Genomic DNA, 70,220 nt, shown 5'->3' on the forward strand with positions numbered 1-70,220 from the left:
GAATCCCTTAGTTAAGCTCTGGTGGGAAAAATCACATTACGTGCTGAGTGGTTCGGTTACTCTGTATCTGCTCTGAAGTCGTTCAGCTCTGGAAGCAGAAATATCTTCCAGTGATCCTTAACTCTTCTCCATCTTCATTCAGAATTACCTTCAACTCCTGGAAGTCTTTTGTCTTCCTGTCAAGGACCATGAGGTACCTCTGTTGTAAACATTCCAGTATGTAATTTATAACGGAAGTACTCAATGCCAGGCTTGTTCTCTGGGAACTTTTTAGGATCCACTAGGAAGTCAGAGGCTCGATCTCTGTCATAACTGGGTTCTTTGCGTTACCTCAGCAGAAGACTAAAATCAGAGAAAAAGGAACCTTTTGGCCTTCTATGCATTAAGTATGTGACGTTGAATTACAGTGGATTACTAGGGCCTGAGAGGCATCTAGGTATTTATTTTTTAGAAGTCTGTAGAATACATGTCTTGAAAGCTGTGAATTCTATACTAATTATCAATATTTTAAGGTCATCCTCTATATATATTTTAAATATGGAAGTGAGCAGGTGAAAAATGTGCAATTTTTATGGCTGCCTAATTTACATGGAGTTAGGAAAAAGTTTTCAACCTTTTGCTTTAATACTCTCAAATGTATGTTTATAAACTTGTTAATGTTATTGAATCAAGCAGATTTCCAATCAGTTAACTGCTCAATACTGACCAAAAGGAAAACTGTGAAACACAGAAAGGGAAAATAAACTGACTTTTATAACAAAAAAAAAAAAAGAAAGAAAAGGAGATTAGGATTCTAATGGGACGTTTGAGAAATCGTATTAAGAGAGAAACCTGTATATTTCTATTTTTGTGTCCATATGTTGTGTATAAGTTGGTGCCTTTTAATAAGCTCTGTTCTGTTCTGTACTTGAAGCACCGTGTCTCACTTTTGCCTTTTCATGGGCTGTTCTCTGTATTTGAAGCACAATTCCTCCTCCTCCTTACTCAGCAAACTCTCATCTGTGAGCTTCAAAATTCATCTCAGTCATCTCTTCTTCTGTGACGTATTCCCTGAATTTCATTTTCAAGGAAAGCTAAGTGTTCTTTTGGTTTACTCCTATAGCATGGTAAACTCTATTGGAACTGCCGTTTACATTTGTCTGTCCTTCTGGGCTTTCAGTGCAGTAATAATGGCTTCTTCATCACTGTTCCCACTGTAAGTGCTTGACCTGTAACAGGAGCGCGATCAGTGTCAGAATAAAGAAAGAAGAAAGGAAACAGCTCATACTTTGGAAACGTATGGTTTCAGTTCAGCCTCTAATCAAAAGGCTTCTTAAAGAGTACAAACTGGAAATAAATGGAGAAGAGCAACAGAATATTTTTTGTTTAGTTGCTAAATCATGTTCTATTCTTTTTCAACACCATGGACTAGGCTCCTCTGTCCGTGCGATTTCCCAGGCAAGAATACTGGAGGGGGTTGCCATTTCCTTCTCCAGGAGATCTTCCTGACCCAGGGATTGAAACCACTTCTCCAGCATTGGCAGGCAGATTCTTTACCACTGAGCCATCAGGAAAGCCAATTAGTCAATTACAAGATTTCTTATGTTAGATCATTGTTTTTCCTTGTAAATCCTCAGTCTACCTCTTGTAAAGGTAGGATGGTCAGGTGATCAGCTATGGACTTAGTTGGACTCTTAACTTTCTTCATGGGGGTAAACCTATCTTCTACCATTTAATTGATGATCAAGGCATACGGATCTGTCTTTAGTAACACCGAATCTCTTCAAGTTGTTAGATTTGATCTTAAGAATATCAACTTGAATTCTCTACTAAGTCTAAACAGTGGGTAAATAGTTCATTTTTTTCCCCCTAAGTGTTCTACTTTTACTCTCCTTCCAAATAAGACCAAATATATCTTACAAACTTTAACTGGACCATTTGACCGTCATAGAATGACTTTTACTGAATACATTTAAGTTACACGGAATAGTTATCTGAGATGACACTCACTATTATATTAATTGTATTAATAGATAATGTTGTGAAGGACATAATCTCCTGTGGTCTCCCTTATGTTGATCCATAAAGAAATTTCTCTAAGTTGTTTTTACTAGAAAATACAGTATCTCTTGGGCAGCTGATTTATTTTAAACTCATCCCCTCTGTGGATCCTATAACCAATAATGTTTTTCCTCCTTTTCAGCTACCAGAAAGTTTTTAGAGACATACCTGTGGTTCGACTTTCAAAACTGCATAATTTATGAGTTGGATTTTTTTTATGTACTAACCTTTCAGTTAACTTTATTTTCCTATCCTTATTTCCCCTTCACTCAGATTTGCATATCTATTTAGCTTTTTCCCACTTGTGTATTTTTGTAAGTTTTTGCAAATTCTTTCTATAGTATCAAGACAGGGCTAAACTAAATAAAAATACAATTATCTTATTGGATATCATGGTTAATCCTAGAGCATGTGCACTTCAAAAGAAAGTGTATTCTGGGGATTTTTAAATGTAATGTCTGGAAAATATTTAGGTCTAACTGTTCTGTTGTATCATTTAGGATCTCTGTTGCCTTACTGATTTTCTGTCTAGAAGATCTGTCCATTGATGTGGGTGGGGTATAAAGGTCTCCTACTATTATTGTATTGCCATCAATTTCTCCCTTTATGTCTGTTAGTATTTGTTTTATGTATTTGGGTGCTCCTGTATTGGGTGCAATGGCAACCCACTCCAGTACTCTTGCCTGGAAAATCCCATGGATGGAGGAGCCTGGTAGGCTGCAGTCCATGGGGTCACGAAGAGTCAGATACGACTGAGCGACTTCCCTTTCACTTTTCACTTTCCTGCATTGGAGAAGGCAATGGCAACCCACTCCAGTGTTCTTGCCTGGAGAATCCCAGGGATGGGGGAGCCTGTTGGGCCGCCGTCTTTGGGGTTGCACAGAGTTGGACACAACTGAAGTGACTTAGCAGCAGCAGCAGCAGTATTGGGTGCACATGTGTTGACAGGTATATGATTTCCTGGCCTTTTGGTTAGGATCAAATGTAGTATGGAGGCTTCACAGGTGGCACAGTGGTAAAGAACCTGCCTGCAGTGCAGGACACACATGTTCAATCCCTGGGTTGGGAAGATCCCCCGGAGTAGGAAATGGCAACCCATTCCAGTATTCTTGCCTAGAAAATTCCATGGACAGAGGAGCCTGGTGGGCCACAGTCCATGGGGTCACAAAGAGTCAGACACCACTGAGAAACTGGGTACACACACATGATTCCTGTGCCTGGATATCTGTTTTCTTCTTTAGGTTTGGGAAGCTTTCAGCCATAATTTCTTCAAATATATTTTTGACCCACTTTTCCTTCTATCTCTCTGGAATCCCTATTATGTGTAGATGGCATGCTTTGTAGTATCCCATAGATCTCTTATATTGCTTTCTTTTTTTTTTTTTTTACTTTCTGTATACTGTTCTGATTGGGTGATTTCCATTGTTATCTTCTAGATCACTTATTTGCTTTTCTGCATTATTCAATCTGCTAATCATTGCCTTTAGCACAGTTTTCATCTTGGCAAATGAGTTTTCTAAGTTTTCTTGGCTCCTCTTTAAAGTTTTTAATTCATTTTTATAGAAATCTTCATTTCTACTGATAGCCTGTCTGAATTCCTTCAGTATTTTCATTATCTCCTTTTTGAACTTGGTGTCTATCAAACAGAAGCAGTCTGTTTTATTATTTATTCTTTTGGTGAGGGGGTTCTTTTGATCTTTTAACTGGAAAGAGTCCCTCTGCTTCTTCATTTTACTTGTGTTTCTCTTACTCTGTGAATTTAAGAGAAACGATTGTCTCCTGCGGGCTTGAAAGGCTATTTTTATGCAGCAGTGCCCCTGTGTAGCCCGTGTGGGTTTAATGTTTTTGGTGCAAGGGCTGTTTCTAGAGTGGATGCCTGTGCCTCTTTCCTCAGTGTGTCCTAACCGCTATCCCCTAGATAGAAGGTGTGACTAGTGTTGTGATGACCAGAGTCTGCACTGGATGTCGAGTGGGGGCTCCTCTTTGCTCTGTGGTTGTCACAGTCCTGTCAAGGGCAGGATCTGCTTCCTAGCTGATGGAGTAGAGGTTCCCAGATCCATTTCTGGGTTGTGGCATGAGGTAGGCAGAATTGGAATGCTCCTGGATGTGAGAGTTGGACCATAAAGAAGGCTGAGCACCAAAGAACTGATGCTTTCTAACTGTGGTGCTGGAAAAGACTCTCAAGAGTCCCTTGGACTGGAAGGAGATCAAACTAGCCAACCCTAAAGGAAATCAACCCTGAGTATTCATTGGAAGGACTGATGCTGAAGCTCCAAACCGTGGACCACCCACCTGATGCAAAGAGCTGACTCCTTGGAAAAGACCCTGATGCTGGGAAAGATTGAGGGCAGGAGAAGAAGGGGACGACAGAGGATGGGATGGTTGGATGGCATCATCAACACAAGGGACATGAGTTTGAGCAAGCTCTGGGAGATGGTGATGGACAGGGAAGCCTGGTGTGCTGCAGTCCATGGGGTTGCAGAGTTGGACACGACTCAGGAGAGGAGCCACTGCATATTCAGAGCTGTCCACTGGGGAACACACTTTGTGGTGTCACCTGTCACCCAGTGTGCAGTATTGCAAAATGTACTGTTCTTGGCACTGCACTTGGCCCTGCCTCAGCCATGGGAATGTCGGCAGTCAGCCCCGGTGTCCCTCAAGCAATCTTTTCACAAAACCACCAGTGCAGATGCACAGAAGTCGGGTCCCAGGTCCACAGTTGTGCACCTGGACCGGCCATGGGGGCTACGGAGGCAGCCCAGCCTTGCCTCCATGTACACGCACCCAAAAGCCCACGGATCCCAAGACTGGATCCATCCCAGCCACAGCAGCGCCCACGTCTGCTCAGATATCTCGCAGACCCTGAGTTTACAAAGCCAGCAGCGGTGGTGTACATCCCTAGCCACAGGGAGAGATTTCAACCGTTTCTTAAGAACTGGGGCCCCTGGGGCTCAGCTATGGTTTCAACCCTGCTTCTGCATGTGGACAACCCACTGGTGCCTGTGCCCAGAGCCTGCCTAGGCAGCGGCTGGTGTTTACACTCTGAGAGTCCACTGAGGTGGTGCCCTGTTCGCTGAGAGTATCTGTGAGAGTGGGCAGAAAGAGGCTGCTATGGTGGGCCCCCTCCTCCCTTTATGTAGCACTTAACAATGGCGCTTATCTACTAGGGCAGGCTTAGGCTTTTTCCATGAACAACCCTAATTGTGACAATAACACGCTCCAGCCCCTTGAGGCTGTTTCCATGCAGCCAACCCCAGCCCTCTTCTTCTCTTCTAAACCCCCATGCTTCAGCACCCATTCCCCGCCTGTACAGCAGACATGTGTCTCAGGCTGGGGTGCACGGAGTGGTGATGGGACAGTGAGCAGTCACACCCATTCTCTCCTCCCACAGCCCCGGCAAGTGCAAATCTATCTTCAACCTGTGTGGATTTGTCTATTCTAGACGTTTTATGTAAATAGGGAAGTACAGTATGTGGCATCTGTATCTACCTTTGTTTGTAGTTGTTTAGTTTCGATGTCGTGTCCGACTCTTTGCCACACTATCCATGGGATTCTCCAGGCAAAAATACTGGAGTGGGTTGCCATTCCCTTCTGCAGGGGATCTTCCTGGCTCAGGGATCCAACCTGGATCTCCTGCACTGGCAGGTAGATTCTCTACCACTGACCACCAGGGAAGCACTGCCTTCCTTGGCTAAGTATAATCTTTGGGATGGTCTACATCCTTTTCTATGGCAGAGTAATAGCCCATTCTGAGGATACGCATGCTTTGTACATCCAGGTACCCAAGGGCGGATGCACACTTGGGTTGTGTCCACTTTTGATCACTGTGAATCAGTCCTTCAATCCTTTCAATCCTTCGGGCACACCTCGGAGTAGAAGTTACCCTTTTCTTGTTGTTAATAATCCTTATACTGGATGTCCCCTGTTTCACCTGCTGTGGGTTTTTCCTTTCATCACTCAGTGCCTTGAGCTGGGAGGCCCTCCTGCTTGGCAGGTGTGCCCTGGGGCACAGGGGGAGTCTGGAGTTAGACTCACAGTTTGGCTTCAAATACCAGGTTCAGGGCTGCAGCTCCCTGCCCTGAATGGTGTGTACAGTCTCCCTTCTGCAGGGCTGTCACCAGTCTGAGACGAGCCTGTGAAGGCGCCCAGCACACAGAAGGGCCACTGTTAAGCCTGGAGCCTGCTGAGATCTGGCAGGACCTGCAGGCAGATGCATTTTGGTATCAATGTGGGTATCCCCTCTGTCTTTAAGAGAATCTTCTATCTTTGACTTTTGCAAATGAAGGAGGAAGTATGAGCTTGTGAGAAGCACCATCCATGGGAGGAGAGGAGAGAGAGGACTGGTTCCAGCAGGCAGGGCAAGAAACAGGTCCTTATGCAATTTTTATTTAAGAAATCAGAACACCCCAATTCCATCCATTTCCTGCCCTTAGCCCACCAGATGGGCAGCTGTTCCCCTCATCTCTCCAGGCTGCTTTTCCGTGTCTTGGGCCCACAGAATCTGCCAGGGCTCACTGCTCTTGAAAGTGAATGGAGAACGTCCGGATCTCCTTTGGGTGGATGGCGATGTCGGGGCCTTTGTGGGGTGGCAAGGGACGGTGGGCGCCACCTGGGGGAGCAGAGGTGGTCTGTCACTCCCCTTTGGAGCTGCCTGCTTCCCCAGGTCACCACATCCCTGCAACCCCCTCAGAACACTCCTCCTGTCTGCATTCTTGTGGCTCCCTCTATGGTAGTGGTCTTCAGGTGCCCCCTTCCTGACCGGATGCCACTGCCCATGGGCCTCTTTCATTTATGGCATCCCCTGATGGCTCAGCCACAGTGAAGGCATGTACAGGTGGTCCTGGCCCTACTTGGCCTTGTATCCCCTGGGATGTGGCCTCAATGCCTAAGAGCTTTTTCACTGAGGCCATGAAGGGGCCCTGCCTTTTATCTCACTGGGCTCCCCTGAAGTCACACACTGGGGTCTGGCTTCACTCTTGGGATGGAACCTATTCATCTGTCCATTTTTCTACCCATTCATTTTTCTACCCATCCAATCATCCATCCATCCATTCTTGTCCATCCATCAAACCTCCTTCTATTCATCCATCCATCATGCAGCCATCTTCCTTCCTTCTATCCTTCCATTCATCCATCCACCTTCTAGCCATCTTTCCATCCATCCACCCTTCTGCCCATCCATCTAACCTCCAGCTATTTATCAATGTATCTTCTATCCTCTTTTCATCCTGCCTTCTGCCTATCCATCAATCATCCATCTTCCTTTCTTCCTTGCATCTTTCCATCCACCCATCATCCAAACATCTACCTGTCCAGCATCCATCTACTTCCCTTCCTTCCTTACATCTCCTTTTTTCTAACCAACTGTGCTTCCGTCTATCAGTGTATCACACGTCAACCAGATATCTACTCATGTACCCAGACTATTCTTTGTGTAGTAGACAAAGAGGAAATAAATGGGTCAGAGAAGAATGAGGAGGAAGGGAGAGCAGGGGAGATACCTACTACTTGGACCTGGGGGAGCTTGATTAGGAGCAGTCTGGGATGAAAGGGACAAGGACATGTCAGATGGTGTGATCATCACAGGCAGAGACAGGGAGGCCAGAAACAGTCAATGATTTCCAAGAGCTAAGTGTGGAGTGTGCAGTGCACTGCACAGCATGGTAGACATCAGAGCCTCCTGGTGTGTGCTTGCAAGTCTGGAGCTCATCCAATCTATGGAGTGGGTGTGTGGCCTTGGAAACACACACACACACACACACACACACACACACACACACACGCAGCCTCTGTTGAACCCTGGCAAGTAGACTGACCTGAAGCCTTCCTTAACTTGCTGCAGTAGATTCAGGGAGGCTGAGACCTGGAGAAGGAGGGCAGCCTGTCCAAGGTCACATGGGCCTTAGTGGGTAGAACTGGGATCTGAGCTAGGTCTGTTGAGCTCCTGACCCTGGCTAAGGATCAGGCTGGAAATCCCGGGCAAAGGCCAGAACCAGGGGCACACAAACCTCTGTGTTGGTGACCATCCTGTATCTTCCAGCTCCAGCGCTGCAGTGTGCCCACGTCCCAGGTCCCTGTGAGTGAGCACTCCTCCATGGACACCACGGAGCCCAGACTCCGCAGCACAGACTGCAGGACAGGAGCACAGGGAGGGGTGAGCACCCAGCCCCAGATCAGAGGACAAAACAGAGGCAGCAACAAAACCATGGCCCAGCGGACAGCATCCCCCTACATTTCATTGTCAGAGCAAATCCCCATGGACAGGATGAAAGTGAAAGTTGCTCAGTCCTGTCCGACTCTTTGCGACCCCATGGACTATACAGTCCATGGAATTCTCCAGGCCAGAATACTGGAGTGGGCAGCCTTTCCCTTCTCCAGGGGATCTTCCCAACCCAGGGATCGAACCTAGGTCCTGCATTGCAGGCAGATTATTTACCAGCTGAGCACCCAGGTATGGACAGGACAGACAGGATGGTCAGCAGGAGGAGCTGGTCTCCCCAGGTGCTGAGCTGGAGTAGCACACCAGGAGGGGGCAGGCACATGGAGCTGCTCCCAGCTGTGAGTCCCCTCCTCCCCGTGATGCTCAGGTGGAGCCCTGCCTTGCTCCAAGATGGCGTCAGTCATGTTATCCGCCCCCTTTCCCCATAATGCTCAGATCGTGCAGAGAGGGGAGGCAGGGGGTAGCTCCATCCCTGAGGAGGAAGGACAGTGCTGATTGGTAAGCTGGGGGCTCTTCTGCAGGAGCTTCCCAGAGAGGGTGGAAGGAGGAGGCGTGGAGGGCAAGGCGCTCTGTGCTGCCACCATGCCCCCTTCCGCATTTACGTCTGCTCCCGAGACTGGTGTCAGCTTGTGAGCAAGAGGTGACAAGGAGGAAGTAACGAAGCCAGTGCACTGCTGAAGCTGGGCAGGAAGATGAAGCTGACAGTGTTTCTGATGACAGCGGGCTGGGAATCAGTGAGGAAAGAGACCACTCCCCACCCTTATATTCATGGCTGTGAAAGGAGGGCATCGGGAAGACACCACAGGGAGGGCTCTAGGTTGGGTTGTTGGGATTCTCTCAGATTGCAAGTATCCCTGAAGCCAAAGCAACAAGAGAGAGATTTAGAGAAATTCTCCATGAGCAGGAGATGGGTAAAGAGCTCAGATCCCCCATGAAGAGGGCAAACTGGGGATAAAGGAGGGGTCTCCATACATCACAGGGGTGTGGGGGGGAGGATGTGGTTGGGCTGGAGATCAGCAGCCTCACTTGTAGTTTGGGTCAGAGGGTGATCCAGGGGTCAGGAGGGGAGGGAGGACACAGGCAGGAATCTGGGGGCACTGACATCCATCAGGGAGTCAGGCGCCGTATGCACCTTATCAGCTGAGAGCATCAGCATCCTTGTGGGGAAAGACCCTTACCTCTCCATTTACAGGTGAGGACATGGAGGCCCAGAGCCTGGGGTTGGGGGGTGGGGAGCAGGATACCAGGCAGAAATGCCCAGACTCACACCCTGGACTGAGTGACTCTGATCACCTACTCGATAATCTGTGTGAGAATCTGTTTTGTTTTCTGATCCCACAAATAACATCTGTGTTGTGTAAAAAGATTTACCACAAGAATAAAACAAGAAACGAACAAAATACAGGCATGTGATAAGAATCGAAAAGTCTAGAAGAACATGAGTCGGAGGGGGTGGGGTGCCCTCATGCACCCCAGAGATCAAATCTCGTGGTTTTTTTTTTTTTTCAAGACAACCATAAGGCATATTTTAGCCAAGGTGGCATCTGAGTCAGGATGGTCACACTTGGGGTTTGACTTGGGGTCACACACGTGAGCATCTGCTTGTGTGTCCTGACTCAGCGATCCGGGAGTGGGACGTGGGGTGGGGGTTCCTGACTCAGTGATCCGGGAGTCGGATGTGGGGTGGGGCAGGATACCTGCAGATTCACCATCACAGGCTGAGACAGGACAGGGTGCTGTCCCTTCTCATACAGGTGGTGGAGCCACAGCAGGACTCAGCAGAAGTCCACTTTGGCCTGTCCTTGATGGCCTTAGGGACAGAAGGAAGGTGGTGGTGAGGAACCCTGGTCTGTGCCTGGTACTTTACACACACCTCCCTTTCGCATCTTCAACCTCCCTTGGAAGCAGCCAACACAACCCCTACTTCACAGACAAGAAAACCAAGGCTCAGAGAGGGGTAGGTACTTGGTCTGCAACAAAAGAAGGAGTGAGGATTCCAATCAGATCCAGCCAATGTTAACGCTCCCCACCATGCACACAGGGGCCAATGCTGATGCCTAGCAAGTCTTGGCCTCATTCACTGTTGTGGTCCTCACTGGCCTGCCCTCCAACCTGCCAGTTCTCTGGTATAGTCTTTCTGCCTCTGCCCCAGTGAACAGTGGTGTGGCTTCTTGACTCTGAGGCCAACACAAAGTGATGTGTCATGTCCCACAGATGCTTTATCCTGTTCCTCTAATTGAGGAAGCCTGTGTTAGAAAACAGTCTCCATCTGCTCAGATCAGATCAGATCAGTCACTCAGTCGTGTCCGACTCTTTGCGACCCCATGAATCGAAGCACGCCAGGCCTCCCTGTCCATCACCAAGTCCCGGAGTTCACTGAGACTCACGTCCATCGAGTCAGCGATGCCATCCAGCCAGCTCATCCTCTGTCGTCCCCTTCTCCTCCTGCCCCCAATCCCTCCCAGCATCAGAGTCTTTTCCAATGAGCCAACTCTTCGCTGGTCCCTGGTAAACAAAGGAGTAGGGCCCTCCTGCTGGGCCCCACTGGACACATGGCATAGGGGTGAAACTACCTTACGCTGTTAGGGCCCTGAGAGTTTGGGCTCTTTGTTATTGCAGCAGAAGAGTTCATGGACTCTCTTTCCCTCTTCCTAATGCTGTGGTGAAGGACAGGAGCAACAGAAACAGGCGAAGACCTCTGGGTCCAGAACATGACAATGGTGACGATGATGGTGATGGTGGAGACGGTGATGCTGGTGATGCTGGCGATAATGAGGACCATGGCGATGATGGCGGTGATGACAACATGGGGTTGTAAGAGTCTGGGAGAGCAGGAGGCCCTCTAGCCATCTGCTGCTGCTCCCCTCACTCGGTCACTTACTTTTCTCTAGGAAGAAGGACTTGCTTGCTTAGCCCAGGCTCATCTCTCCTCATCTTTGGTACAGGTTGCCTCCAGGAGGTGGGTTCTCAGTGGACTTTGCCTCCAACACAGGTAAGCATGACTGCTGCTGCAAGAGATGATCCCCACCTCCTCTTCTGTGACACGTGGAGCAAGGTATGAGAGGTCAGTGTGAAGAAGCCATGTGGCTTACAGGATCGAGCCACAGACGCCAACACCCACTTTATTACCCACAAAGGTGGTATTTGGCCTCTGCCTCTTCCTTTCCCTCTTGATCCTCATCCTGCAGACCTCACACTGGAGTGTGCCAGCCCTTGGAGGATCTCTGGGAACATGGGGGCAGCTGAGGCACAGTCAGCCCCATGTTTGAGATGCTCTGAGTGTAAAGGGACACATAAGGTGTACCAGGGGCTTTGGCAATATGATGAGCTGCTTCCTGGCAGTTGTTTCCTCCATGGGGAGGTCCTCCCGGATGCCCTGCTGGGGGCTCCCCTCTGTACACACTCATTGCAGTCTAGATGGCACCTGGGCCCCACCTGTCCCTGGCTTGCTGAGTGACCTGCCTCTCAGTGGGCCTCCGTCTCCTCATTTGGCAGATAAGGAAACCAGATGACCTCACAGAGCCTGGATGACTCTGGGGAGAGCGCCTTTGCCTGGTGATGGGTTTGGGGACCTGGTTGACAACAAAGAGGCAAGAGTGAGTCTGGATGCCTGAACACCTGCCTCACCTTTCTGAAGATTCTGCAGGTGCTTTGTGTGGTTCAAGTTGTACGTCCAGCCTGGGATGCTGAGGATCTGCAGGTGGAGACTTGGAGGCAGCATCACAGCCTCTTGCTGCTGGAAGTCTGGGTGAACCCGGGTAGTCTCTGCAAGGCAGATGGACAACAAGGAGAGAGTTTGGGCCAAGCTTCTCCTCCTGGCATTCAGAGCCCTCCACATTAAGTGGAGCTTTCCACACACATTTCATCCAATCTCACACCCCTCCAACCTGTGGCCCACACCACAGGCAGCCTGAAGCATCTGCTGGTGCAAATGCCATCTCCTCACAATACCTTGGGCTACAGTGATTGATGCTTTTGAATTGTGGTGTTGGAGAAGACTCTTGAGAGTCCCTTAGACAGCAAGAAGATCCAACCAGTCCATCCTAAAGGAAATCAATCCTGAATATTCATTGGAAGGACAGATGCTGAAGCTGAAACTCAAATACTTTGGCCACCTCATGCGAAGAACTGACTCATTTGAAAAGATCCTGATGCTGGGAAAGATTGAAGGTGGAAGGAGAAGGGGACAACAGAGGATGAGATGGTTGGATGGCATCACCGACTCAATGAACATGAGTTTGGGTAAACTCCAGGAGTTGGTGATGGACAGGGAGGCCTGGAGTGCTGCAGTCCATGGGGTCGCAAAAAGTCGGACACAACTGAGTGCTGAACTGAACTGAACTGACAGTGATTGGTCAGGCTCGGGTCATGTGATTTGATCAGACCAATCAGATTCTTTTCCTGGGATCTGGGCTCTTGAGACCTGAGTCTGAGTCTAGTTCCTTTTGGGTGGGGAGACACACAGTCCTAGAGCTGTTTACAGCTACGTCTCAGATAAGAGGAGAAAGAAGGTCTGCAGACAGAGCAAAGCTCAGGTGACAGAAAGAAGGAGAGAAGGCCTCATGACAGAAAGATGACAGAAAGAAGGCCTCATGAAGCATCCAGCGCCCAAGGCACAATTACACCCCAGCCCTTCTCTGGGGTGCATTGGCCTCTGAATAAAGTCTCCTTGTGGCTCAGGCGGATCTCCAGTTTCTCTCATGTGCCACCAGAGGAGCCCAGGGTGGGACCCATGGATGGAGCTGACCACAGCCATGGAACTTGCTCTCCATGGCTACATCTGTTCTGCAGGAAGGGCTCCCAGGTGCTAGGAAGGAACTACTGACTGACCCAGGAGCAGAACCGACCCTGCTGGTCCATCACATCCCCTCTCCTAGGAATCTGCCCCTGGACCTGGAGGTGGCCGGGAAGGCAGCTCTTGGCAGTCCTGGGAGAGATGGACATGAACACCTGCTCCCGAGAGGCCTTGAGCTGCTGTGTCTCCCTCCTGGCCTGGCCTCTTCTCCATCTCCTCCTTCTGTTCCACAAGCATCTCTGGGCCTGGTTTCCCCTTGGGATTCTTTTCTTCCAAACAAGAGAACATCAACTGATAGCCCTTGAAGTTGATCTCTGAACTCCCCCTGGTTCAGGATCCCATCTCCACCAGACCTACAGGGCACCAGGCCCCCTCCTCAGCATCAATCCCTCTCCCGCTGAATTGGTTTCTGCCTGAGCTCATCTCCCCCTGTACAGGTCAGCTCACCCCGGGGCAGGGATGACAGCTGCACTGAAAGGTGGCCCTCTTACCGCTCAGCTCTCGAATCAGCACTACGGGTCTGTGCTGCAGCGCCACCCCGCTCCTCTGGCCGAGGTCCCTGGTGAGGGTTGAGGGTCCCAGCAGGAGCCAGAGCACTGAGTGGACAACCGAGGTGTCGTTCAGCGTGACGTTGACAGACAGGGCCCATTGCTGTTTGATCAACAGCTGCCGATGGAAGAAGTCCTGCAGACCTGCAGGGAAGAGTCATCTGATAGGCCCCGCCTGGCCCCTGGCGGGCCCGTGGTGACCAGAGGGGCCTCCTCCTACCTCCATCTGCCCGTTCCCTTGGCTGGAGACGCCGTGCACCTGCTCCGACAGCAGCACCAGCCTGCTCTGTCTGTCCTGGATGAAGGCCGACTGAGTCATGGGGTAGTAATTCTGTGGACAGAAATATTGCCGGAGTGGTGGTCATGGTCATGGGCCACGGGGGCCACCTGATCAGGCATCTCCCTCGGGCCCCCACCAGCCTCCCCCACAGGCACAGCAGCAGCTCAGGGCGGCACTGGTAGTGGGGGGGAGGGGCTCTGACTTGTGAGGTGGACGCCCTGAGATTCAAATCCAGCTCCACTGCTTCCTGACCTTACGAGCTGGGGGACTCAGGCTGCCCAAGCCTCAGTTTCCCCACCTGTAAAAGGGGCTCCAAAACCATTCCTGAAAAACTGTGGCAGGAAGGGAATGAAGGCTTGTGTGTCCGTCCAGTCTGAGATAGGCTAATGGTTGCCCGATAGTAAAGGGCTCAAGCCTGGGCTGGAAAGCGGTCACACAGTCCACACCCTTTGCTCTGTTGGAGCAAGATGTCCTGGGCTGAGGGCCTTGGACTCTCTGGAGCCACAGCGGGTGAGAACCAGCCAACAGGGATGAGAGGGACCAGAAACTCAAGGAAGACAGAGCAGGGAGGGGCCACATTCCCCACAGGAAGGAGAAAGAACTCACATGGATTGAGGCTCAGGAGGTGCCCAGCCTGGCACTGCTCCTGGATCATCCCTGCTGATCGCACAGCGCTGGGTGGAGGTTACCCCGTTTCCCAGGAGAGCACCGAGGCCCAGGGAAGCCAGGGGACTTGCCCCAGGTCATGCTGCTGGGGGCAAAGCATCTCAGAGCTGAACTGATTTCAGAAATCAGCCTGTGCAGTTTCCCTGGCAACCAGGCAGTGGCTCAACTAAGAGCAGCAAAGGAGGGTCACACTCGCTCAGGCCTGGACAGGCACCATCTGCTTCATCCTCAGAGCAATCCCAGCAGGTCAGTCATCTGACAGAGGAGGACACGCGGTGCCCACAGTGGACCTCAGGGACTTTCCTTATATGTGGGGGCACCAGAGCTCTGACCTCAGGTCTGAACAAGCCTGGGTCTCAGCCCCTAATGGCACACGTGGGTAACAGAGGTTCTGGGAGATGCTCTGGAGGCCTCTGCCGCTGGACCTAAGGGGTGTCTCCAGCCTCTTTTGAGAGGCAGCCTCTCAGGTCTGCTCTGTGGCCACTGTTCCCAGGGGCACCACAGGATGTACCCGAGTGAGAGTGTTCACCATGTACTGCTTGTAGGCTCTGCGCTGCATCTGGTACCCATTGTTGTCAGAGTAGAGGACCTGGGCGGTGTTGAGATGGGTGCTGGTCCTCCAGATGGCCTCGTGATTCAGCTCCAAGGGGCCCACCCTGTACTCCTGCTCTATGCGATGACACAGCAGCTCCCCGTCAGCTCCCGGGGGCCCACAGGCCAGCTGGGAATAGATGGTGTATGTGGGGTCCCTGTCATTCACCGTCCTGGAGGAGGAGCAGAAGAGATACGTCAAGCTGGGGGAGACTTCCGGAAGCCAGTCCCTTCTTTCATTCCTCTCATTCCCTCCCTGCCTCTTTCCTGCCAGGCAGGGCAGGCAGAGGGGCTTCTTGGGCAAAAGAACAGGAGGAGTCCGCTTCACCAGAGGCACTGAGCACCTGGCAAGTTCTGGGCTTACTTCTCTGCATTAATGAAAACACAGGAACGGCTCTCATGTGCATATCATTGTCAGTTTCCCAGGTGGCTCAGTGGTAAAGTCCCCCACCTGCCCGTGACCACCTACTGTGTGCTATGCACAAGCAGAGGGCTGACCTCACCTGTAGAAGCATCGTCGAATCTCGGTCAAGAGCTGCCCCTCCAGGATCTCCATTTCCACAGCCGCAGACACTGGCTTCGCTGTACCATTAGGAGCAAACACGTAATTATTGGAAATGGATACCTGACCCTCGTCACTGTTATCGTGATATTCCATGAACTCCTGGGTCACCTGGATGGTTCGGTTACTCTGTCTGCAGAGGTGGAAAAGAGAAAAGAGTATGATTGTTGTGGACAGTTTCTTCCAGGAATTCTCCTTGTGATGGGATCCAGGCTCAGAAGGCCTCTATTTAATATTAAGACACCAACATGGAACCAGGAGTGAACAAAAATAACTTCCTCAGAGCCTATGTGACTGTCATGAGGACCCTCAATGAAGCTCATGCACTCAGCTTGGACAAAAGCTCCGTGGACTCACCAAGAGTCCAGGAGGTACAGATTTTCTCCCTATCCAGGAAAGAATCCCACAGGAGGAGGGGAGAGAGGCTGCAAAACCCGCTCCCGAAAGCATAAGCAGAGGGTGTAACACAGTTTCAGAGGCTCTACTCTCACTGCTTTATTGAGTTAAATATTTATTTATCTATTTCTGCTTTATTGACTATGCCAAAGCCTTTGACTGTGTGGATCACAATAAACTGTGGAAAATTCTGAAAGAGATGGGAATACCAGACCACCTGACCTGCCTCTTGAGAAACCTGTATGCAGATCAGGAAGCAATAGTTAGAACATGGACATGGAACAACAGACTGGTTCCAAATAGGAAAAGGAGTGCGTCAAGGCTGTATATTGTCACCCTGCTTATTTAACTTCTATGCAGAGTACATCATGAGAAACGCTGGGCTGGAGGAAGCACAAGCTGGAGTCAAGATTGCCGGGAGAAATATCAATAACCTCAGACATGCAGATGACACCACCCTTATGGCGCAACTCTGTGGGCACACAAAATAGCATATACATGTACGGTGTGACGTAGTGACTTGTATGGTATGTGAAATATATCAACACGCTTGTCATATATGGAAGAACAAAGGCCCTCCTCCAGCAAACTGGCCCTGGGGTGGTCTGCGCACATGGTGGCTGCCCCCCTCAGGCCTCTGCACAGGCAGGTCCTTCTAAGGAACCACTGTCCACTCGTCTGACCCACGGATTCCCTGCAGACTGCAAGGCCTCAGGCCTGGCTCTGGGTGTCTCGTCCCTGCCAAGCCTCCCCTGAGCCGCCCTCTCTCTCTCTATTCCAACAGGCTTCCCTCTCTGTGTGGCAGGTGCTGGCTGTGCCCCTACTGGGAGGTGAGGGAGCCGGGTGAGAAGCACAGCTTCCCTCACCTGAGTCCAAAGCACCTGAAGACACACAGACACCAGGCAGACGGACAGCAGGACACTCCTGGGAAGGGCTGGGCGGGGGTGGGGCTTGGGGGTGGGGCACCCGCGGGTGGGCAGAAGGGGATGGCGAGCTGGAGCCAGCCCTTCAGGGGCATCCCAGAAGGGGCGTGGGGCTTGAGTGATGATGGAGCCCAAAGCCAGCCTGCAGGCTTCACCTTTCCCTGCCTGACCAGGGAAGCTCACATGTGCTGGGGTTGTACCCCATTTCTGCTGCCCCCCACACCCTCTGCTGACCTCCCATGCTGGCTGCAGTTGGCCTTCCCTACCTGCCTCATGCTCTCCCAGACGTCCCTGTGGACTGACTGAAGGACAGAACTTCCCATGAGCCCCACTGAGGGGCAGTCCTGGTCTGAGCTTACAGAGCTGCTGACAACTGACAGGGCTGAGCTCCAGGTGATGCTCGCCTTTCTCACGTCAACACCCCGTCTCCCTCCCCTGCAGTCTGCCCCCTTTCCTCTCTTTCCTTCACATCGGTTTCTAGCCGGTGCTCCTCCTAAGCTTCCTGTTCCCCTGAGTCTTCTTCCTGTGAGGAGGTCACAGGAGGAAACGGAAGTGGGTGTGTTGGAAGAGGCAGCTGAGGAGCAATGAAACTGCCTGGGATGGGAGCTGAGGATGGACAAGGGTGGCTCCAGACTCTGGGAGCCAACTTTCCCCTGATAAGTGACTACATGAGTGAATGGATAGATAGATGGAAGGATGGATGGAGATGTGGAGGGGTGGGTGCAACAATGAATGTGTGGTGAGTGGATGGATGGATGGGAGGGTTGGTGGATGGATGGATTTTTTGTGTCTCTCAATTAAAAAAAATTTTTACAACGGCTACACTTTTTCCATGGTGAACTTTTCAACACCCCCCCTCCTTTTTTTTCCTGTGGAACAACATATTTGGAATAAACAAGTTCACAAAAGATTTTCTTGACCTGGCCCAGTCACACACTTCTCCAGCTCCACAGTTTGAAAGCATCAATTCTTCAGCACTCAGCCTTCTTTATAGTCCAACTCTTACATCCATACATGGTTACTGGAAAAAAAACATAGCTTTGACTCTACAGACCTTTGTTGGCCAAGTGATGTCTCTGCTTTTTAATACGCTGTCTAGGTTTGTCAGAGATCAAACCAGTCAATCCTAAAGGAAATCAGCCCTGAATATTCATTGGAAGGACTGATGCTGAAGTTGAAACTCCAATTCTTCAGCCACCTGATGCGAAGAGCTGACTCATTATAAAAGACCCTGATGTTGGCAAAGACTGAAGGCAGGAGGAGAAGGGGATGGCAGAGGAAGAGATGGTTGGATGGTATCATTGACTCAATGGACATGAATTTGAGCAAACTCCGGGAGAGAGTGAAGGGAAGCCTGGTGTGTTGTAGTCCGTGGGGTCATAAAGAGCTGGACATGACTAAGCAATTGAACAACAAAAACAAGACTCACACACCTAGAAATAGAGCTGGTTACACAGCAAGAGGCTTCACCATCATCACATCCCTGACATACAACTGAGGAAATGGAGACCCAGGTGAGGCATTACCTGCCCAGGTCCCAGGACCCTCCTGGGCTCAGAGGCAGCAATGGCTGCACCTCACCTCTCCCAGATGCTGTGCATCAGGTTGGTGTCCTTGTCCAGGTACACGGTGTAGCAGTCATTCTCCACGTGCACCGGGCGCCTGCCCGCTTGCCTACGATTTGTCCTGGGTCTGCGGCCAAACTGCTTGGTGCTGTCCACAGAGGCCCCAGTCTCCTGAGTGTCCTTCTGGGCCCTCCTCATGGGCCTGATGACGTAATACCGGTAACTGAATCCTGGGATCGTGGTCAGCACAAGCAGGTCATAGGCAGATGGCGTCTCCTTTGAGTTCTGGACCTTCAAGGCCAGAGGGACAGGATCACATGATGGATGTTACAGGGGGAAGACATCTGAGTCTCCTTAGCAACCCTGGGCTTACACACCTCCCGAATGGAGTGCTCGCTCCCCACGGGGGCAGCAAGGTCATCCATCACTGGGCTGAGCTGGGCTCCCCTCCTGCATCCTCTATGCTCAACAGGGTCCCAGCCCAGCCCATACTCCCTCCTCCTTCCTTTCTCCTTTGGGGCTGAAAAACCAACGTCCCTCCTTCCCAACTCTCCCTGATGTTTCCTGCCTCTGAACTTTTGCTCACACTGTTCCCTTGACCTGGAGGGCCTCCTCTTTGGAGGGAGCTCTCTTGTCTTTTCATCTTCCAATTTCCCGGAGGAGGGAGGTTTTCAGGATTTTCTCCATCTCTAAGTTATCTGATTTAGGGATGGGATGAGGACTCTGGATCCATGTAGGGAGCCCCATCACTCTCTAGAGATTGGGTCCCATCTCTGGGCTGTTGAGGGTTTTGTGGAGGGGGGCAATTAACAAGCTCATGTTGCTTCTCACCACCTCTAGTCTGGTTGTTCTCTGAACTAAAGCAGACACGATATCCCCACGCATACCCCTCAAACTGTCCTGAAGGCTCACCTCCACAACAGTTATCATCTGTCACATTCTCTACTTTCTAATTTTGTTTCCTACTTGGATCCCCCTGCTAGAATACTAGCCCCCTGAGGGCAGGGATTGTTGCCTGCTTGCTTATTAAAGTTTCTCCAGCACCTAGCATAACCCTGACATGCAGTAAGTGTTCAATAATATTAAATGCGTTTATTCTTAGTGGGTATTGCCTTTAGGTGGGGAGAGGGGATGTTGTGTGTTGGGTCTTGTCAAACAATATCCTTCCCTCCTCCATCAATGTGAGACAGTCTTCCTCCTGTGTCTCAACTAAGTGCTGGTTCCTGGTCATCACTCCATATCTTAACTGTCCATTTCTGTGTCTGCTCCCTGAACCCCAAGTGACTCCAATGTCCAGTACTCAGCTTGAGGCCACATCCCAGATAGGCGTTTGGAAGTGTTTACTGAATGGCCAAGTGATGGCAGTACCTGTACCATCTCTGCAAGGAAGGATCAGCTGGGGATATGTAGGGCACCCTCTGAAACCACTTTTAGGTCCTGGTTGTGGATGGAGATGAGGAGGAACCACACACTCACACTGGATGTGGGTGTTGCAGAAAGAGGCAGCTTGGGCTCAGCCCCTAACATGGCACATCCATAATGATCCACCTTTAAGATCCTTTATGCCCTTCCACACAAGGTGGAAATTTACGAGCATGTGTGCTAGTTCATTTCAGTCATGTCCATCTCTTTGCAACCCTATGGACTGTACCCAGCCAGGCTCCACTGTCCATAGGATTCTCCAGGCAAGAATGCTGGAATATGTTGCCATGCCCTCCTCCAGGGGATCTTCCCAACCCAGGGATCGAACCCGCATCTTCTGAGGCTCCTGCATTGCAGGCAGATTCTTTACTGCTGAGCCACTGGGGAAGCCCAGAAATTTATATGAGAATATATATATTCCCAAAGGAGAGGCAGGACGCGAAGCTTCCCATGCAGCTTAGATCACCCTGAGACATTCCAAGGAGGTGACAGAAGGCACTTCTGGTCATGTCAGATGCCCAAAGCCCAGGGTCAGTCCCCTGGGTGGATCTCACTGACCCTGATGGGCAAGTGCCCCATTATGGTGATAGCAGAGTTACTTCATGATCACGTAAAAGTTTCCCACTTCTAGGGGTCCCTGCCTGGATCAGAGGTGGTAACCACAAGTGCAGCTGAGGCAGGACTCCCACCCATACCTGGGCAGGAACGGGGTTGCCTGTCTCATCTGTGAGGTTGACCTCGGGGAAGTCCGCAGTCAGGGTGACGATGGTGGTGACTGTCCAGGCCAGGGGATGGTAGACCATGGCAAAATGCCCCCCAGGCTCTGGTCCTGCACACAGACACCTGACACTCCATACATCTGGATGCCCCTCGGAACAAGGGAAACTGAGGCTGGTGAGCCTGGCCCTGCAGATCCTAGGTGAGTGGGACAGGCTGAAACTTGGGATTATACATGCGGCTCCCTCTACACTGTTCATACTATCGTCCTGATTCCCAAGCGCGGGGGTGGGGGGGCGGCCCTCCAGAAGCTGAGGGTCCATGAAATCCTCACCCATCTCTCCCTGTCAGCCCACTTTCCTGGTGAGGACGGTGAGGCCATGGGAGGTAGGATCACCTGCACAAGATGACGCATCTCCTAAGGCCTGGCTCCAAAGCACTTGGCAAAGGAGGGGTGGAGAATTCTCTGGAGTTTGGAGGGTCAAGTTCAATCACCTAGTTCAGCGCTGGAGGCCGCTGTGATACTGACCTGGATACCCCTTCCATTCCATACGTCACCACCCCCCCCACACACCATGTCTTGTAGGTTCTGTCCTTTCCGATGACTCCCTGATTCCTGAACACCCACACTTTCCAGCCCCTGGCCTCTGCCCAGGCAGCTCCTATGGCAAGATGCCTTTCTGGGGTCCCCACCTACCGCTTGCCCAGGGAACTGCCCTTCTGAGCTCATGGCAATGGAAGGTCCCACCAGCACTGAATCAGACCCCAGTTCTAGCTCTCTTTCTGAGACTGTCTTCCCCTCCCAGTCCCAGTCTCTGTGGGCAGGGGCCCGTCTGCTGCAGCCTTGGTCCCCAGGACCTGTCCCAGGTATGAAGTAGGATGGGATTGTACACAGATACAGAGGGGAGGACGGAGCAGGTGAGGCGAGCAGCAAGGCCAGGGGGGGAGGGGCATGGTGACAGAGCAGCTGAGTGTGGGCCCCTGCAGAAGGCGCGGCAGGCCTGGCACCTGCCCAGGGAAGTGTGGACCCCTGCAGAAGGTGCGGCAGGCCTGGCACCTGCCCAGGGAGACCAACTTGTCTTTGCTCAGGATTTGCAGGGATGAAGCCCATCAGTTTCAGGCAAATGGCCTGATCAGTCACTTTACCTGTGTGAAACTGTCATAGTCACACAAGCTGGTCAAATGGTGGGCCTGACATAATGTGGCCCCAAGCTGAGCTTGGGAGGGACCATGTTAGCATTTATTTCTCCCTCTAGTTGTCACATCACCCCTTCTTTGTTCACAGAGAAGAAACAGAGGCTCAGAGAAGTGACTGCCCCTTGCCAACTTCCTGATGAAAGTAAGAACCACATCTGGGATTGGGACTTGGCGTTTGAAGCCCAGTGGAACAGGAGTCTCCACAGACCTCAAGGTTCTCTTCTTAGAAAGGTATGGGATCCCCACCAGGCCTCAGGATCCACCACTGGGGGCATGCTTAACAGAGAGGACCGGGGACCTGTCCTGGATGATGGAGGCCATCAGCTTGCATACCCCCTGCATCCCGGCGCCCAGGTGCTCCACAAACATGTCTCTCACTTTGGGGGTGTGAGTCCCTGTGATGGTGTGATGATGCTGGACCTGGGGCCCCCCCAGAGCTGGAAGGAGTGGGGTCAGGACCTGCCCCTGCTCAACACCTGCTCTCCTGGCACCCACTGGGCACTGGCTCTCCTTCCTTTTCAGCGGGTGCTAATGGAGAAGGTGGGGGTTCCTCCCGCTTTACAGAAGAGGAAACTGAGGTCAGATAGACTGATGGACTTGCCCAACTTTGTTTATCTTGATCTGAATCCCTGACCCGGGACAAAAAGCAGACTTCTGGAAGTGACCCCCGCCCACTACCACCCCCAGCTTCACCTCCCAGGCCTAGTCATCCCATAAGTGCTGCTAACCTGCTCAGACACACTCCATACATGACCTTGAACTTGTCTGCACTGAGTAGGGGTGGGATTACCTCTTTTCACTGAAGTGAAACTGAGTCGTCATGGGGTGAAGTGACATTTCTGGCCACTCCAGTGGAGGCATAAGTCAATCTGCTTCACCCTGCTACACACAATGACTGGTCCTGCCAGCCGTTAATTCCCTTTGGGTAACAATGAAAGTCATGGTCAGTGAGGCCCATTTCTGACTGGGTGAGGACACAAGTTATAGAACTTCTTAGATCTCAGTTTCCCCATCTGTACAGTGGGGGACAAATGAGATAGAAATTAGTGAACAACTTCCTTTGTAGCAGCCACAAAGCCCACAGGGCTGTGTGTTCAGTATATTATCCCATTCAATTGGCTGCCTTCCTAGGTAGACATGTGGTTCTCATTGTCCAGGGAGTGAATTGGGCTCAGAGAGGGAAAGTCACTTGCCTGAGGCCACACAGCTCAACTGAGATTTGAACCTGCACAGGACGGTTGGGCACCAATACTGCTCCACTTTGCCCTTTACCCTCTGGGTGAACCTGGTTCTAAAGCTCACTGAAGCCACAGGTGGGAGTCTGGGGACCTAGCCTTGATGCAGCTTCATCATGCACAGGTCCTGGGACCCAAGGTGACCTCCGTGTTCTCATCTGTCAAGTGGACCTGTAGTGACCGGGGACCGGGAGGATCTGGTGGCCCAGGAATGGGGAAGCACACACCCAGGAGGGTCCCATCCTGTTCCTGCCACTGAGAGGTGTGGTGTTACCTCGGAGACTGCCCAGCGGAGCTTCTGGAGCTGCTGCAGGCCCCAGGCCCGGTCCAGGAACCGATGTGGAGCCAACATGAAGCATGTGAACATGGACTCCCCGGCGTAGAGCAGAGCACTGGCTCGCTGCGCCAGCCCCTTGAGCCCACTTCGGGAGGCGTAGAACCCAGTCTCGGAATGAACCATATCTAGGAGAAAAAGGCCAGGAGTGGGTGTGACGTCCTGCCCATGGAGGCCCCTGAGCCCTAGTCTGGGAAGGGCTGAGGAAGATTCGGCCAGTGAAACCCAGGTCTCCTGCATTGCAGGCAGGTTCTTTACCATCTGAGCTACAAGGGAAGCCTCCCAGGCTGGGCTGTGCCCCTATTCCCTGTTTGTCCCTCAAAGGACCTGGCTCAGACCAGGAAGGGTAGCCACCTGGCCGGGGGAAGGGTCACAGATGCAAGGGTCATCCACAGCCCCTCCCCCATGATGAGTGTGTACAGGTCAGGCACAGCCTCTCCACAGCCTCAGCTCTAAGCTCGACACCAACTGACCAAAGCTGACAAGATCCCACAGCCCTCAGATCAGGACCCAAACCTCCTCTGTGATGTCCAGTCTGATTAAATGGTGTTTCCTCCAGTAGGTGGAGAAGGAAATGGCAACCCACTCCAAGATTCTTGCCAGGAGAATTCCATGGACAGAGGAGCCTGGCGGGCTACAGTCGATAGAGTTACAAACAGGACTGAGGAACTAACACACCTCCAGGAGGTTACATAGCCACCCCCACCCACCTCCACACCCACTGGACTTCTCTGCATCCCCTCCACCTGGATGAAGCCACTTCCCCACAGACTTCCCCCTCTAACCTCAACATAACCCCTCCTACATCCTTGTATCCCCTCCCACCTTAAGTGTAACCAGACCCACATAGAGCATCCACTTCCACCTGGGGTGGAGCCCCGCCCACTTCCATGTAGCTCCTCCCATCTACACCAGCCGTCCAGGCTCCTCTGTCCATGGAATTCTCCAGGCCAGAATGTAGCCTTTCCTTCTCCAGGGGATCTTCCCAACCCAGGGATCCAACCCAGGTCTCCTGTACTACAGGCTCATTCTTTACTGTCTGAGCCACCAGGGAAGCCCAGGAATACTGGAGTGGGTAGCCTATTCTTTCTCCAGGGGATCTGCCCAACCCAGGAATCTAACCAGGGTCTCCTGCATCACAGGTGTGTGTGTGTGTGTGTTCAAGTCACACATTGCTGTGTGTGAATTCTTTACCAGCTGAGCTACCAGGGAAGCCACGCCAGAAGCCAGTCCTCCCCTAATCTGAGGTTCCCAGGAAGTGTCCTGAGAGCTAAGCAGTTTCCCCTTCTCACCACTCAGATAAGAGGCCAAGGCTCGAGAGGCATGACCAACCCAGGTCTGGGGGAGTCAGGGCAGCACCCAGACCAGAACCAACCCTGTTAGTGGGGGCCCATTCTGGTGTCTCTTTGCAAGAGAAGGAAATGAGAAGAGAAGTATTTACAGTTGAACTGCCAAGTGGGTGTCCCTCCAGGCCTCCTGGAACCCACTTCACTGATAACAAAGTGGAGGCTTAGAGAGGTGACATCACTTACCGAAAGCAACTCAGCCCATGAGGCAAGGAGCTGTGATCTAAACCCAGGTGAGCATCCGAGTCACCATGTGGGGCCAGCCCTCCTGAGGCACTGTGCTGCTGAATGGTGAGGGCGGGCAGGGGACAGGCCCGGGACAGACCTAGCTCCAGGGACCCTGGCCCCATGGTGAATGTTCAGCTAGAGGATGCCCTTGTAAGCTTACCTAGCCTGTCCCATGTGGATTGCCTCACATCTCCTCTCTGCCTTTCACAAGGACCTCTCCAGCTGAGTGATCCCTGCATGGACCTGGGGCTGGGCAAAGCTGGCTGGAGGCAGGGCCTGATTTGTCCCTGGGATGTCCAGGCTAAAACTGACCTGAGTCCTTTCCTCTCTCACTCCCCAGACCTCAGCTTCTCCTTCTGGGCAAATGGGGAGCAAGACAACAAGGATCCTTCAAGGACTCTCATATTTTATGTAGTGAAGGTATTAGATGGTTCAACAATTTGGACAGCCCCATTCCCCACTGATGCCCTGAGCAGGTCCTGAACCGGGGTGTGGAGGGTATTTCTGCCTCCCCAGCTCAGTGTGATGATAATTCCTGCCTGAATTACAGACAGAGGAGCTGGGTCAGCAGGGGGGTGGTGGGTCAGCAAGTGGTGTGAGTGTGGCTCGTCCTGGGAGGGGTGTTAATGTTGGGCTTCCTTTGGGGCACCTAAGGCCCTGAACTGGCTTCCTCAGCAGGCACTGCCTGGATCACGTCTAGGTTTTGACCCAACAAAAAAAGACAGAGTAGATGCCGGAAGCTACATCTGCTGACCGCTTCTTCTGGACAACTTATCAGGCTAAAACCTCTTATTGTTCCACTTTGTTTTGACATGTGATGGACTAAGCAAGATTAATGTTCCCCCTGTTTTACTGACATGGGACAGTGCCATGTCATGCATGTACCCAGGCAGAAGTCTCACCCCACAACCTTGAAATGACTTAGACTGTGCTGCCTGCAGCCAGAACAGTTCTGGCCTCTGGGACACAGGCTGGAGGGAGACAAGGTCCCCCCATAATGACTGGGTGGTAATAGAAGAAAATTGGAGCCCTGGGGCAAGGAAGGGCCAAGTGATCTAGCCTTAAAGTCAGGAAAGGCTTCCTGGAGGAGGTGACGCTGCAAGACAATTAAGATTAGCAGGAAGAGAAGGTGCCAGTAGGGCACTCCTTCAGGCAGCACTGTAGTTAAAGGCATAGAGGCAGGAACCCGCTGTGTGTGGACAATGGTGAGAGGCTCGATGTGGTGGGAAGCAGGCTGTGTGTCTCTATGAGTCAGGTAGGTGGGGCAGGGACCATCTCTGCCCTAGTGCCTCTAGTAGGTTCCCAGCACAGGGCTGAACAGACACGGAGTTGGGGGAGTCTCGTACCTACCTGGCACCAAATCACCTCCTCAGTCCCCAGAGCCACATACCTGAGGAATAGGGCAGCAAGTTGTGGTGGTTTCGGATATGCCATGATATATGTGTAGAGTGTATGGCTTGGAAGTAGTCAGTGTGGCGTACTCCAAGAAGACACCGGTCTTGGGTGTGAGGCTGTTGATGTAGTTCATCAGACGGTCCATGCTGGCAAATTGCACTGAGGCATTGAAGAACTGCCTGTCGCATCCCTGTGGGCCAGAAGCAACACCCTGCACTTCTGGAAGCAGAGCCCAAACTAAACAGGGTGAGTTCCTCTTCAACTCTCTCCCATTCTCCTTGGTGGGCCACAAGCTCCCAAACCAGCTCCCAAGCCCTGTGCTCTGGATGTTTCTCTGTGCCCCTCTCTCTTTCTCTCTCCTTTTTTATATTACATCCCCCATGCTTGTTTATCCTCTAGCTCCAGGATTATACCTTTTCACCACATTTCCCCATTTCTCCAACCTTCTCAATCCTCTTTCTGCAACCACAAACTTTCATATCTTCTTCTCTCCAGTATTCTTGCCTGGAGAATTCTATGGGCAGAGGAGCCTGGCGGGCTACAGTCCATAGGGTCACATAGAGTTGGACACTACGGAGTGACTAATACACACACACAGGAAGTGTGAACAGATAGAATACTAGTGACGAAATTAAACTAGTTTTCAAATGCCTCCCAAGAAATAAAAGATCAGATTTCAAGGAGATTTCTACCAAATACTGAAGAGGAATTAATACCGATCTTTTTTAGTCTCTTCCAAAAATTAGAAGAGGATAGAACACTTTAAATAAGTGTGATTTTTTAAGATCAACATTACCCTTACATCAAACCAGACAAGGAAGCCTCAAGAAAAGAAGATTATAGCCCAATGTCCCTGGTGAATATAGATATAAAAATGCTCAACAATATATTCACGAAACAAATTTTACAATACATGAAAACAGTATTACACCATGATCAAGCAGGATTTATTCCAGGAATGCAAGGGTGTTTCAACAGCCACAAATAAATTAGTGTGCAACACCCCATTAAGATAATGCAGATAAAAATCATATGATCATCTTAATGCAGAAAAAGCATGTGACAGAATTCAGCATTCATTTATGACCAAAAGTCTCATCACAGTGGGTATGGAGGGAATATACCTCAACCTGATGAAGATCAAGTATGACAAACCGACCCCTGGCAACACATTCAATGATGAAAAACTGAAAGCTTTTCGTTTAAGATCAGAAAAGACACAGATGATTACATGTACCACCTTTATCTATTATGGTGTTACAAATCATAGCTGCAGCAATTAGGAAAGAAAAGAGAAGGCACAGGAATTAGAATAAAAGCAACTAAAAACTGTCACTACTGGCAGCTGTAATGATGTTATATATAAAAATCCCTAGAGATATAAACTGTTAGAATTAATAAATTCACTATAGTTGTAAGATAAAAAGTCAATATACACAATCATATGTTGATGAGCATTTCTCTATACTTACAACAAACTGTCATAAAGAGAAATGAAGGAAACAATCCAGTGATAGTTGTATCAAAAAGGTGAAATACCTAAGAATACTTTTAACCGAGTAGGGGACAGACCCGCACACTGAAACCTGTAAGGCAGTGATTATAGAAATTGAAGAAGACACAAATAAATGGGAAAATATTCTGTGCTCATGAGTGAAAGAATTGATGAAATGTCCACATTTCCCAAATCTATCTACAGATTCAATGCAAAGCCTATCACAATTCCAATGACATTTTCCCTAGAAATAGAACAACCAATCCTAAAATTTTTTGGAACCACAGAAGACCCTGAGTAGTCAAATCACCCTTGAGGAAGAAGAACTGTACAGGAAGCATCATGACTCTGATTTCATCATATGCTACATTCAGTTCAGTTCAGTCGCTCAGTCGTGTCCGACTCTTTGCGACCCCATGAATCGCAGCACGCCAGGCCTCCCTGTCCATCACCAACACCTAGAGTTCACTCAGACTCACGTCCATTGAGTCAGTGATGCCATCCAGCCATCTCATCCTCTGTCGTCCCCTTCTCCTCCTGCCCCCAATCCCTCCCAGCATCAGAGTCTTTTCCAATGAGTCAACTCTTCGCATGAGGTGGCCAAAGTACTGGAGTTTCAGCTTTAGCATCATTTCTTCCAAAGAAACACTCAGAAATGAATTGTCCGAGGAGACACATGTGCTGACAAAGCAAGAGACTTTATTGTGAAAAGGCACCCAGGTGGAGAGCTTCATATGGTACAAGGCTATACTAATCAAAATAGACCAATATCGACATAAAAAGAGATACATAGATCAATGGGGGAGGATAGAAAGCTCAGAAATAAGCCACACATATAAGGTAATTATTTTACATCAAAGGAGCCAATAACATAAAATAGGAAAAGGACATTTTCTACAATAAATAGTGTTAGAAAACTGGATATCCTCATTCAAGGATACTGAAACTATACCTGAAACTATAAAGTAAAAGAAAACATAAGCAATAAACTCCTTATCATCTATTTTAATTGTATTTTTGGATTTGATACCAAATGCTAAAGCAACCCAAGGAATAATAAACAATTTGGACTACATCAAACAAAAGCTTCTGCACAGCAAAGTATCTTCAACAAAATAAGACAACCTACTAAATGGGAAAAAATACTTGCAAATCATAAATATGAAAAAGGTTGATATTGAAAATATATAAATAATACATACAACTGAATGGTAAAATACAAGCAATTTAGGTAAAAAATGGGCAAAGGACCTGAACAGACATTTGTCCAAGGAACATATAGAGATGCCAACAGACACAGGAAAAGATACTGAATATATCAAAATCACAGAGAGGTACCACCTCAAATCTATTAGAATGACTGTTGTCCAAGAGACAAGAAACCAGAAGTGTTGCTCAAGATGAGGAGAAAAGAAAACTTTCATGCACAGTTAGTTTGAATGAAAATTGTTATAGCAACTATAGAAAACAGTATGGAGATTCCTCAAGAAATTAAAGATAGAGCCACATATGATCCAGCAATCCCACTTCTGTGTGTTTATCCAAAGAAAACAAAAACATTAACTTGAAAAGACGTCTGCACCCCCAGGTTCATTGTTGCATTATTTAAAACAATATATGGAGTCAGCCTATGCATCCATCAGTGGATGAACAGATAAAGAAAATGTTATATAAATATTTATAAATGTGTATATATATATATAAGTATATATAGTTATTCACCAATAACATCATCAATAAAAAACAGGAAATCTTGCCATTTGCAGCAACATGGATGGGACTCGAAGTCATTATGCTAAGTGAAGTCAGATAGGGAAACATGAATGCCATATGATCTCACAGGTGAATTTTTTTAATGGAGGTAATATAAAAATAAGCTTATGCCTGGAGAGAACAGATTGGTGGTTGCTTAAATGACTGATGGAAGTCAAAAGGTATAAATTTCCTTCGACAAAATACAGAAGTCTTGGAGATGCAGAGTACATCATGGTAACTGTGGCTAATGATACTCTATCATGGATTTGAAAGTTGCTTAAAGAGTAGATCTTAAAAGCTCACATCACAAAAAAAAATTTTGTAACTCTCTGTGGTGACAGATATTAACTAGATCTATTGTGGTGATCATTTTGCAATGTATTCATATATGGGGTCATTATGTTGTATTCATGAGACTAATATAATGTCATACACAATAAAGAAGGAGAGAGCTACAGTTCTAAAAAAAAGTACCCCCCCAATAGTCACAGTATTCTGTGTTTTCCTTGTTGAAATTTGGCTTTGGGAAAAGTACATATAATAGAATTATAGTGAGAATATATGTAAGAGGCAGGGCTCACAGGAGTGAAAGTCTTCCTTTGACTGAGATGAAATCATGTAATGGATAAAGTTGTTCAGAGGCATTTCATGTGTATCTCAAATGTTGGACTCAATTGAATGTCCAGCCACCTCTGAATGCATCTTTATTAAAATCTGCAATTCCTGGCTCACAGAAATCTTGCAGAGGAGATTATCTTACTCTCGTGGGTGTGTGCGTGCTCAGTCACTTGGTCGTGTCTGACTCTTTTGCTACCCCTTGGACTGCAGCCCACCAGGATCCTCTGTTCATGGGATTTTCCAGGCAAGAAGACAGGAGTGGACTGCCATTTCCTCCCCCAGGGGATCTTCCTGACCCAGGGATCAAACTCATATCTCCTAAGTCTCATGGTGTTGGGAGGCACATTCTTTACCACTGAGCCACCTGGGAAGACTCTAGTGGGCACAGCAAGGTAAGATCAAAGAAAGTTCTCTTTAGGTTTTGACAGGTGAGTCCAGGCAAAATTAGTCCTGTGAGTGGCCAGAGGGATGAAACCTTCAGAATTTATTGCTCTCAGGCTGGCTAAAGAGATATTTCATAAAATCTATTCTTATCTTTTCTCTCTCATGAATTCTGTGATGAGCGCACCACAAAAACTCATGAGAGTGTATAGCACAATAAACAGCTTAACTTCCCCAACACAGGTGGGCAGATCCCTGGACGGGGCTGAAGCGGCCCCAGAGTGAAGGTCTTTGATCAGAGGGGAAAGGTCATGACTGGATCTTACGGGGCCTCCGAGTGTGTTCAGAACCATCTCCAGAAAGAAATGCCAGAGTAATAATATGTTGATGAAGCAAGCCTAGATTTATAAATCCTCCAGCACCCCACTTTGACAGTCATCATAACAAGTAAGAAGTAGGAGGTTGCTGCTGCTGCTGCTGAGTCGCTTCAGTCGTGTCCGACTCTGTGCGACCCCAGAGATGGCAGCCCACCAGGCTCCCCCGTCCCTGGGATTTTCCAGGCAAGAACAGTGGAGTGGGTTGCCGTTTCCTTCTCCAATGCGTGAAAGGGAAAAGTGAAAGTGAAGTTGCTCAGTCGTGCCCGCCTCTTAGCAACCCCATGGATTGCAGCCCACCAGGCTCCTCCATCCATGGGATTTTCCAGGCAAGAGTACTGGAGTGGGGTGCCATTGCCTTCTCCAGTAGGAGGTTAGAGGTAGATTTTTATAAACTTTTGTGACCCAGATCCAAGTTACTTTAGGCAGGTGTTTCTATTTTCCTTTGGCAAATACCACATTCTGAACTCCCAAGGCAGTAAAACTGACTGGATGAAGACCAGCCTGGTTAGAGCTGCAAACAGGTAAAGGGTAGTAGCAGGTACAGAGGCCAGACCCATCATGGCAATCTCTGGGTGTAGTTGAGGAATCAGGGCCTGGGATGTGCCCCCTTACCCACGGCCAGAGAACATGTCCTATCTGGAACCAGATGAACTGTTCCCATGTGTTGTTCAACAGTTTCTTGGTATACATCTGAATGTTGTCCTTAATGACAGGCATGTCACTGGGGGTGAACATCTCATCCATGCGTTGATCTTGGAAGAAAAACCCTTCGCTGAGAGACAGGGAAGAGTGTTAGGGGGCTGCACCCTGGAAAGGAAGGCAGCCTGGGGTCCAGGTGGACAGGAAGTGCTCTGTGAGGCCAGAGTGCATCTGGGCCAGCAGACCCCTCTGATGGCCTCCATCATCCATCAGTCTGACAGGCAGGTCAGTGGTGGGCAGATGAGAGCTTTGTGGACAGAGGGGCCACATTTCAGCCCTGTGGGGGACCTCAAGCACATCTCCTTACAGCTCCTGTATTCCTTCTGCTGCCAAGTGAAGCCCACAACCTCTGGGCCCCACCTCCACCATACGGATTAAGTGAGGACCGTCTTGATTCCTCCTTCTTTATGTCAGCTCCATGCTCATCAGATCCACTCCCAAGGACGCAAAGAGGGCTGGGGCCAAGGGTAAGCAAGGAACACAGGCACCGTGGGCACCAGACTTCGGGGGTATAAAAATCTTGATACCTAAATTATGGTATTTTAACAATATTTTTAAAGTAAAAATGACTCTGAAAAACTTCTTAATGAGCAGAATCTCAATATTCTGTATAAAGACAGGCCAGCATGCTGGAATCCACAGGCACTAATGTGGTTTGGGACCCACCAAAAGTGAACTTCTGGGGTCTGGATAGCCCACAGCAAGGGTCTTTGCCATTCATGCCAGGAAGCATAGAGGTGACATCTCAACCAGGCTCCAGGAATGACCACTCTGAATCTCTGTGAATCTCAGTTTGCTTATCACTAAGGTATACTAAAATTGAATTGAATTGAAGAAAAATTGACTTAAATTGAAGAAAGTGGAGAAAACTACTAGACCATTCAGGTATGACCTAAATCAAATCCCTTATGATTATACAGTGGAAGTGAGAAATAGATTTAAGGGACTAGATCTGATAGACAGAGTGCCTGATGAACTATGGACTGAGGTTCGTGACATCGTACAGGAGACAGGGATCAAGACCATCCCCATGGAAAAGAAATGCAAAAAAGCAAAATGGCTGTCTGAGGAGGCCTTATAAATAGCTGTGAAAAGAAGAGAAGCAAAAAGCAAAGGAGAAAAGGAAAGATGTAAGCATCTGAATGCAGAGTTCCAAAGAATAGCAAGAAGAGATAAGAAAGCCTTCCTCAGCGACCAATGAAAAGAAATAGAGGAAAACAACAGAATGGGAAAGACTAGAGATCTCTTCAAGAAAATTAGAGATACCAAGGGAACATTTCACACAAAGATGGGCTCGATAAAGGACAGAAATGGTATGGACCTAACAGAAGCAGAAGATATTAAGAAGAGGTGGCAAGAATACACAGAAGAACTGTGTACAAAAAAGATCTTCACGATCCAAATAATCACGATGGTGTGATCACTGACCTAGAGCCAGACATCCTGGAATGTGAAGTCAAGTGGGCCTTAGAAAGCATCACTACGAACAAAGCTAGTGGAGGTGATGGAATTCCAGTTGAGCTATTCCAAATCCTGAAAGATGATGCTGTGAAAGTGCTGCACTCAATATGCCAGCAAATTTGGAAAACTCAGCAGTGGCCACAGGACTGGCAAAGGTCAGTTTTCATTCCAATCCCAGAGAAAGGCAATGCCAAAGAATGCTCAAACTACCACACAATTGCACTCATCTCACAGGCCCGTTAACAACACATTTCTGTTGTTGGAAGTTCCCGGTTTTCGGTACTTTCTTCAGACAGCCCCAGGAAATAAAGAAACTACATCATAGGCTGCTGCAAGGATTAAAAGAAACCCAGAGGGCAGTGGCTTCCACCAGGCCTGGCACTTTGTAGATGGCAAAGGCAGTGTCTGTGTGGTTGTTGGGTGTTACATTCATTCATGCTCGCTGCCCACCCATCAGAAGAGTTATTATGTCCCAGGTACCCTGAACCCCCCACCACCCCCTCTCTGCATCGAGCACAGTTTACTGAGTGCAGGTCTGTGCCAGACCCTTTGGAGACTCAAGAAGGCAGCACCAGCCCAGCTGAAGGGGGAAGGGGACTCAGAGCCACAGGCATCCGAGCTGGGCCTTCAGCTCAGCCAGGAGCTAGACCTGCGGGAGGAGAGAACCACTCATGCCGGAGGGCACAGCAGGGCAAAGATGGGCCTGGGACATCCCATGGCCTGTGTAGCTGCCAGCATCCCAAATGCTCGGGAGAATAGCAGGGGCTCTGAGATGCCGGAAGGAATAGAGGGGGAAGAAGCAGAGGCGAGTTGGGAGCCGTGGATGTGGCTCGCTGCTCACCTGTTTCTGCTGCATGGTCACCTTCAGGTCATAGTCTATGCGGGAGATGATGTGGCCACTGAAGCCTGCCAGGGCAAACAGGGTGGGAGTTGTGGTGGATGCGCCAAATGAGTACACCTGCCAGGAGAACTGCGGCTGGATCCCAAAAGTTTCATAGAGAAACCCATGTCCTTCTGCAAAGAGATCAGCCTCCTCAGTGACTGAAGGGTGGCCCCTCACCCCCTAACTCCCTCAAGTCCCCCTGCCCTTCTCTAGGACTGGAGTGCCATCTACCAGGCCAAGCAGGGTCTTGCTACTGTAGACACTAATACAGAGGACTCCATCTCAGAACCATCCGACCACTAACTTACTGAATTCTGACTTACAAGCTACTACATCGAGCCACATCAGCATCACCGATTTGATGGACATGGGTTTAGCAAGCTCCAGGAGTTGGTGATGGACAGGGAGGCCTGGTGTGCTGCAGTCCATGGGTTTGCAAAGAGTCGGACACGACTAAGCGACTGAACTGAACTGAAGTGATATTGAGCCAGGCTGTTCTGAGGCCATCAGAGAAAAGAGATGGAAAAGCACTTGGTCCAGCCTCCAGGGAGAGGGGCTGAGCTAACAAGCCCCTCACTGACTGGGCCAGGCTCAGGTCAGATCCATTATTCTTACCTGGTGGCAGCGTGACTTGGGTAAGTTTTAGTAGGATTTGAGCCTCAACCTTTACCCCTACAGGTGGAGTCTTGTAAGACTCCCCATCTCCAGGACTGCCTCAAGGACTGAAGGGACTAAGTGTATGTCTTGTACTTAGAACATGAAGTTTATTGTGAGAGGAAATCAATGTCCATCCTCCGGGGAGCTTGGCTGGTCTTGGAAATGATGCTTCATGAAATCCTCTGGGGAGGAACCATTGCCCGGAGGTTCATGTCCTTTCCTACCCCAGGGTGATGGGAACACAATTGTGCTGGGATTCTGGTTGCCATGGTCTAGGCCAGGCCTGTAGGGTCATCTCTGGGGCATTCAGGACGGTGAGCATGGTGGGCTGAGATCAGAAGTGAGGGCTGTCCCCACCGTGGTCACCCCCGAGGAGGGGAGGGGGTCAGCACCTATCCCCTCCTTCCAAGCTCAATAGCACTTGTCTGACCAGATTCTGGGCTGAGCTCTGGGGACCCAGAGAAGAATCAGACACCAGTCACTAGCAGAGACAACCTGTAGTTTCCAGGTGGAGAGGGGAGATGACAAGGTCCTGTGAGTTTAACGGAGGTTCCTGGACCATGAGACCCCTCAGCTGAGTCTGAGATGAGCTGTTTGGGTGGAAACAACAGGAAAGCTTGTGATTGAAAGCACAGGAGGCCCTGTTGTGGGAGCAGCTTAAGAGCAGCAGGAGGCAGAAGGATGAGGTGGAGGCCAGGAGGTGAGGGCTGCGACTGCACTTTGCAGACTAGGAGTTTATTTAACAAAATTTAAACATTCCCATCACGTTCCTATTTACACCTAGAAATAAGTCAGTAGAAACTCAGAAGGAAGGAACCACAGATTAAAGGGGTGAAAGGAGAGACAGCGTAAGGAAAATTCTCAGAAAAAATCCAATGCCATCTTGATGTTCGACACTTGGTGTAACTGGGATCACACTTAGGGGGGTGACAGTGGGCTAGAGCTGTAATCAATGCTGGCTCATCCACTGCCCCTTTGACCTTCCTTTGGCCTCAGCCTTCGTGCCTGTTCCACAAAATGAAACTTAGAACAGTGATGCTCCCTTAGTACCCTGCCTTTCAGTTCAGTCTCTCAGTCATGTCCGACTCTTTGCGACCCCATGAACCACAGCACACCAGGCCTCCCTGTCCATCACCAACTCCGGGAGTTTGCCCAAACTCATGTCCATTGAGTCAGTGATGCCATCTAGCCATCTCATCCTCTGTCATCCCCTTCTCTGCCTGCCCTCAATCTTTCCCAACATCAGGGTCTTTTCAAATGAGTCAGCTCTTTGCATCAGGTGGCCAAAATATTGGAGTTTCTGCTTCAACATTAGTCCTTCCAATGAATACCCAAGACTGATTTCCTTTAGGATGGACTGATGGATCTCCTTGCAGTCCAAGGGACTCTCAAGAGTCTTCTCTAACACCACAGTTCAAAAGCATCAATTTTTCTGCACTCAGCTTTCTTTATAGTCCAACTCTCACATCCATACATGACTACTGGAAAAACCATAGCCTTGACTAGATGGACCTTTGTTGACAAGTAATGTCACCCTGCCTTTAGGGATGGGTGAAGCTATTTCTTGTGAAAAAACATCAGTTACATAGCTTGGAATGGGTGTTTGGTGCAAACTATGCAAGGGGATGGAGAACACAGTGGGGATAGAGGGGATGGTGGTGATATGGTGGTGGAGGTGATGGTGGGTGAAGCAGTGGTTGCGGTAGTAATGGCCATGGTAGAGATAATGATGATGGTGGTGGTGAGGATGGTAGAGTTGGTGATGAAGTTTTTGAACTGCTCATGATGGTGTTAGCATTAATGGTGGTGGTTTTGGTGGTGGTGGTAGAGTTGACATTGGAGACGTGTTTGTTTTTTGTGGTACTGGTGGTCATGGTGTCAGAGGCTGTTGGAATGGGCAGGTGATGTGCTGGTGGAGGTGGCCCTTCTGTTTGTAGTGGCAGTTGTAATAGTGGTAGTGGAGTTGGTGATGATGGTGATAGAGGTTTTGTTGGTGGCGAAGATGATGCAGAAGCTGGTGGTAGTAGAGGTGTTCATGAGGTGATGTGGTTTAGGTAGTTGTCAGATGGCGGTGTTTGATGAGAGGTGGGTGGTGGTGATGCAATGAAGTGGTGGTCCTTAAGGTGGTGTAGGCAGTGATGAGGTGGCTAAGGTGTTTGAGCTGATGGTGGATGTGTTGCCAGTGGTGCTGCTGGTGGTCCTTAAGGTGGTGTAGGCAGTGATGACAGTAGCAGAGCTGCTGCTGCTGCTGATGGAGATGTGGTGGTTGTTGATGGTGGTGGTAGTGGTGATGGTATAGACAGAATGATTGAGGTGGTGTTGTTGGTAATTATGGTGGTGGTGGTGGTGGTGTTAGTAATTGTGGTGGTGGTGGTGATGGTGTATATGTAATGATCGAGGTGGTGGTAATGGTGGTGTTAGTGATTATGGTGGTGGTGGTGTTAGTAATTATGGTGATGGTGATGGTGTAGATGTAATGATCAAGATCATGGTGTTGGTAGTGATTATGGTGGTGGTGGTGTTAGTAATTGTGGTGATGGTGTAGATGTATGTCAAGCTGTTGATTTGGAGGTGGTGGTGGGTGTTGGTGCTGATTGCAGATGGTGATGGTGGTGAGCTGATGTAGATGGTGTGGAATGAACAGTGCTGGAGTATGTGGTGGGTGGGGTGATAACAGAGATGGGATCTAACCTTCACTGACCGTTTACTGGAGATCCACACACTACACTCAATGTGCTCTTTTGAATTATCCCAATTTAATCTCAATAACAATGCTTTGAGGTACCTCATTATCAAACTTTTTTATAGAGGAGGAAGTTGAGACTTAATGGGGTTACATCACTTGCCCCCTGTTCAGAGGGTTGAGAGCCAGGATATAGCCAGCCCATCTGGTCTAAAATCCACACTCAAGCCCTGCACTCAAGGGCACGGGCAAGGGTGTGGCATCAGCCAATCACAGTTTTTGTGGATCACAGTCTCCTGCTGAGAGGTGAACCTGGGGGCCAGACCAGGGCTCAGATACCCAGTCGCAGCCTAACAGGAGACCCAAGGGACCCTGGGTCTGGGAAGGGGTAATCAAACCTGTGAGCTGGAGGATCTGGTCATCGACGTGGGTCACGGCCTCATCATGCATGACCTGGCCTCCAAGGACAAACTCCAGGCGTCTTTGGGCCACAAGCTCATGGACCTTGGCATTGGAGGCAGAGAGAAATAGCCAGGTGACAGCCCCCAGGCTGAGCCTGGTTGTGTTTGTTGGGGACATGCCTACAGAGTCTCATGGTCCTTCCTTCAAACTCCTCACCTTCATTTATTCTGCAAAAGCAGGACCCGGTCTGTCCTGGTCAGCACTGTGTCCAGTACCTAGACCAGCACCTGACCCATGACAGCAGCTTCATAAAACACATATATAATATATAAGTATATATCTTGAAATTTTGCTTTTGGAATAATTTCAAACTTAAACAACACTTGCTAGAATTATATCAGGCACTCCCATAAGTACTTCCCCCAGATTATCTCGTCTTATTTTTACCTGTTTCCTTGAATACGCTCCTGTATCCTTACACATACTTTGTTTCTTCAAAGCCATTTGAAAGCACAAGTTAGCCTTTAGAATACTTCAGTATAGGTTTGGCAAGAATAAGATTATTGTAACTTTTGCATACTTATCAAAATCAAGAAATTTAATGTTAAAAATGCTACTATGGAATTAAGGAACTTTAGTCAAACTTTGCCACTTGTTCCACTAATGTCCTTCCTCTGGTGCAGGATTCAATCTAGGATCATGAATTGGTTTTAATGTCATTTCTCTTCTTTATCCTTTAATTCATAACACTTTATGAGCCTTTCTTATTCTTCCATGTGATTAATAATTTCAAAGATTACGGGCTAGTTATTTTGTAGACTGTCCTTCAAATTGGGTTTGTCACATGATTGGATGACAAATTTTAGTATACATGAAAGAAAGGGAGGACGGAAGATGGGAGATGAAGCTGAGGGGAGCTGACCCCTGGGGATGTCCCTGGACATGTAAGGGCAAAGGCTATGGCAGTAAGGCGCCATCCACTGGACAGACTGTAGTTTTGATTTGATTTCTGAAGGTACAGTATTTGAAGCTCATTCACTGAAAATATACTGAATGACACCTACATGTACTGTTTCAGAAAACAACTACTACATTCTGGGCATCACCCAGGTAATGAGGATTCCGCCAGAACAAAGCAGAGAAAAACTCTCTCTTTGTGGGCTGTCCCATTGAATTACCTTAGCCAGGCCACACCTCTTTCTAGGGGAGGAGACAGATGTTTGGGGGCATCCATGTAAAGAAATGGGAACTTTCTACTGAAGACCTTGGAGAGTTATGCTTCGAGTCAGGATATCTGATCCAGAATCCCACCTGTCTGGTATAAGCTGTGTGACCACGAGCCAGTTACCTGCCCTCTCTGAACCTGAACCTTCTCTGTAGTGAGGCTGTTGGGAGGAGTCAATGAAATAATGTATAGAAAGTCATAGGCCAGCACCCGGAATGCCACAGAGCCCATCATATGGGAGGCTGGTCCTCTCAGCTCTAGGGTTGCAGGTTCACATCCTCTCTGGGGGGACCTTGTGGACACCCTGCTTCACCATCTGAGCTTTGCTACCTTTGAGCAGGTCTCTGGGCCTCTGAGACTCACCACCGGGGACTGTTCTGAGGGAAAGGGAAGCCTGGAGGGGCCAAGCTCCAGAGAGGCATCCCAGGTGCTTCCATCATGTGGTTACTCCAAGTAGAGCCTCTCTGAGGAGGGAGATCGCTCCCACTGTAGATGCGGCTGACAGAGGCCACTGGCCACCTGTGATCACCCAGGGAGGTGGGGGAGCAGGACCTGGTCCCAGGCTGCCCTCCGTGGAGTGGGGCCTCTCACTCCCTGTGATGAGTGAAGCCAATCTGCCTCCAGCCTTGAAACCACAGGGACTGTGGCACCCCCTGGGTGGGTCACCAGCTCCCGTCCCCAGGGGGGCCACACAGATGTGTAAATGAAGGAAGAGAGTGTGGACACAGGCCCCCCTGGAGTGCCCAGTGTCAGAGGTGACCCCGTTCATGCCAGCTGAGTGCCAGCGGGGTTGCCACAGCTGCAATGAGTAGCCAGAAAGGCGGGATTAAACACAAACCTATCTCCGGGGCGTGGGGCTGACCACAACTCTCATCTAAACTCTGAGAGCAGCCCCAGAGAGTTTAGGGCCTCCTGGTTTACACAGCACAGCCCTGGCCACAGAGAGCACTGTCCCAGGAGCTTCCTGGAGGGTCATCACTGGGACCCCCAGGCCACTCCTCTCTCAGCTCCCTGGTGAGGACCACCCTGGAGGGCAGCGTTACCTGGACTTTCTGCTTGGCTGACGCGACGCCATCCCACCACAGCCGGAAGAACTCCTGGTCCACGATGATGAACCTGTGCTGCTTATTACGGGTCAGGTCCTCCACCACCGAGGTGTAGACTGTGGTGACACAAGCCTGCGTGCTGTCCTAGACCAGGGGGAAGGGGAATGGGGACACCATCACACCAGCTCCATCGGGAATCCCGGAGGCCAAGGAGTAAAATCCAGGGACCCACAGTGTCAGGGGGGCCCCTGGCACTCACACCATCTGCCCAGGGCCCTGCCCTCTGCTCTCACTGCAGTTCCAGCAAGGGAGCCTTTGTGCCCACTCTGTGCCAGAGGCACGATACACAGTGCGCTGGGGGAAGGACATGGGCAGGCACTCCTTGATGGGAAGGAAGGTGCTCTCCTGGGGAGACACATGTGGAAACAGACCATGGCACTGTGACAGAGGGACGTGCCGGCCAGGCCCAGGGTCAGGGACAGCCTCCCAGAAGGACATGCTGGGTGGCCCTGAGGCTGCCATGGGGGGACAGACCAGTCAAACCCAGGGGCCCCAGGGGAGAGGTCCAGGGACTCAGAAGGGCTTCCTTGGGCTGGAATGAGGGGGTGTGGGTGCTGAGAGATGGAGCTGAGAGGAGCAGACCCCCGGGTTGTCCCTGTGGATCTACCTGTCTCGCCCCAGGCAGGGAGCCCCCAGGATGGAGCCGCGCCTGCTTCCCATCTAGGTCAGCCTGGCTCACTGTGGAGCCCGGAGATGCTGGTAAAGGAATGCAGAGAGCACCGGGCAGGGAGTCAGCAGGCATGGGGGCTATTTCTGGTGACCTTGAGCAGCACCAACCTTCTCTGGGCCTCAGTTTCCCCTTCTGTAAACTGGGGGTGACAGGTCAGCAGCTCCACACACAGGTCGGTGGCCCCCACAGAGGCTACCCAGTGGGCCCAGGACCGGACTCAGCCTCAAGGCTCTTGCTGCCCCTCTCTTTAAAATGAGCTCCTCACTTGTTAACATCTCATGTAATGAATTATATCCATCATCACAGAGTGGGGTTGTGTGTTTATTTATTTCCTTCCTTCTTCCATAAGAGAGCTCAAGGAGGCATGTCTAACAATTTAAAGTCACCTAAAGAAATCAGAGTCTTTCCCCTCTCTCCTTCCTGGCATCATTCATTCATTCACTCAACAAATACTCATGGAGCCTCTACTCCATCCATCAGGCGGGTTGAGAATATGTTCGTAGACCCAGTGGATGAAGCCCCTACCGAGGCAGCTGATGTTCTAGTTTGAAAACCAGAGATTCACAAGCTGGTAAGTAAAATATAAGGAAGGGAGTAGGGGGAATATATACAGGGGAGGCAATGGCACCCACTCCAGTACTCTTGCATGGAAATTCCCATGGACAGAGGAGCCTGGTAGGCTCCAGTCCATGGGGTCGCTAAGAGTCGAGCCGACTGAGCGACTTCACTTTCACTTTTCACTTTCATGCATTGGAGAAGGAAATGGCAACTCACTCCAGTATTCTTGCCTGGAGAATCCCAGGGACAGAGGAGCCTAGTGGGCTGCCGTCTATGGGCTCGCACAGAGTCGGACACGACTGAAGCGACTTAGCAGCAGCAGCAGCAGCAGCAAGGGCTTCCCCGCTGGCTCAGCAGTAAAGAATCTGTCTGCAATGCAGGAGATGCAGGGTCCCTGGGTCGAGAAGATCCCCTGGAGAAGGAAATGGCAATCCACCCCAGTATTCTTGCCTGGAGAATCCCATGGATAGAGGAGCCTGGCAGGCTATAGTCCACAGGATCACAAAGAGTCAGACCCGACTGAAGTGACTGAGCACAGCACATACAGGAGAGTACACAAGGGTGCCAGGAAGGCCTCACCATGAAAGCCCTTTTCAGGAACAACCAGGAGATAGAGAGGGACTGAACCCCTCAGGCATCTGGGAGGAAAGACTTTGTGGCAAAGGGAACAGCCAGTGCAAAGGCCCTGAGGCCCCTGCTCCCTATAGAAGTGAACCTCAGGGCGCAGAGCGGGTCCCCAGACTGAGCCTGTGACCATGTCCTTCCTCAGGCCTGTGCACACTTCATCTGATCTCTGCTGCCTGTAATTTTCCCCAGTACAGGTGGGGAAACTAAACCACAGAGACTGGAAGCGACCAGCACAAGCTCTGCCACACAGACCGTCCATAACGGAGGCAGAACCAGAGCCCAGGCTGCCCCTCCCTGTGGTGCAGACCAGGACACAAACCCACACTGGATTCCAGTGCGGGGAAAAAAAGGAACTGCAGCTCCAAGAGGTGAGCAAGGATCACTGAGGACACCCACCTGGAGGTGTGGGGGATCCATGTCCACGTGGTGGTGGGGCACCACGAAGACAGTGATTTGTGATGGGACCAGGGCCTCCTGGGGCCTCAGCACTGGGCATGAGCACGGGCAGCCAGCTGAGTGACTCCATCACACTGGCCTGCAGGCAGGGGCTGGAGGACTTCACTCTGCCTACAGGGCCTGGATTATCTGGAGCTGATTGGGCTACTACCCCTCAGGAGAGGAGGGAGGAAGAAAAACAGGAGAGACGCCCACATAGATGCCGTCGCCTGAGTAGTGCAGGCTGGAGACACTGCCCTTCTGATGTTCACTCCCATCGGCAGTTTCCTGGCAATCTCTGTCCACTTTCAGGCCAAATACTGAATGCCACCTCCCCAGGGAAGCCTGCCAGACTTCACTCCTGCCAGGAATGCTACTCCTCACTCCAATGCCCATGCCCCTCCTTTGTGCCTCTCCAAGCTTTTCCTGCTGGGCTTACCTGCCCATCTCTACTTGCAGCCTTCTGACTGGCTGATTGACTCAGAAGCTGCCCTACAAAACTCAACACTCCATCCAGGGAGTGCCACCACCTGGAAGCCTGCCTTGATAAACTTGATTGCAGTGTACAGTATGGTGTTAGTCATTCAGTCGTGTCCAACTCTTTGCTACCCATGGACTGTAGCCCGCCAGGCTCCTCTGTCCATGGGATTCCCCAGGCAAGAGTACTGGAGTGGGTTGCCATTCCCTTCTCCATAAGGAGTGTAATCTCCATTTTAAGGAGTAAAACGGCTTTCACAAATAGTACCTGACTTACCCAAGAACACATAGCTAGTAGAGGAGCAAGACTACCTGAAACTTTCTAAATAGGATCTGGGTAATCAATAGTGACCTTGACGAGATGCCTAATCTCTCTGGGCCTCAGCCCCTCATCTGTAAAATGGGATGGCCATAGAGGAGCCGGGGATCAGTGACAGGATGCACAAGAGATAACAACCTCAGGGTCTCTTCCCTGGGGGAAGGCTGGTCACGTGGTGCAGCTGAGTGCTGCCTGGCATTCTCTCTGTGCCCCTTGACCGAGGAGCAGGGGATCCACAGGGTGGGCTCCTCTGCCTGAGATCCAAATATCTTATTGGCATTTTCTATCATGATCAGAGCTGAGACTCATTCTCCCTTCTGGCCACCTTGTCCACCCATTCATCAAATACAACTGGAGAATATGGTCTCCAAGCAAGTCTTCATCCTCTCTGTCCCATCTCCCTTCCTTGGCCCACATCTGACATGATTTGACCTTGACTTTCCTCCTGTTGAGAACAGAGTCTAGTTTCTTCTCCCTTTGTAGCCGGTGGACATGTGACTCACTAGTAACCAACAGAATGTGGATAAGATGCCCTGTGTGACTTGGAGGCTGTCAGAAGTGGCAAGGCAGACGTTGCCTTGGTCCCCAGGGGACTCACGTGTGGAGGCGGGGCCGCCATGCCGTGAGGAAGCCCAAACCAGGCCACGAGGGAAGGAGACATGGAGAAGCTCTGAGAGCCCTTCGAGAGGGAGAGGCAGGCCGGCCCCGCTGCTCCAGCCCCACCTGACTGCACGTGTCACACACGTGTCCGTTCTTGGCCTTTCCTCCAGGCCTGTGCATTAGCTGTTCTTGTTGCAGCTCGCTCAGGGTTGTATCTGATACTCATACCCCCACCTACCCATCTACCACCCATCCATGCCTCTCACCTCCAGTGAGCACCTGGGCTGGAAATGATGGCTGACCTGGTGGGGGATACCCAGAGCCTCGTTCCCGAGGGGCCTGACCCTTGGTCAGCCTGCCTTCCCGAGTCACAGCACTCACCTGTCCGTTCACCTTTCCCATCAGGAAAAGACCGCCAGAGAGGCACACATCTGTTACCATCTGAGCCTTCCCTGCCTCCATGTGTTCAGCCCGCCTGACCTACCTCTTCCTGTGGTCTCCATCAGTGATCCCCGCTAGACTGCTGGCCCTTCCCCTCCCTCATCTGCTGGTCTCTTGGCACAAGCAGTGCAAAGGGACCAGGGCCACCAGTAGGTGGTCACCTGGTGGATACATCCCTCCTTTGGATGCCAAACCTTTGGATGCCGAGTCCAGAGTCATGCATGTGAGACTCCAGTTCCCAAGTAGGTCACTGGGACTGATGATACATGAGGCCCTCCTGTTTCCATCTCACATATTCTACCCACTGGGGACCCTGTGCACTGGCCACAGATTTGGGGTGTACATGCCTCCTAGAGGATGGAACCCCAGAGTCACAGGTGAGTCTCCAGGCTCCGGCTCGCCTGAACCTTCACCTGGCCACTCCATTCCTCACTCAGGCCTGCAGCTTCTGGAAACTGGGCTCACAGTGGGACAGAGACCCCATGGCCATGTGTCCCCCGTCACATCTCCTCACTAAAATGCACGCCTTGCCTGGTGTCACTATGTCCTCTCTTTGAGACTCACTCTGGAGGAATCAGCAACCACATCATGGGTCATTCAAGTAGCCTGTGAAGAAGCCACATAGGGATCCGCTGAGGTGTCCTCCCCACAGCCAGCATTAACTTGCCTGCCACATGCAGGTACCTGGCCTCTCCTTTCCTCATCATATCACTTCCAGTGCCACCAGGGAGCCCCTTCTGTAATGGCATGGCTCTCATCCTCCCCAGCCTACAGGGGCAGCCCCAACTCTGAGTTTGGTGATGCCCGTGCTTTGTAAACTGAGTATCCTCTGGGCCTCCTGGGGAACACTGAGCTCACCCACCACCTTCACTGCAGCCCCTTCCTACATCTTTGCATCTTTAATCCCTTCCCCCTCCGTCCACCATGTAGAGCTGGCATCTCTTCTTCACGCATGTGGACCAGCACTGACCAGTTTCAGAGCATCTTTGCAGCCTATCAGTCTGCCTCTTGCTGTTAAGTCCTCTCTGGCCTGCATTTATTCTACTTTGGCTGTCACAACAGGTAACACAGAGGGGGCTTAAACAGCAGACATGTATTTTCTCACAGTTCTGGAGGCTGCAAGACCCCCAGGAGGGTGGCGGCGGGCGACGTTTCTGTGACAGCCTCAAGGGCTCACTGTCCTTCCCTAGGAGGTTAGCATGTCCCTACAGGGCCAGGCTACAGCACAGGAGCAGCTTTTCTAGGACATGTTCTGCATGTCCAGCCTGAAGAGGCTATTTGAGGTCTTGGGTTCTGTGACCAACAGCAAATTGTTGTCAAGCAAAAGGGCCAGTGCCACATGCTTTGGCCGCTCCCATGGGATGCACCACATTGGATCCAGGCACCGTGAGAAGAACACAGGGTGCTGCCAGCTTTCCCCACAGCAATGCCAACTTGTTCCCATCGTCACATGTGGGCGTGTGGCCTGTGACCTCTTCTTGATCCAGGTCATAGCTGCACACGAGAGTGTGAAGTGTGACTCGTTCTGGGTGATCTAGAGAAAGGACAGCCCGACCCTACGTTATGGTGCGTGGGAGCTTGTAGGATGGACACGCCGGCACCATTTCCGTTTGTTTTTTGTAAGAACAAATCAGTGCTCTCTGTCTTCTAGGGCGAGTGGACTGGCCTCTGGGCTTAGGCTTGCCTTGATGGGCAGATTGCCTGGGGCTGCATGTGTACCAGGAAGGTCCCCACAGCAGCGTGGACCCGGCATCCTCTTGCTTCCAACCCTCCATCGCTCCCAGTGTCTGCCCTCCAGGCGGTTGGCCCTCAGCCTGCATCTCAGACCCTTAGGACTTGTCCTACTTGCCTCTCTGGCCTCATCTCCCACACCCTGTTCTGCTCCATTCCAGAAGTTGCTGGAAGGCCCACTGCCCACCATCCCCACAATGCCTTTCCTCTGCTCTTTCCTGGCCTCTTGTGTCCCCTCCACCTGCAAGGATTCACTTCCTCCCAGCACCACCTCGGCATGACCAAATCCTCCCTACGAGCCCTTTGAGACCTTAGGCTCTTTGCAGGTGGTGTTGCCTCCACTGGGAAGCATCTTCCTCCACTTTCTGACGGGCAGGTTGTTAGTTCTCCTGTACGTGTTTTCCCTCTCTGGGAGATCTTCCATAGACCTCCTACCTGATGCTCCATAGCATTACTGATGAATATAACTCTACATTAATCTGTGTGTTTCGGTAACACTCTCCTCACTCACTAGACAGGCTTCATGAGGCTTCATTCTGTTCTCTACTGTATTAGCACCTGGGACAAAGCAGGAGCTCTTTATCTTTTGTGTGGACACATGGATATAATCATTATGAACATTCCTGTTCGCTTCTACCCTGGTCGACACGGGTGATTCCCAGGGTGCAGTGTATAAAGCTCAACTCAGCCACTCATTATAATTCCATTTCATCCTGATTCATTGGCAAATTGCTTAAGCCTGGAGCAGGGTGACACACAACTCCTGCAGCCTAACTCAGAGCCTCAGGTTTCTGACCTGTGTACTGGGGATATGTACTGCTGCTGCTACTAAGTCGCTTCAATCGTGTCCGACTCTGTTCTACCCCATAGACGGCAGCCCACCAGGCTCCCCCGTCCCTGGGATTCTCCAGGCAAGAACACTGGAGTGGGTTGCCATTCCCTTCTCCAATGCATGAAAGTGAAAAGTGAAAGCGAAGTCACTCAGTCATGTCCGACTCTTCGCAACCCCATGGACTGCAGCCCACCAGGCTCCTCCGTCCATGGGATTTTCCAGGCAAGAGTACTGGAGTGGGGTGCCATTGCCTTCTCCGTTGGGGATATGTAGGTCTGCCCTTAGGGTGATTTGGATGTTAAGCTGTTGGGGATGTAAAGTGATCACCCAATGCCTGGCCACAGAGAACAACTGCTTATACACAGCAGGCCTGCCCCACTGCAGGCTGCAAGGCTGCCCTGGGTCCTTTTCTCACGTTTTCACCAATACACAACCCCTCAACCCCACTCTATCTCAGGCTCTATGCTGGGAGGTGAGGCAACAGGAAATGTGCTGCTTTCAGGATGTCCTTGCTGGGGAGAAGGGCCTTGGCCACGGTGGGCTTTGCCCACAGGAGAAGATACTGTGGTGGTTTGGGGGCTCCTGGAGGACCCAGGAGGCCTTCCTGGAGGAGGGTGGGGGTGGCGACAGGGTACTAGGGAGTTGGCTGTAGGCCACTAGTCTGGGACTATGATGTGGATGGAGAACCATGGGGAGGCTGGGAGCCTCCAGGCTCTTTCTGTCTCTGTGCTCCTCCTTCTCTTCCTTTCAAAGCTCAGGTCAGCCCCTCTCCCTGTCCATCTTTCCTCTGCTCCATCCTGGGGCTAAGGGGTGTGGCAGGCAGGGAATTCAAGTCCATCCACCCCTCACTGTAGGAATATGTGTCCCAAGTGAGAGATTTCTATTGTTGGATTGGGTAAGGTAACTGGGACTAGGAAGGGTTCAGTTGACCCCCTGCCCTTTAGGATCATGTCTTGGGGTACCTCTATTTTCCCTCTTTTTAGTTGCCCTCCCAAGTCCTGGCCCAGTTTATAAGAAGCGCCAACTTTTGGGCATGAGAGAGCTGCAATCCCTGCCTCCAGCTGGGTTCAGGTTGGGAAGGGTCTTGGACTGGCGTCAGAACAGTTGGACTTTGAGTCCTACCTTGGCCAGCTATTCTGTCTTTCTCTCTCCCAGCCTCAGTTTCTCCTCCAGGAAATGGACATCATACATAGGCAGGTGATACAGCAACTGAGTGTTGACAAGGTGACCATGGTGACTACTTGGCACAGAATTGGCTTCTGGGACCCAAAGCTCTCTCCTTAGCACTTCATCCTCTGTCCATCACCTTGTGACCAAGCCCTGGAAGGTACTCCTAGGCATGTCCCTTGGTCCCTGTCCCTTCTCTGGAGTAGAGTTACAGAGAGGAGTTGGAGGAGGAGGCAGTGGCAGGGGGCTTGGCATGAGGTTGGGGGAGGAGATTAAAGAGTGTGTTGGCAAGAAAGCTATCTCAGTCCTTCAAAGTTTCTTTGGGCAGGTCTAACATCAAAGACTGGGTATTGTTCTTGCTTTGGCTCCATCCCTTCATTCATTCTGGAGTTATTTCTCCACTGATCTCCAGTAGCATATTGGGCACCTACCGACCCATGGAGCTCCTCTTTCAGTATCCTATCACTTTGCCTTTTCATACTGTTCATGGGGTTCTCAAGGCAAGAATACTGAAGTGGTTTGCCATTCTCTTCTCCAGTGGACCACATTCTGTCAGACCTCTCCACCATGACCCGCCCGTCCTGGGTGGCCCCACATGGCATGGCTTAGTTTCATTGAGTTAGACAAGGCTGTGGTCCGTGTGATCAGATTGGCTAGTTTTCTGTGATTATGGTTTCAGTGTGTCTGCCCTCTGACCCCCTCTCGCAACACCTATGGTCTTACTTGGGTTTCTCTTACCTTGGACGTGGGGTATCTCTTCACAACTGCTCCAGGAAAGTGCAGCCACTGCTCCTTACCTTGGACGAGGGGTATCTCCTCACGGCTGCCCCTCCTGACCTTGAACATGAAGTAGCTCCTCTCGGCCCTCCTGTGCCCACGCAGCCACTGCTCCTTAGATGTGGGGTAGCTCCTCTTGGCCGCCGCCCTGACCTCAGGCATGGGGTAGCTCCTCTCAGTCACTCCTGTGCCATCACAGCCTGGCACTCTCGGTCACTGCCCCTGACCTTGGGCGAGGGGTAGCTCCTCTCAGCCACGCTTCTGCGCAGTCACCTAGAGCCAGACATCCAGGAATGTGAAGTCAAGTGGCTTAGAAAGCATCAATACAAACAAAGCTAGTGGAGGTGATGGAATTCCAGTTGAGCTATTTCAAATCCTGAAAGGTGATGCTGTGAAAATGCTGCACTCAATATGCCAGCAAATTTGGAAAACTCAGCAGTGGCCACGGGACTGGAAAAGGTCAGTTTTCATTCCAATCCCAAAGAAAGGCAGTGCCAAAGAATGCTCAAACTACTGCACAATTGCACTTACCTCACACGCTAGTAAAGTAATGCTCAAAATTCTCCAAGCCAAGCTTCAGCAGTACGTGAACAGTGAAATTCCAGGTGTTCAAGCTGGTTTTAGAAAAGGCAGAGGAACCAAAGATCAAATTGCCAACATCTGCTGGATCATCAAAAAAGCAAGAGAGTTCCAGAAAAACATCTATTTCTGCTTTATTGACTATGCCAAAGCCTTTGACTGTGTGGATCACAATAAACTGTGGAAAACTCTGAAAGAGATGGGACTACCAGACCACCTGACCTGCCTCTTGAGAAACCTATATGCAGGTCAGGAAGCAAGAGTTAGAACTGGACGTGGAACAACAGACTGGTTCCAAAAGGAATACGTCAAGGCTGTATATTGTCACCCTGCTTATTTAATTTATATGCAGAGTACATCATGAGTACAGTACGTTGGGCTGGAGGAAGCACAAGCTGGAATCAAGATTGCCAGGAGAAATATTAATAACCTCAGATATGCAGATGACACCACTCTTATGGCAGAAAGTGAAGAGGAACTAAAAAGCCTCTTGATGAAAGTGAAAGAGGAGAGGGAAAAAGTTGGCTTAAAGCTCAACATTCAGAAAATAAAGATCATGGCATCTGGTCCCATCACTTCACGGCAAATAGATGGGGAAACAGTGGAAACAGTGTCAGACTTTATTTTTTTGGGCTCCAAAATCACTGCAGATGGTGATTGCAGCCATGAAATTAAAAGACGCTTACTCCTTGGAAGGAAAGATATGACCAACCTAGATAGCATATTGAAAAGCAGAGACATTACTTTGCCAACAAAAGTCTGTCTAGTCAAGGCTATGGTTTTTCCAGTGGTCATGTATGGATGTGAGAGTTGGACTGTGAAGAAAACTGAGCACCGAAGAATTGATGCTTTTGAACTGTGGTGTTGGACAAGACTCTTGAGAGTCCCCTGCACTGCAAGGAGATCCATTCCCAAGGAGATCAGTCCTGGGTGTTCATTGGAAGGACTGATGCTGGAGCTGAAACTCCAGTACTTTGGCCACCTCATGCGAAGAGTTGACCCATTGGAAAAGACCCTGATGCTGGGAGTGATTGGGGGCAGGAGGAGAAGGGAACAACAGAGGATGAGATGGCTGGATGGCATCACCGACTCGATGGATATGAGTTTGAGTGAACTCCGGGAGTTGGTGATGGACAGGGAGGCCTGGTGTGCTGCGATTCATGGGGTCGAAAAGAGTCGAACATGACTGAGCGACAGAACTGAACTGAACAGCAAAGACATAAAACAGATTAACAGGAGAAAAATAATTTTAAGCACACAGGAACCCACATACATAAGAAGTTCAATGGCAATAGATAAAGTAAGGCATATATGCCATCCTGAGCTAGGAGATTGGAAAGAGGCCTGGGATTTCAAAGGGGAGGAGGGAACTTTTCAGGACAATTGGAAGAAGAGCAAGTGTTTGGTAGTTTGATGAGTTGCATGCCCTACAGATGGGTCGCTTAGATAAAAGTTCACTCTGGTAGTGATTCTCACTCTGAGAAAGACTCCCAAATTTCGGTTCTTCTAGGTAGTTAAGGGAGGGGCAGAAATATCTCTTGAGTCTGCTGGGTAGTTTTCTTTTCTGTTTTTAAATTTATTTATTTTTAATTGAAGGATAATTGCTTTAAATATTGTGTTGGTTTTTGCCATACATCAACATGAATCAGCCATAGGTATACATACGTCCCCTCCCTCTTGAATCTCCCTCCCACCCCATCCCACTCCTCTAGATTGTGACAGAGCCCTGGTTTGAGTTCCCTGAGTCACACAGTACATTCCCACTGGATATCTATTTTACATATGGCAGTGTGTATGTTTCCACGCTGCTCTCTCCATTCGCCCCACCCTCTCCGTTTTGCACACCATGCACATCAGTCTAGTGTGCAGAGTCTCTGTGTCTAGTCTGCAGAGTCTTGATTGCCTTTGGCTCAAAATAATCCACAGGCCAAAGTGGCACACCTTGAGGAGACTTGTTCAGAGCACCTTCAGTTCTGTCTTTGAAAATTCTCCAAGTCCACTGCCCAGAAGCTGAGGGAGATCTCTCCATCTCATTGAGTGAGTCTCTTAGTCTTGAGAATAGGTCAGTTTAGTCAAACAGGTGTGTCTCATTTCAAGAGGTGGTGATGCAGGCGGGTTCCCCAAATTAGGACCATAGTGCAAGCAATCAGGTATTTAATAAGAGGTATTTCCGTGGAAAACACTAATGATTGGAGCAACTTGTAGTCTCACTCTCTGAGTTCTGAAGGCAGTCAGTAGAGAAGATTTCTAGATGTCCAGTTCAAAGCATCTTGAATGAAGCAGGCAGTGACATATTGATGGTGAGAGGGTAACAGGTAGGAAGGCTAGGGGTCCTCAAGTGGCAGGAGGAAATAAACTGCAACTGGCAGACTTTTTTTTTTTTTCTTCCCTATACAAAACTAAAGGAGGCTTCTTTTACATTCTGTGTTGTCATGACAACACCTGGTTCCGCCTGGCCTGAACTTAACATTTCTCAAACCTTGAGCTAACCAATGAGTTTTTTTTATGGAAGTGTTTCTCTTAAGCTATGTTAATGAAACTACGTATTTGCTTGGAAATCTGCCTTTCTTCAAGATTCACGCCAATTGTTTTATGGCTGGGGATAACTCACCTTGTGCCAGTGCCGTCTCAAAATGCATGCTATGTTAGAGGGGCCTGGTGCAACTCTCTCAGTTTTGAGGTGATTCTTTATCTGATTAGCAAACAGATGTATAACTCCTTGCTAAAAACTAGCAAGGAGATATCATTCTGCTCCCTTCTGAACTCTAAGTCAGAAGCTTTCACTATCTCTTTTATTCTTTAATAAAACTTTGCTACACAAAAACTCCGAGTGATCAAGCCTCTTCTCTGGCCCCAGATCGAAATCCTCTCCTCCGGAGGTCACAAATCCCGGCATAGCTCACCACTCACGGCAGCAACCTTTCAATAGGTTTTCCTTATTTGTAGTTTGAATGTCTCTGATGATCTTTCTGATTGGCCATGTGGCAACAGGTACAAGACTGTTCACACACAAACTGCTGTGGTGATTTATATGAAGTTTACATCAGTTTGTCCAACTTCAGCTTGCATAGCTTTTGCAAACAAGAAGATTTCCTTCCCAATAATTCCAAGGCAGAAAGTGGGAGAAAAATTCAAAATGTTAGTTTGGAGAGTTGTAACCAAATATGGAGGTTAACTAGAATTCAGGATCCAGTTGAATTTAGGGGTGGAAAACAAAACCTTAAAAGACCCATGGACAACACTAGAACATAATATCCACAAAGACTGATTACTGAAATATAATTTTTCTCTCTAAAATCATTCCCTTTTAACCAAAGATAGCCAAATTAAGACAAATTTGTTGGCAAAATAAGTCTAGATTCAACAAACTTGTCCTTATTATTTATGTAAGTGCACTAAGAATAGTGAAAGATCACAGAGGCTCTTTTAAATCCGCTTTGCTGAAACTCTTTCATAAGGAGTCTCAGATTGAACTTTTAAAAGCCTCTTGAGGCCCAGTGGCCAAGTTAAAGTTTATCATCAGACTCACCTGCAATAACTATAGACTTGTGTTAATTCCTCTCTTCTTCAGCTCACCTAAATGTCCTGAGGTTCCTGAATACACCAGCAAATGAACTTTCCCAAAGTACCAGTCTGTTTTTTTCAAGGGGATTTATAGCACCATAATGTCAGTCTTCCTTCCTTAAAGCTATCTGGTCATATCTGAGTCTATAAACTCTCAAATTTGGTATTCCAGCCCAAGTCTTGGAACAGCAACCAGTGTTTCAAATTGTGTTCTGTTATAAAGAGAACAGGATTTTATTGAACTTATGCAAATACCTATATTGCAATGAAAATAAGAATATTTACTAAGAGTTTCCAAATTCTGGAGGAATGAAGTAGGGAAAATAAGATGAATCTTTCAATTCTGCCTACAAAGCTGCCCCCTTATCAAATTGCTTTAAGTCACAGTTAGCTTAATAGGAAAAGTTTATTCCATCAGAAAAGAAAGCATTAGAGAACCAGCAAAAAAGTCATAAAAGTGGTAGGTATTGCTAGTTCATTTAGTGTCCTGTAATTGATTCTTGTGGATCTTTTAAAAAGATTTTATTGGCGTGTAGTTGATTTACAATGTTGTTAGTTTCTACTGTGCAGCAAAGTGAGTCAGTTGGACAAATACATACGTCAACAATGCAGTCCATCAGCAGTGGAGGAGGATACCCGTTTCTCTACACTCTCTCCAGCATTTACTGTGTGTAGATATTTTGATGATGATTTTGACCACTGTAAAGTGACTGCTCATTGTAGTTTTGATTTGCATTTCTCTAATATTAGCGACACTGAACTTCTTTTGATGAGCCCTCTTTGCCATTTGTATGTCTTCTTTGGAGACACGTCTATTTAGATCTTCTGCCCACTTTTTGATTTGGTTGTTGTTTTTTGATATTGAGTTGCAAGAGCTATTTGTACATTTTGGAGGTAATTCCTTGTTGGCCACATAATTTGTAAATATTTTTCTCTTATTCTGTGGGCTGTCTTTTCATTTTGCTTATGGTTTATTTTGTCGGGCAAAAGTTTTTGAGATTAATTAGGTCTTATTAATCTGGCGTCCCCGCCTCATCTGAGTTTCTTCTATCCTGATTTAATTTCCTGTTACTACTGTCCTGATTCCTAGACCTGATTCAGTTCTGACTGCTTCCATTCAGAAGGTGGTGCTGCTGACAGAACCCTTTTTTATTAGACCCTCACATCTTTTTCTTTTTAAAAAAAATTATTTATATCTAATTGAAGGATAATTGCTTTGCAATATTGTGTTGGTTTCTGCCATACATCAACATGAATCAGCCATAGGCATACATACATCTCCTCCCTCTTGAGCCTCCTTTTCTTATAGCAAATTCCCACTAGCTATCTATTTTACATACGATAGTGTATATTTGCATTCTACTCTCTTTATATTTGATCACGATGCCTGCCACAGAGTCCTCCTGCGTGCCAGGACCTGCTCCTGTGCCCTCATGCATGCTCACGCCTAGGAGGAGGGCTGTCACCTCCTGTGCCAGTGAAGGTGCTGAAGCTGAGAGAGTGAGCCTCTCCCACCAGGCAGGTCTGCAGTGCCATTATTGAACCTGGTTCCCTGACTCCAAAAATCTGAAAATTTTTCATTTCTCCTGTTAAAATTTGAGCGAGGCCTTTCAGTATGAAGCCATAGCAAGGAAGTGGGAATGTGGTGGCCATCTTGTAGTTACCTTCATACAAACTTCTGAGTCTCCTTAATGCAGCCACAGGCCTCACCTCCTGGCCTCATCCTCTTCTACTTCCTGCTGTCCTTGACCTGTTCCCACCATAGGGCCTCCCGTGCCTTCAGTCACAAGGTTTCCTATTGTTTCCATTGGAATAGCTCATCTCAGACTCAGCTGAAGGGTCTCATGGTCCAGGGGATCTTCCCAACCCAGGGATCGAACCAGCATCTCTTGGGTTTCCTGCATTGGCTGGCAGATTCTTTACCACTGAACCAACTGGGAAGCCCAGAGCTCTAGTTATATAAACCGGAGCTGATCCTAATGGATCAATACAGAAGTTGAAATTGAAGTAAATAGTGTAATTTAAAAAGGCTGCTTGGTTAAAGAATGTACCTAAAGAGGACTCATTCAAAAACTTACTCTTCTGACTACATCTGGTATAAAAGGACTCTTTTAAGGAGGACTACAGGGGTGCATTTTATCAGTATCCTTCTTATAATATGTCTACTAATTTTTAAATGCTTTTCCAGGTCCCAGGAAAAGCTATCTAAGTGAGATAAAGTTTTCATAACACAGACTATTCACACTGGGGCTCCAGAATTCTTTAATGTGATAGTCAATGGCTTTCTCACTTTTAATCTTGAACAGTTGACTTCACCCACCTTTTGCAGGGCATATTCAGAGGGGCCGTCACTCCTGTTCCTCTCAGGGCTAAGGCGTGTCCAAGAAATAGGGCGCTTGAAAGTGAGCGTGAAACTACCGAGTCTTCCCGTGGGCTAACACCCCACCCCCCGAGTCCCCGGCCTCCTGCCTCTTGAAGAGTGTTAGCCTCCTAGGCCTTCTCTGAGTTCCAAAGGATAAATTTAATCAGAGAAGTGGCAAAATGCAGAAACAAGGAGAAGCAGTAAAGGAAGAGGAAATAATAACAGTTCAGCCATAGAACAATGTCAGACCTTTAGTTCCCCCTTAAGGGCTGGAGGTAATTACTTGATTTGTACTTTGAGTTGTTTATACGGAAACTAGACACCCTCCACTGGGTGAAAACTGCTGACCTCTAGCCTGTAGACCCCAGAAGGCTGATGATTGAGATTCCAATAACATCAGCCGAATCAGAGGATTATATACAAACTGATCACGCAGGCTTCAATCCTCCCCCGAATGTTACCTTAGAATCTCTTCCCTGAAAGCCATTGGGGGCTGAGGGTCTTCTGGGCACTCGTTGCCTCTTTTCCTTGCCTGGCGTCCTGCACTGAGCACTATTTTTCCTACCTGCTGTCAGTTGATTGGCTTCTCTCAGCTTCAGAGTGGTAACAGGACTGCTCAGTGCTGATACCTCTGCCCCTGGAGGGCCAGGATGAGGGGAGAGGATTGGGAGTGTTACAGAAATAGGTTAGTTTGCCCAACACAGAGAAGCCAATTTTGAGACATTAAGGTTTGGAGCAGAAAGAGGGTGTATTCATGAGGAAGCCGGGGGAAAAAGAAAGTTCATCTCTAATCCACCTTCCTGAAGTCAGGGGCTTAACGTGTTTATGAGATAAATAAATCTCATTTATTTATCTGGTGATAAATCTGGTCTGATGAGTGGGGAGCACAGAGAATGGTGATCAGAAATAAGAAAATGATGGTGGGAGTTCCTTGGTGGTCCGGTGGTTAGGACTCTGTGTTTTAACTGCAGAGGGAGTAGGCTCAGTCCCTGGTTGGGGAGCTAAGATCACCCCCCACAAAAAGAAAAAGAAAATGAGGGAAATCACCATTCTACACAGGTGCAGCTAGGTTACGAGTTCTTCATATTCAGAAACTGGCAAGGTTGGCAAACTCTGAAGGTACAGTTTGAGACCTTCTATTGTCAAAATATCACTGAACGGGCACTTTGACAAGCACAGGTAGGGGGTTGACGGTCCTAACAAGTCTTAATTGGCTGGAGTATGCATTAGACACAACGGACTCCGAGTTCCTGAAAAGCTTCTTGGGCAAGCATCTTCCTGTTTAGTCTAAGAAACACTTGGAGGATGTGCAAGTCTTTTCTAGCAACAATTAAAGCAAGTTTGACAATCAGGGTAGGTGACTGGCGTATGCCTCTGACTGATGGTCACCCTCCGTTCGGTAGCAGGAATATCCAGGATGGATCCCTAAATTTGATGTCCCTGCCGTGGAACTCAGGACAACCTAATTCACCTGTGTCTGCTTTAGCGTTCTCTGTGTAAAGTGTGGTCATGGCTGCCCACTCCTGGGCCCCTGGAAGGATTCAACTGAATAACGCATGCAGAGATGTCTTTTTTCAACTGGGGTAAAATATATATGACGTGAAACATCATTTTAACCTTTTTAAGTTCAATGGAATTTAGTGTGTTCAAAACGCTGTATAACCATCCCCTATACCCATTTCTGGAAATTTTATCTTCTCAAACAGAAGCTCCCTGGTAGCTCATATGGTAAAGAATCCACCTGCAATTCAGGAGACCCCAGTTCAATTCCTGGGTCAGGAAGATCCACTGGAGAAGGGATAGGCTACCTACTCCAGAATTCTTGGGCTTCCCTGGTGGCTCAGTTGGTAAAGAATCTGCTTCCAATGCAGAAGATCTGGGTTTGATCCCTGGGTTGGGAAGATCCTCTGCAGGAGGGCATGGCAACCCACTCCAGAACTGGCCTGGAGAATTCCGTGGACTGTATAGTCCATGCAGTCGCAAAGAGTCAGACACGACTTGAGCGATTTTCACTTTCAAACAGAAGCTGTGTACTCTTTAAACACCCAGCCCCTCCATTCTCAGGGATCAGGCTGGTGGTCTCCATGTCCAGACATAGCAGGCCCACTTCAGTCTGACAGCATTAGTCCCGGAGTGGGTCTCACACTGCTCAACAGCTAGTCCTGGGCCTAAAATATGGGGTCCTTCCTGCCTGTCTCCCCTCTCCTGCTATCTCCATCTTCCTTTTACTCCTTCCTCTCCCCTTCTAATATCAACTAAAAAAGTTAATGCAGGTGGTTACAAATAAGAAAAGCGTTTATTTTTGGTCTTTAGAAACCAATTCAGGAGACACAGATACAGGTAACCCCCAAAGAGTGTCCAGGAAAGAGAGAGTCAGGGGCTTTAAAGATAAGCACTGCAAGACTTTTGAAGTTACCTGGTGAGAACTGTGATTGACTCTGATGCTAGGGAGAAAATATCTGCTGTGCATCCTGGCCTGTGCCCCAACCTGCAGCTCAGACTGTGCAGATGCATCGCCTCAGTTTCCTGATCTGTGAAATGAAGATAATTCCCGCCTGCCTGCATTGCTGCCTGGATTGCTGCAAGGATTCCATGGAGCCAGGGAATGACCAGCACCATCCAGAGTCAGCAATTGAGAAAGTTCCTTTTGCTGCCCCACCCCAGGGCACTATCTATGCCTCTTCGAGTTATCTATTCTCCTCTGCCTCCTATAAGTTAACTGTCTTTCTTTGGGAAATTCTCCACCTTATGTATCCAAGCTGTCTTACTGCCATACTAATGAAGCAGAAGGATGCTGGACATCCTTTTTCCCAGTGCTGCTATGGTGCAGGCACATGACCTAGGCTCTGCCTCTCCCATGTGCCTGCCTCAGACACTGACTCAGAATCCAGTGAGGTAAGGGACCAGGGATGGTGGGGTGGGAGGTGGGGTCACAGTAGGTGACCAGCTGTGGAGGCAGCCATGGTAATCACTGTGGATTTACACTGTCCTTCCTTTCCCAGCCTCAAAGATGCAAAGGTCAAAGACCAAAGGATAGGAAGCTTAAATTCCTATGTTTAGGTTTTTTTTTTTTTTTTTAAATGTCATTTAGCCACTAAGTCATGTCTGACTCTTTGCAGCCCCACTAACTGTAGCCCACCAGGCTCCTCTGTCCATGAGATTTCCCAGGCAAGAATACTGGAGTGGGTTGCCATTTCATTCTCCCAGGGATCTTCCAGACCCAAGGATTCAACCCACATCTCTTGCATTGCAGGCATATTCTTAGCCATTGAGCCACCAGAGAAGCCAAAACTGCTTTGTTGACTGGACCTAAATACATGTCTTTCAAAGGAACAGCTGACATGGCTTCTGCCCCCAAGACTCATGGACACTTAAGCAGTTCCACCTGGTATAAATTTCAGGCCAACTCCAGCAGCTGGCTTAGGCCACTGAGCCCTCTGGTGGCCATTATGAAAACCAGTAGGCCATGAGACGGGCTCTCAAGTTGGTCAGCCCCTCCTAGAAAAGAGTGGGTTGGCATAGAAAGGAGGAAAGGAAGAGATGACAGGAGGGAATGACAACAGCCATCACCATAGGAAAGCAGTCACTCCAAATGTTCCCGAGGACTCGCTTCATCTGAGAATCTGGACGGGGGACCCAGAACGTGCATTATGAAAACACTGGCTCATACTTAACCACAGCATCACTCACATTTAAAAATTATCAAGATTTTGCTTCACTGGTTTCATCTCTCCCTTCTTTCTATTGCTCATATTTCTTGCCTGGAGGGTTTTCAGTGGAATCACCCCTTCGCTACATCATGTGTGTTTCTTACACATACAATTCTGTTATCACACTTGACAAAGCAGCAATTCCTTGGAATCAGCTGTAGAGTTCAAGGTCTAATTTCCTCTGCTGGGATCCTGTATATTTATGTGTATCCACCCATTCCTGGTTGGAGTTTCCGATGAGATTATCATCAGAGTCAGAGACATCAGTGCAGTAGATGCCCTCCCAGTATGGGTGGGCTTCATGCAATCTGTTGAGGGCCTAATAGAACAAGTATGAAATGAAATGAAGTCAAGTCATTCAGTTGTGTCCGACTCTTTGCAACCCCATGGACTATGCAGTTCATGGAATTCTCCAGGCCAGAATACTGGAGTCGGTAGTCTTTCCCTTCTCCAGGGGATCTTCCCAACCCAGAGATCGAACCCAGGTCTCCCACACTTCTGGCAGATTCTTTACCAGCTGAGCCACAAGGGAAGCCCAAGAATACTGGAGCAGGTAGCCTATCCCTTCTCCAACAGATTTCCCGACCCAGGAATTTAACTGAGGTTTTCTGCATTGCAGGTGGATTCTTTACCAACTGAGCAATCAGGGAAGCTCAGAACAAATGTGGGGGAGGGTGAAATCTCTGTCCCCTGGAGCTCTCCAAACTTTCCTGCCCTCAGACACCCTTGTTCCTGCTTTTTGGGCTTTTGGACTCAGATAAGAACTTACACCATCACCCACCAATTCCTAGACCTTTGGTCTTGGACTGAGTTACATCACCAGCTCTCCTACCTCTTCAGATTACAACCCAGAGTTCTGGTGCCAAATCAGGCAGGTGCACTGAGCTCAGAAGATGGGGAGCAAAAGCCTTCTGGGAGTAATTATGAGGATGAGCATTATGGGTTGAACTATGTTCCCCCGATTCCCTAAGTTGACGTGACAACCCCTCATCCTCAGAATGTAACCTTGTTTGGAAAGAGGGTCCTTAGCAAGATAATAAATTCTGAATGAGATTATTCAGGTGGACCCTGCTCTTATAAGAATCATGTCCCTGTAAGACAGGTAATTTGGAGAAGGGAATGGCAACCCACTCTTGGAGAATTCCATGAACAGAGGAGCCTGGCAGGCTACTGTCCATAGGGTTGCAAAGAGTCGGACATGACTGAGTGACAAACAATTTTTGAATGCACAGACCTAGGTAGAAAGCTATGTGAAGATGAAGGGCAAACCTGGGAAGATGTATCTACCAGCTATAGAAGGAAAAAGTTTGCCAGCAACCCCCAGAGGCTGGGGAAGAATCACTGACCCTCACATGCTGGCCCATCAGTGAGTCTGTCCATGGGGACAGAAATGACCACCAGTGGGAAGATGGCCCTAGCTCAGCCAAGCAGAGTCCTTTCCCATGATTTGAAAGGAGTCCTTTTCTCTCCCAAAGAATTCAAGACCTCTGAGGTCTCACCTGCTGACTTAGACTCCACATGGGAGAACGTCCCTGAAAAGGAGAAAACCCCTGTACTGGGTCACCCCCAAACCAGAGTACCGCGTGCACTTCCAAATAGTTGCTGGAGCTGGGCTGGACGAAATTAGGAGAGGACACGTCCCTGTCCTAGACTTGTACATGCACTAGAACGATTGCCATCCTGGGGTTTAGTGTTTTTCCAATATGTCCACATCGGGTTCACACTCATACTCACACCCACACTCTGGGGTTCAGATCCCGTGTCTGACTCCCAGGCTGAGGACCTTCCGCGACCTCCTGCCTGCCCACAGAGGCTCTGCAGGGGCTTCAGAGAGTGATGGGGCAAGCTGGGCAACTAGCCTGCCCACCCCTTTTATGGAAAGCAGAGAAAGACAACGTGTCGTTCACTGATTCGCTCACTCCGCACCCACTCGTCAATATTCAGTCAGCAATTCTGTACTGAGAAGGCACGGTCACTCCTGGAAGCATTGTCCTGGTCCTGCAGACATGATGGGCGCAGTCCTGCCCCTGGAGGGGAGGGTCAGGAGGGTTTCTAGGGGTGAGGGGGACTCCTGGGATGGAGAAGCAAAGGAAAGGATTCCAGGTGGGAGCAAACCTTGAGGCCAGGGCAGGGAGATGAGACACAGACAGATGAGTCCAGGGACCAGGAGGGAGCGCAGTGTGAGCAGGAGAGGACAGGGCAGGAACCTGCGGGGGCCGTGAGGCTGGAGGGAGCCACGGGGAGACAGAGGCGGCCGGGCCAATCGGGGCTCTGAGAACCCACCTGAAGCCCCCAGGGAGCCCGTCCCCTGACCACCACTGCCTCTGCAGAACTGTCTGCCTGGACAGAGCAAATCCAGGGGAACTGGAGGCTGTCTGAGAAGGACAAAGACCTCTGGGGCTCTGCCGCTGACAGCTGTGTGGCCTCAGACAGTTACTGAACTTCTCTGAGCCTCAGTTTCCTTCTGTGCACGTAGGGAAGTGCTGGTGTTTACTGGCCGGCAATGATGAAGACTCAAGGAGAGGGAACTCACAGGGCCAGGTGAGTTTGTTACAGTGACAGAGGCCACCCCCACCTGGCTGGGCTGTGTCCAAGTGGCCCCTGTACTTTGGGTCACTCACCTCACTAGACTGCTGGGAGACAGAAAAGAAAGGGAAGAGAAACAAAGGCCTGGGTACCTAACATGAGCCTGGTGGGCACCTCCATCCGTCTCTGCCCCACCTGCCAGCCAGGTAATATTACATCATTGTACAGAGATAACCTGCCAGTGACTTGCCTATGGCCAAGGGGCCAGTCAGAGTGAAGCCAGGACTCCGGGCAGGGGGCAGGTCTGGCCATTTGTTGCTCTTATTCTAGCTGGAAAGACATCCATCAGTGGCTCCAGCCACACAGAGGCCTGTGGCTCTGGGGATCCTTAGTAGAAAGGCCAGCATCTATGATTATGGCCCTGTTGGTCTCTGAGGGCACATCCCTTGGATACGCACTCAGGCCCCTCTGGCCCTGGCATTGCCAAGAGGCTGTCATTGCCAGTGAAATCTTTCCCCACCAGGATCAGCAGTGGGATGGACTCTGCCCCCATGGTGCTGGCTTCTGTGTGAGCCCTGGAGACAAGCTGGATGGGGACCCCACCTGTGTTCACTAAGCTCATTAGGCAGCATGTGAGGTCATTCTGAGAACTGGGCTCCCTGACTGCTCTCAGGAAGTGACACTGGGGCTCAGAGAGGTGGAAGGTGTGCCCAGGTTCCACAGCTGGCGGGGTCCCATCCTGATCTGGAGAGCAGGGGCTCTGAAGTAGCCTGGAAGTATTTCTAAACTGAGTTGAGGTTAAGTTCAGCTCAGTTGCTCAGTCGTGTCCGACTCTTTGCGACCCCATGGACTGCAGCACGCTAGGCCTCCCTGTCCATCACCAATTCCCAGAGTCTACCCAAACCCATGTCCACTGAGTCAGTGATGCCATCCAACCATCTCATCCTCTGTTGTCCCCTTCTCCTGCCGCCCTCAGTCTTTCCCAGCATCAGGGTCTTTTCAAATGAGTCAGCTCTTCACATCAGGTGGTCAAAGTACTGGAGTTTCAGCTTCAACATCAGTCCTACCAATGAATGCCCAGGACTGATGTCCTTTAGGATGGACTGTTTGGATCTCCTTGGAGTCCAAGGGACTCTCAAGAGTCTTCTCCAACACCACAGTTCAAAAGCATCAATTCTTCGGTGCTCAGCTTTCTTTATAGTCCAAATCTCACATCCATACATGACCACTGGAAAAACCATAGCCTTGACTAGATGGACCTTTGTTAGCAAAGTAATGTCTCTGCTTTTTATTTTTTATTTTTTAAAATTTTATTGTATTTTTAAACTTTACAATATTGTATTGGTTTTGCCAAATATCAAAATGAATATTTTTAATATGCTGTCTAGGTTGGTCATAACTTTCCTTCCAAGGAATAAGCATCTTTTAATTTCCTGTCTGCAATCACCATCTGCAGTGATTTTGGAGCCCAGAAAAATAAAGTCAGACACTGTTTCCACTGTTTCCCCATCTATTTGCCATGAAGTGATGGGACTGGATGCCATTTATCCTTTATATCAATAACCTCAGATATGCAGATGACACCACCCTTATGGCAGAAAGCGAAGAGGAACTACAGAGCCTCTTGATGAAAGTGAAAGAGGAGAATGAAAAAGTTGGCTTAAAACTCAACATTCAGAAAATGAAGATCATGGCATCTGGTCCCATCATTTCATGGCAAATAGATGGGTAAACAATGGAAGCAGTGAGAGATTTTATTTTCTTGGACTCCAAAATCCCTGCAGATGATGACTGTAGCCATGAAATTAAAAGACGCTTGCTCCTTGGAAGAAAAGCTATGACCAACCTAGACAGCATATTAAAAAGCAGAGACATTACTTTGCTAACAAAGGTCTGTCTAGTCAAAGCTATGGTTTTCCAGTAGTCATGTATAGATGTGAGAGTTGGACCATAAAGAAAGTTGAATGCCAAAGAATTGATGCTTTTGAACTGTGGTGTTGAAGAAGACTCTTAAGAGACCCTTGGACTGCAAAGAGATCCAGCTAGTCAATCCTAAAGGAAATCAGTCCTGAAAATTCATTGGAAGGACTGAATGCTGAAGCTCCAATACTTTGGCTACCTGATGCAAAAAACTGATTCGTTAGAAAAGACCCTGATGCTGAGAAAGACTGAAGGCAGAAGGAGAAGTGGACAACAGAGGATGAGATGGTTGGATGGCAACATCGACTTGATGGACATGAGTTTGAACAAGCTCCGGGAGTTGGTGATGAACAGGGAAGCCTGGTGTGCTGCAGTCCATGGGGTTGCAAAGAGTGAAACACGACTAAGCAACTGAACTGAACTGAACTCCCTTTTATCCACACCTGGTCCAGTGCTGGGCTCCACACGGCCTCTGATAAGGGAGTGGACCACATAACCAGGGAGTCTGGATGGGTTCAGGGCCTGGGGACAGTGGGGAGCCACCAGGGGGCCGCCAGGAGCAGCAGACTCTGCGTACCCTCGAATCAAGATGATTTTGGGAAACTGAGGTCAGAGGTCCTGATGGAGTGCACGTAGGTTTCAAGAGGCTTCTTTGCCTCCTGGACAACACGGGGCAGGCATGGCTGGGACCCAGGAGCCGGGAAAAACTTCAAGGATCCAGGCCTGAAGGTAGGGCCTTTGGCCAGGATGAAGTCTAAGCAGGTGCTGGACATGCGGCTCCTGGAGGCGTGACCCTTTCTGGTGTTCCCGGAGGCGGGGTGGGGGTCAGGCCCGGCACCAGCTCCTCCCTCCTGCTTCTCCATCCTCCCCTCTCTCCTCCTCCCCTCTCTCTCGCAGCCTGTGTCTCCCAGGTTTGGGTGAGGCGTGCAAGTTCAGAGTGGGGACTACACTCTCAGGATGCAAGGTGCGGACCCTGGGCAGCAGCCTCGTCTGTTCTGTGAAGCCCACCTTACAGAGGAGAAATTGAAGCTGGGGGTGGGGGTGGGAATCTCAAACTCTGGACTGTTCCACTGTGTCCCGAAACCCTTTTCTGTCTCCCCATTCTCCAACCCGCACTCTGCTGGGAGCGGGGAGGACTGCTATCTCCTGCTCCCCAAGAATGCCCTATAGGGTGGGGGGGTGCTCTGAAGCCAGTTCCAAGGAGGAGAACAGAGGTGCCCCAGACCAGATCCTGAAGGACTGGTGGTGATCTGGTCCCAGCTACCTCCCCCAACAAGGGCCAAAAAATCCCTCTCGGGGTGCTAATGTTCCCAAGGTGCAAGGGTCGATGGACTTGAATGCTGTGCCTTCCCTGAACCACCCTCAGCCCCAGCAAAGGAGGGAGGTGAGAGGGCCAGGGAGAAGGGCCAGCTTGAGCTTTGAAAGGAGAAGGAGCACAGAGACAGAGAGAGCCTGCAAGCTCCCAACCTCCCCATGCCTCTTCATCCACAACATGACCCGGGACTAGTGGCTGACAGCCAACTCCTCAGCACGCTATCCCCTCTTCCAGAAAGGCTTCCAGGATTCTCCAGGAGCCCCCAAATCATCAGAGCAGTTTCTCCTCTGGGCAGAGTCCATCAGGGCCAAGGCCTCACTCCCTGGCAAGGACATCCTGGAAGCAACACATCTGTTCTCTCACCTCCAGCACAGAGTCAGGGTTCAGTGGTCATTTACTGATGAAAAGTTGAGAAGATGACCCAGGACAGCCTTGCAGCCCAGGGTGGGGGTAGGGATCTGCTATGTGTGAGCAGAGTGCTCTCTGTGGTCAGGCACTGGGCAGCAACTTTATAGCCCCAACAGCTTAATATCTAAACAACCCTATGGGCAGACCTACATATCCCCATTGTACAGACCAGTAGCCCAGGGCTCTGAGTCAGATTGCCAGGAGCTGTGTGCCACCCTGCTCCAGGGTTCAGTGTCCTGTTCACACAGCAGGGAGAAGTGGAGTTGGGATGAGCTGCTGAGCTAAGCTGAGCTTTATGCGCTGCACCGTGAGTATCACACATGTCATCCAGGGGAGAAGGGGTCAGCCATGTCCACGACCGTGACATTCATGTGTTCTTTCCACACGAAAGATAAAGGGCTCCTGCTTTGTCCCAGGGGCTGATACAGATGAGAACAGAATGGAGCCTGTTGAAGCCTGTAGTCTAGTGGGTGAAGAGAGTGTTAACTAAAAAAAAAATTAATACACGATTGTGCTCATCAGTAAATGCTATGGAGGAGGCGGTGGAAGGTCCATGGAAGGTGTCTCAGAGTGGGGAGAAGGAAAGAATAGCAACCTGCCCAACAGAAAGTGGAGGAAGATGCTTCCCAGTATAGAGAACAGCACGTGCAAAGGGCCTGAGGCTGCAAAGGGCTTGACCTTGTAAAGAGGTTGTGGCCATGCAACCGCACTGTCGGGTAGAAGTCACCTTCCAGGTGGAGTAGGCACAACAGACAGAAAACAGTGGGAAAGGTTCGTCATGATGGTGGGCAGTGCTTCCAGCAGCTTCTGGTTGAAATGGAGCAGAAGAGGGTGTGGGAAATGCCCAAAAGGCAGGTAGGGCAAGTCCTGGAGGGTCTGAGATGCACGCTGAGGGCCAGCCACCTGGAGGGCAGACGCTGGGAGTGATGGAGGGTTGAAAGCAAGAGGATGCTGGGTCCACCCTGCTGTGGGGACATTCTTGGCACTGGGGGTAGCCAAGGGGAGTCTGCCCATCAAGGGAACTGTGAGTCCCCAGGCTGGTCACTCGCCCTAGAGAACAGAGAACACTGATGTCTCAAGGATGAAATGGAAATGGTGCCAGTGTGCTCATCTCACGAACTCCCACGCAGCACAAAGAAGAGTCAGGCTGTTCTTTCTCTAGATCATCCAGAGCAGGTCACGCTTCACACGCTCATGTGCAGCTACGGCCCAGGGCAAGACAGGGCCACAGGCCAGCACCCACGTGTAACGCAGGGAACAAGCTGGCCTTGCTGTGGGGAGGGTGCTAGCACCCTGTGTTTTTCTCATGGTCCTTGGGTTCAATGTGGATTTTGTGGTGCATTTCATTGGATTCACCAAAACATGTGACATCAACTCTTTTGCTTGACAACAGTTCGCTACCTGCAAGCAGATGGGAGGGAGGTGAGGGGTATATGTGTACTTATGGTTGATTAGTGTTGAAGTTTGACAAAAAACAATAAAATTTTGTAAAGCAATTATCCTTCAATTAAAAAATAAATTATTTTTAAAAAAAACAAACAAACAAAAAAAGAATGTGCAACCTCAAGTAGTCTCTTCTGGGCAGGGCATGGCAGAGCCTGTTCTAGAAAGAGCTACTCCTATGCCATAGTTTGTCACCAAAGGGAAATGTCACCCCCTTAGTGAAGTACAGAGAGCCTCTGAGGCCGTTGTAAAAGCTGCCCCTACCCCAACCCTCCCCAAGGATCTTGTAGCCTCAGAGCTGTGAGAAAATACATGTCTGCTGTTTAAGCCCCCTCTGTGTTACCTGTTGTGACAGCCAAGTAGAGTAAATGCTGGCCAGAAAGGACTTAACAGCAGGAGGCAGGCTAATAGGCTGCAGAGATGCTCTGAAGCTGGTCAGTGTTGGTCCACATGCGTGAAGAAGAGATGCCAGCTCTACACGGCGGACGGAGGGGGAAGGGGTTAAAGATGCAGAGATGTAGGAAGGGGCTGCAGTGAAGGTGGTGGGTGAGTTCAGTGTTCCCCAGGAGGCCCGGGACCCTTGGTCTACCAGGCACTGACATCCTCAACAAGCTCAGAGTGGGGGCTGCCCCTATAGGCTGGGGCTAATGGGAGACAAGCCTCTGCAGAATGGTCTTCCTGGTGGTACTGCCAGTAACATGATGTGGAAAGGAGAGGCCAGGTGCCTGCATGTAGCTGTCAGAAGCAAGGTCAGTGCAATTATTGTGACAAACTTCAAGGTCAAAATGGCAGCAAGACCCATTTCTGACCATGGGGATGGTTACAAGGAAACGGGATACCTAAGGGCAAAACAGATGGACAGATGACATGGGTGACCGTCAGCATGTCCTCTGAGAAGCAATTGAGGGTCAATGGTTTAGAAGGCCAAAGGCAGACTCCTACTGAAAGTCCCAACCGCTTTCTAGGTTCCAGAGTAGACGTATGTGCGTCCTTGGTCGTTTAGTCATGTCCAACTCTGAGACCCCATAGGCTGTAGTACACAAGGCTCCTCTGTTCTTGGGAGTCTCCAGGCAAGAATACTGGAGTGGGTTGCCATTCCCTTCTCCAGGGTATCTTCCTGACCCAGGGATTGAACCTGGGTCTCCTGCATTACAGGCGGATTCTTTACCTGTTGGTGGTCTGAGCCACCAGGGAAGCCCACCAGACCAAAGCCAGTTTTCAAATCCAAAATCCATTGACTGGAGGAGAGACCATGTGTGTCCCTGGGAGGAAGGACTCTGTAAGACCCCGAGAAGGGCATATGGTGATGACTTCCCAGCCTTTCTCTAGGTGCTTATTCACACACAGGACTGGACACCTGGGTGAGGGTAATACTGATTTATATTTAGAGGACTGTGGCTTAACAGTCTCCGGGGTGAAGAATTCAGGAGCAGCTTAGCTGGGAATTTCTGGCTCCTGGTCTTTCATGTGGTTGAGGTCAAGACGGTTGGGAGTCCTGGAGCTGGAGCTGTCCTGGAAGATCGGCAGCTGACCCTCCTGGCTGGGGACACAGTTCTGTCTGTGGGCAGAATGCCTCAGCAGATCCCTATGTGGCCACTCCACAGGCTGCTTGAATGTGCCGTGACTTTGCTGCTGGATTTGTCCAGAGTGAGTCTCAAAGAGAGGACATAGTGACACTAGGCAAGGCATACATTTTAGTGAGGAGATGTGACGGGGGACACATGACCATGGGGTCTCTGCTCCCACTGTGAGCCCAGTTTCCAGAAGCTGCAGGCCTGAGTGAGGAATGGAGTGGCCAGGTGAAGGTTCAGGCGAGCCGGAGCCTGGAGACGGCACCTGTGACTCTGGGGCGCTGTCCTCTAGGAGGCATGTACACCCCAAATCCGTGGCCAGGGCACAGGGTCCCCAGTGGGTAGAATATGTGAGATGGAAACAGGAGGGCCTCATGTATCATCAGTCCCAGCGACCTACTTGGGAACTGGACTCTCACACGCACGACTCTGGACTCGGCATCCAAAGGTTTGGCATCCAAAGGAGGGATGTATCCACCAGGTGGATACATCCGCCACCACCTACTGGTGGCCCTGGTACCTTTGCACTGCTTGTGCCAAGAGACCAGCAGATGAGGGAGGGGAAGGGCCAGCAGTCTAGTGGAGATCACTGATGGAGACCACAGGAAGAGGTAGGTCAGGCGGGCTGAACACAGGGAGGCAGGGAAGGCTCAGATGGTAACAGATGTGTGTGTCTCTGGCCATCTTTTCCTGATGGGGAAGGTGAACGGACAGGTGAGTGCTGTGACTCAGGAAGGCAGGCTGACCAAGGGTCAGGCCCCTCGGGAACGAGGCTCTGGGTATCCCCCACCAGGTCAGCCATCATTTCCAGCCCAGGTGCTCGCTGGAGGTGAGAGGCATGGATGGGTGGTAGATGGGTAGGTGGGGGTATGAGTATCAGATACAACCCTGAGCGAGCTACAACAAGAACAGCTAATGCACAGGCCTGGAGGAAAGGACAAGAACGGACACGTGTGTGACACATGCAGTCAGGTGGGGCTGGAGCAGCGGGGCCGGCCTGCCTCTCCCTCTCGAAGGGCTCTCAGGGCTTCTCTACATCTCCTTCCCTCGTGGCCTGGTTTGGGCTTCCTCACAGCATGGCAGCCCCGCCTCCACACGTGAGTCCCCTGGGGACCAAGGCAACGTCTGCCTTGCCACTTCTGACAGCCTCCAAGTCACACAGGGCATCTTATCCACATTCTGTTGGTTACTAGTGAGTCACACGCCCACCAGCTACAAAGGGAGAAGAAACTAGACCCTGTTCTCAACAGGAGGAAAGTCAAGGTCAAATCATGTCAGATGTGAGCCAAGGAAGGGAGATGGGACAGAGAGGATGAAGACTTGCTTGGAGACCATATTCTCCAGTTGTATTTGATGAATGGGTGGACAAGGCGGCCAGAAGGAAGAATGAGTCTCAGCTCTGATCATGATAGAAAATGCCAATAAGACGTTTGGATCTCAGGCAGAAGAGCCCACTGCATGGATCCCTGGCCCCCAGGTCAGGGGGAACAGAGACAGTCCTAAGCAGCACTCTGGCCCCTGCAGTTTGCACCTTTGTGATCAGCCGTCCTCCAGGAAGGAGTCCCTGAGGTTGTCACCTCCTGTGCATTCTGTCACCGACCCCCGGCTCCTCTATGGCCATCCCATCTTATGGATGGGATGCTGAGACCCTGAGAGATTAGGCATATTGCCAAGGGCACTATTGGTGATCCAGATCTAATTCTGAAAGTTTTAAGCAGTTTTGTTCCTCTGTTTCTACTATCTTAGGTAAATCTGATACAATTTGGGAAACCCAGCTTTCCTCCTTAAAACGGAGGTAACAATCCCTTTTGCAAGGCCCCCAGTGGGAACAACTATCAGGGCAGGATTCTGGTGGTGGCCCTTACTCAGTGTTGAGTTTTGCAGGACAGAGGGCTTGGGGTAGGGAGGGGCTGGGATGCCTCGTGGGAAAGGCTGCCAGTGGTCCAAGGCAGAAGGTTACACATTGGAGTGACAGGAACTATGGCC

The 70,220-nt window shown here is 49.7% G+C and overlaps 1 pseudogene; it reads right to left on the minus strand.

Annotated features, from left to right (window-relative positions):
* Nucleotides 1-6,378: 6,378 nt before the first annotated feature.
* On the minus strand, nucleotides 6,379-42,583 carry LOC102265308 (epididymis-specific alpha-mannosidase-like; annotated as a pseudogene).
* Between the last annotated feature and the right edge of the window lie 27,637 nt (nucleotides 42,584-70,220).

Source organism: Bos mutus, chromosome 6, assembly GCF_027580195.1.
Source record: "Bos mutus isolate GX-2022 chromosome 6, NWIPB_WYAK_1.1, whole genome shotgun sequence".
Taxonomy (NCBI): Eukaryota; Metazoa; Chordata; class Mammalia; order Artiodactyla; family Bovidae; genus Bos; species Bos mutus.